General features: G+C 56.5%; 1 protein-coding gene across 1 annotated transcript; it reads right to left on the bottom strand.

Moving 5' to 3' along the window:
- Positions 1 to 25,987: 25,987 nt before the first annotated feature.
- On the bottom strand, positions 25,988 to 52,869 carry FBXL18 (F-box and leucine rich repeat protein 18). Its single transcript, XM_040231390.1, has 5 exons — positions 52,742 to 52,869; positions 46,921 to 47,136; positions 40,965 to 42,499; positions 37,896 to 38,114; positions 25,988 to 30,058 (listed from the first exon to the last, which is right to left on the bottom strand). Exons 1-5 carry the CDS (start codon positions 52,757 to 52,759, stop codon positions 29,902 to 29,904), a joined length of 2,145 nt encoding a protein of 714 aa, XP_040087324.1. The 5' UTR covers positions 52,760 to 52,869; the 3' UTR covers positions 25,988 to 29,901.
- Positions 52,870 to 57,454: the final 4,585 nt, after the last annotated feature.

The raw sequence follows: 57,454 nt of genomic DNA, 5'->3' as shown, positions 1-57,454 counted from the left end.
CCTCCCCCACCCTGCCACTCCTAGCCTCCCCACTCCCCCTCCCATCTCTAAAAATGCCTTCCAGCTTGCCTCCTCCTGCCTGAAATTCCATCTTGGCTCCATCCCAGGGTCTAAAGCTCTGGCCGCCAGGGCTACACGGCTCTGAGCTCACCGATTTGCCTGCAAGTCGCCTCACATCTCTGGGCCTCAGTATCCCCATCTGTAAAGTGGGAGCGCCCCAGAGTAAAGGAACTCCCAAGTCAGTCACCCGCAGCAACTGTGTCTCCAGCTCCAGTCCCCACGGGGAAGGGGTGCACTGTGGTGAGCGGGGCCCCACAGCTCTTGACCAAGGGGCCTTGATAGGCAGGGAAGAGCCATGGGACACTAACAGTCCAGGAGCAGGTGTGTTTGCAGAGGCCTGACTCCCCCACCCCACCCCCAGGCCTCCAGGAGGCCACTCCCTGCCCAGGAAGGGAGCAAGCCGGCTCCGTGAGAGGGAGGGAGAGGCTGGTTAAAGCCCTGAGACCTAGAATGTCCAGACCGACCGACCTTTCCCCAAATAAGGCCCACGCCAAGCCACCCTGGTCCCTGACTTGTGTACACTCAAGTGTCCTCAGCTCCCCAGCCAGCCCCTGGACAAGACAGGCCAGGGCGAGGCTGTATGCAAAAGCCTGCTTTGTCTGTGACCCAGGGAGGGCAGCCCCCATACCTGGCTCAGGAGACCCCAGAGGTAGGGGGACCTTTCCAGGGACTTGGCTCCGCCCCGGAGCCGAGCAGCTGCTGTAACCTGGAGGCAAAGTGAAAGTGAACCCGCTCAGTCATGTCCGACTCTTTGTGACCGCATGGACTGTAGCCCACCAGGCTGCTCAGTCCACGGGATTTTCCAGGCATGTGTACTGGAGTGGGTGCCATTTCCTTCTCCAGGGAATCTTCCTGACCCAGGGATCGAACCTGGGTCTCCCGCACTGGAGGCAGATGCTTTACCCTCTGTGCCACCAGGGAAGCCAACCTAGGGACAGGCCTCCGAGAAGACCGCAGGCATCACAGGGATCTCAGCTCAAAAAAATGGGCTGGAGGTGACCTGGGGCTCAGGGGAGGGTGTGGGGAGCTGTGGTTTTCTAGGGACAGAGCTTCAGTTGGAGAAGGTGAAATTCCTGGAGATGATGGTGGTGATGGCTGCCCCTGGACTGTACACTCAGTGATGGTTCAGATGGCGAGTTTTACATTACTTATATTTTATCACCACTTTTTAAAATGTAAAAAAAGATGGCAGGATCTCTTAGAGAGTCTGAGTGGGCGCAGACACTATCCAGGACAGGCACTCTGCCTCCATGACACCACTCCACCCTACCCCCACCAGCATCCCATAATGCCCAAACAAAACCCTATCGGCACCCCTGGCTGGTGGCCTGGACACCCCCACCCTGCCAGGCCTGCAGCTGGCAGCCGCCAGGGCCTGGAGATGACCCGGCTGCGCTAGCCGCACCCTGCCTCTGCCCCAGGAGGCCTAGAGCACAGACCGACCCTCCGGTCTGGCCCCCACGGGGCTAACATGTGGGGGTATGGTTAGTACCTGCAGAAATCCAGCTGCCTGGAAAGGGCAGCGTGGGACTTCAATTTGGTTCTTTTCCTCCTGGAATCAGTTGTCCCTAGAGACCTAATCTCCCCTGGGGCTCTAAAGCATCCAACTTGCCAAGGAAGAGGCCAGCTCCTGGCCAGAGGCGCTGCCAGCTTCCCACTTTAATTGGGGCCGTTTTTAGCCCCGAGGGTAGGCTCTCGAAACTCCCGGGCATCTCCCGCAGTGCCCGCGGGAATGATGGACTTGTGCCTGCCTGAGCCTGGGGCTCCCGTTCCCCCATCTCTGACCTCCGATGTCCCCACCGGCTGCCTGCTCTATGGGTGGGGCACCCTGGACCTCAGTGGGTTAGCATCCACAATATATGTCCCTCCTTGAGGGGCTGCTGGGAAGGCAGGGGGCCCCTCCTCCCACCTGGAGCCCAGCCCTTTACACTTGAAGCCCACCACTGATCAGAGCGAATCCTGAACCCAGTCAATGGGATCTACCCAGCTAGTCGGCCAAGACCGTACCTCTTATCCCTGAGCGTCTCACAGCCAGGCCACCTCTCAACCTGGGCCAATTGGTCCCCGTGCCACCCTCAGCCAAGCTGGGCAACATGTCAAGTGGTGTCCCCTCAAAGGATATGTCCACCTGGAACCTCAAAATGTGACTTTATTTGGAAATAAGGTCTTTGCAGATATAATTAAGATAAAGATCTCAAGATGAGATTGTCCTCGATGAGGGTTGGCCTTGAATTCAATGACCGTGCGTGCGTGCTTAGTAAGTGTCCGACTCTTTGTGACCCCATGGACTGTAGCCCTCCAAGCCCCTCTGTCCATGGGATTTTCCAGGCGAGAACACTGGAGTGGGTGGCCATTTCCTTGCCCAGAGGATCTTCCCAGCCCAGGGACTGAACCTCCCTCTCTTGAGTCTCCTGCTTCAGCAGGCAGATTCTTTACCACCGTGCCAGCTGGGAAGCCCGAATTCAATGATGAGTGTCCTTAAAAAAGACTTCAGAGGCAGAGCACACACGCATACACGGGGTGCGTGCAGGCAGCGCGGAGATTAGTCATACCTCCACCCCCAAGGATGCCGAGCATCACTGAAGCTGAGAAGAGGCCTGGACCAGATCCTTCAGAGCATCTGGAAGGACCCAACCCAGCCGACACCTGGGGCTCGGACTTCGGGCCTGCACAGAGCGAGAGAACACACGTCTGTGGTTTTAAGCCAGCTGGTTTGTGGTCATGTGTCACCGCAGCCCCAGGAAACCCCAGGGGCCCCCCATGCACCCTGCGCCCCGGCTGACCCCGAGGGGGCGGGGAATGGGCGGGGTCTCGGCGCCTCCTCCGGCCCCAGCCCCAGAGTTCCCTCGGGATGAGCTCCCCGCTGCTCAGCCAGCACTGGGCACAGAATCTGTTTTCCATAAACAGTCTTTTGAACCGAATTTCATTTTTCTCACCCAAGGAAAGAGTCTGGAAGAGCATACGCAGACGCAGGGGCTGCAGCACGTCAGGTGGAGAGGTGCTTTGTGGCTCAGGGTTTTTTTTTCCCTTTTTACCGGCATTATCTGTCCTTTCTGATTTTCCTCTAATAAATATGGGGGCAGTGGCCTCTGAAAGTGGGTTCCTGCCCCCTCAGGGGGCTGGGAGACTGGGGGGATAGGGCAGGGGGCAGAGGAGAGAGGTGGTAGGTTCCCCCAGGGCCTCCCCTCTCAGGGCCTGACTGGGAGGGGCATGCAGAGGCCACCCCAGGAGCTGCCCTGCGCCCCCCAGCTTCCTTCCCCCGCCCGGGAAGGTGCTCTGGGAATGAGTCATGGGAGACCCATTTCTCTGGCAGTTTCCAAAAATAAAACACCTTTCAAGAGCGTGAGCCTGAGACGTCCCTGGTGGTCCAGCAGTTAAGGATCCGCCTTTTAATACAGGGGATGTGGGTTCAGTCCCTGGTCAAAGAACTAGGATGCCACGTGCCACCAGGCAATGAAGCCCGTGGGCTGCAACAAAGACCCAGTGTAGCCAAAAAAAAAAAAAAAAAAAAAAGAGCACCAGTCCTGTGCTGCCCGGGCCAGCAAGGAGCCCCTGTCCATCCCTGGGACTGTCCCCCAGACATCCCGGAGGCTGTCGGCCACACTCTGGCCCCTCCACTCTGCTGATGAGGAAACAGCTCAGGAAGGGAAGGACTGGAGCCTGCCTGGCGCCCACCCTGGAGAGACGCCCCTCCGACCAGCCAATCCTACCCAGGTAACCCACCCCCCAACATCACCCAGCACACCACCCAGCACATCTCCATCCAAGCCCTGTCTCTTACATCTCCCGCACTGGCAGGTGGGTTCTTTACCACTAGCGCGACCTGGGAAGCCCTTAGTTGGTAAAGAATCCGCCTGCGATGCCGGAGACCGGGGTTCTGTCCCTGGGTTGGGAAGATCCCTGGAGAAAGGAATGGTTGCCCACTCCAGTATTCTTGCCTGGAGAATCCTGTGGACAGAGGAGCCTGGTGGGCTACAGTCACAAAGAGTCAGACATGACTGAAGCGACTAAACCACCACCACCCCTACACAGAAGCTGGGAGAGGCCGGAAGGATTCTCCAGGAAAGGCTGCAAAGGGGAGCGTCCCTGCCCACACCTTGATTTCAGACTCGTAGCTCCAGAGCTGTGAGGTCAGTTTCTGTTGTTCCAAGTCGCCTGCTTTGTGGTCCTTTGTCATCGCGGCCCCAGGGAAGCTCCTTCAGCCAACCATGGACATTCATGGGGTTTCAAAGACTGACCCGCAGCCTCCGAGCACGAGGCCACACACGACCCAGAGCTCCCCGTGAGGACAGAAGGCCCCAGCTCAGGTCACATGCTCACTGGGCATTTCCCCTGCCCGGTCCTGCCTCCCCAAGAGCCCTCCCGCACTGGAGCCCTTGCAGAAAGTTGACCTAAGACAGTAGATGTCCATCAGCCTTGGATGGGTGAGTGGAAGGAGAGAAAGAAGGAAGGAAGAGGGATGGACGGTGAATGGATGGATGCGTGGGGACAGGCAGGGGTGGCTGAGGGGAAGGATGGGTGGGTAGGTGGGGGCTGTTTGGACCAGTCCTTTCTGCCCAGGGCCGGGCCTGCAAGCACTTCCAGGGCTGGGTGGAGTACAGGCGACCCCTCCCCACAGAGCCCCTCCCTGGTAGGAGACAGGAGGGCCCTCTGAGTCCTTTTCACTCCCTCGCAGCCTCCCACGCCCACCATGATCTGGAGCTTCAGGGAGGGGCCTCCCTCCAAACGCTACACGCTTCAAAGTTTCCACTCGCTGAGGTCAGGCAGAAGGGAACGCTGCCCCTCCCGCCCGGCTCTGCGGGGGGGCTTCAGGCAGCTAAAGGGTCAGGAAAGGGGGGAGGGTCCCCTCCAGAAGCCCCTGGGGCCCCTTCCCACCTCACCCAGGCACAAGCTGCAGAGGCCGAGGAGGACACAGCGGTGTCCGCTTTCCTATGTGTACGTATCTCTGCTGGTTTAGTCGCTGAGTCATGTCTGACTCTTGCAATGCATGGACTCTAGCCCACCAGGCTCCTCTGTCCATGCGATTTTCCAGACAAGGATACTGGAGCAGGTTGCCATTTGCTTCTCCAGGGGATCTTCTTGACCCAGGGATCAAACCTGGCTCTCCTGCAGGCAGTCTCCTGCATTGCGTGCGGATTCATTACCAACTGACGTTTCTGTGTTTTCCAACATTTCTACAATGAAAGCGGTCACCTTTATAACCAAAGAATTAGTCTCAGAGACAAGGTCTGCACCCTGGAGAGATCGACACTGCATTGCGAAGGCAGCAGGGCCTGGAGGGGCGGGGCTGGGAGAGAGGGGCGGGGGCACTCCTGGCTGGTGAAGCAGGAAGCCTGAGACCCCCAGGCACTCAGCCCCGCTGTCTGGCCAGGGAGGGGAGGACGTGGTCTTCTGAGCCCTGGGACTCTAGCCAGGGATCCAGAGGTTGGTCCCCATGGCCAAACCAGGCCAAGCTGGGCCTCCCCGCCCCAGACGGGTCCCAGGTGGGCCCCAGGGAACACAGAGGCACGCAGGCCCGCTGTGCCACCCCCCACGGGGGCAGGGACTCGAGGGAGCCACCCCACCCATCCACCTTCTTCCTCAGCCCCTTTGATTTGTTTCTGTATAAAGTTATCGAATGGAGGCAGGCAGCAGAGACGTTGTTTAAGAAAAGAGCAGAGGGCACTTCCCGGCCTTGGCAGCATTGCTGGGGGGGCTGGGGGCACAGGGAGAGAGGAGCACAGTGGGGAAACCCCAGGATTCATCCAGTTCCAGCAGGAAATGCGGCAGGCGGCTCCCTCACCCCCACCAGAGGCCCCACCTCAGTTTCCCCGCGCATCGGTCGCAGCCTTGGTCCTGTGGCCAGGCTGGCAGGAAGGGGTTTCCCACCGGAGACCCACCCTAGGCTCAGCGAGGGCACAGCAGGGGCAGCAAAGCCAGGCGGCCCCCAGGCCTCAGTGACTGGCCCTGCGAACAGCAGGGTGCCTTGGAAGTGACCGGCCGACCGAACCCATGTGGCTGCCCACGGGTGTGCTTCCTGGGGCAGAGTGGCTTCTGATCCAGAGGGGCCTTCCGGCCTCGAGAGGCAGTGAGGGCAGCCCCTTTCCAGGCCCTGCTCCGGGCAAATCCTTGACCACCCTCCTTGGCACCGCTTTCCAGATGGGCAAACGGAGCAGGGTGCTCTGCCCAGGAGCCCCAGTGGAACCTGGGTTCTCAGCGGCCTGCTTCAGGGAGACACCTCTCTCAGCCCCATCTCCCAGCATCCTGCTGTCCCTGGCAGAGCACCCTCCCTGCTCCATGGGGATGACGGGGCAGCTGTGCCAGGCTCCCGCAGCGGTGACTCTGAGGGCCCCCCCCCAGGGCCTGGCAGGATTGAAGGGGTCCCTCCTGGCACAGTTGGAGGAGGCCCTTGGGAGAGGCCGTGGGTACCCCCCACCCAGCCACACCTGCTCCTCCCAGTTCTACAGGCTCTGCTGACCCCTGCTGGCCACTTATCCCATCACCATAGCAACCCCAACCTTGCTTGCCAGACCCCGGCAAGGGGCCAGTGGGGCGGGGTTGCCCAGGCCGGATTGGTGGGGCACGGAGGCCCAAGAGGAGGGCTGCCAGCAGGGCCTGCCTCTTCCAGGGAGCCCCCATTCGTCCTGTTAAATGCCAGCCGCCTCCCCCACCAACCCCCACGCCCGGCTCCCCACCCCCCGACCTCCCCCTCCTACCGCTCAGGGGGTCTGCACCCCGACTCCTAACCGGGCCCCCCAGCTGAGTCACCATCTCCCCCTGCTTCTGGGGCTGCCTCTCAGGCACAGTGATCCCTGCCACCCCACTTGGACCCCGTCAGAAGGTGGCCTCCTCCCTCCCCCTACTCCCCTGGGGCTCCCTTCCTCGGTAGCCGTGGCCCGTGCCCACCTCACTCCATCTGCTCTTCGATGCCCTCGCCCGGGCGGCGGTCACTGCCCAGCGCTGGCCCCCAGCTCCTGTGTGGCCCTGCAGCCACACACGCCTTGTCACGGCCCAGATCCCTGCCCCAGGCTGGGCCACGCATGCCACACTCCAGATGGCTTTCCCAGCTTCTTCTGGCTCATCAGCTAAGCCTTCCAGAAGGTTCCACCAGCTGTGACCTCCCTGGGCAGTGCATTGTCTTGGGGCTGTCCCACCCCTGCCAGGTGCCCCCTGGCCCTGTCATGGCTGTGGGGACCCTGCCATGCCCGAGCTGCGCCCTGGATGGCACGGTACCCCCTCAGCCCCTTCCTTCTCCCAGGCCCACTCCCACCTTCCCTGGCCCCTCCCCCTGCTCCGGGGGTCTCCCTGGGCCTGCTGACCCAGCCCTGTGGGATGACAGGGAGACTCAGCCCACCCTGCCATCAGCCTGACCTGGCGCGCCCTGCACAGCCACCACGCTGACCAGAGCCCACTGTCCCCAGTCCTTGCACTGGACCTCAAAGCACAGAGGGAGGAGCCTACAGGGCCATTCTGGAGACCCCTGAGGTGGCTCCTCAGAGAGGCAGGGTCTGCTGATGGACGTTGGGCCGCCTTCTCCCTCGAGATAGAGCTGTGGGCCAGAGGAGCAGAGAGGAAGGGGCAGCGCCATGAAGCCGGAGCCCCGGTCCCACCCCATGGTCCGCAGGGTCTCGGGCTGGTCCGCCATCTGCACTTGTCAGGTGGGGCCCACCTGAAACTGACGACTCGGTGATCCCAGAGAGACCCTGGAGGTGGAGGGAGGACCACCCTTCCTCCGACAGCCGCCAAGCCCCGGGACCCCTCGGCGGTGGGGAAGCCCAGCCACTCTGGGGGTCTGGCCAGCGCCTGCCCCGGCCGCCTGCTGGTGGCCCCCGCACCGGTGCTCAGAAAGTCCCTGGAAGCCTCCAACTTCACTGGGACCCAAAGAGGAGGCTGGTCCCACGGCGGAGCGGGCGGAGGAGCTGGAACCGGACCCACTCTGGTCATCGTTCAAATGGCGTCCCTGAGCACAGCCAGGCCCCCCTCCCCGTCGTCCCCGCCCAGAAAAGCAGCCGAAGGTCAGGCGAGCCCGGCCAAGTCTGGCCACAGCCACGGCCACGAAGGCACTGCCCGCACGTCAGCCGGAGCCACTTGGGTCAGCAGCGCCGCCCGGCTTCCCAGGCTGTCCCTCTCATGCTCTCTCTTGCTGTGGGCCCCGTCAACCTGTTAGTCTGGCTTCTCTCTGCCTCTGGCCCTCCAGGCAGGGGGAGCAGCCTGTGCAGAGGCCCTGTGGTGGGTCAGACAGGCCTGGTGGAGGGGCATACAGGCTGGGGCGTGAGGCTCAGAACAGGGCTGTCCCCGCTGAGAACACAAAGACTTCCGGCTGGCAGGCAGGGAAAAGCTCCACTCAAGTCAGATCCACAGTAGTCACGATGCTTGTGTATCAGAAAAGGATTTAGGGAGCCCTGTGTGGCCCTGAAATGCAACCTGCCCCACCCCCATTCTGTGGGAGCCCCATGGTTTGGGCGGGCCCTGACTGGTCTGAGCAAACCAGGGAGTTCTCATCCGCCTGCCCACAGGCTTGGTTCAGGAGTAGGAATAAATAAGGAATCCCACAGCCCAGGTTGCCAGTAGCTATCCCAAACTGAGTCCTTAAGAGACACCAACTGAGCTGCTGGATCAAGCCTGACCTGAAGTCTACCATGCCATTTCTTTATTACATAAATTCCCTTTATTGCGAAGCCATTTTGAGCTTGGTTTTTCTCCTGTTTGCTCTCAAATGCATCCTGACACAGAGGGTGGGAATGAGTTCCCCCAGAGACTCAGCATAGCAATGAGACCACCTCAGAAGCCCGACAGCAAAACAGTCTCCATATGGCAATAAGGGCAATAAAAGACTTTTCAGTGTCAGGGAGGCTCAAGCTCCATTGTAAAAAGCAACAGAAGGTCTGGAAAAATTAACCCTTGGATAGCAAAGGCCTGCGATGCTCCACAAATGCCCCACAGTGCCCCGAGCGGGTGGAGGGGAGGCGCAGGTGGCTGGCCTGGGGGTGGGGTCCGGCCCCTTGCTCACCAGACCTCCAGGCCCCGGCCTCGTGGAATGCCACCCCAGCCTGGCTGGCCCGTGCCCACCGCCCGCCGGCCAATTCTCAGCGACGGTGCCGCCAGCTTCCGCACCACCCGAGCCACGCTGGAAACCTGCCCACGAGTTAAAAGAGATTTCTTTCCAGCAGACACCACGCTGGCGGATCCGAGCCTTATCTTCCCCTTCCAGAACGAGTGTTGTTCATTTCACTTCCTAAAATAAAATTAAAAAAACTCTAAACCACAAACTGAAAAACAGGTGGGACGGTTTCAGGATTTGGCTGGAGTGCGTCTGGGGGCTGATAAGGAGCAGCCACGGTTGCCGGGCGACAGCAGCGAGCCGATGGGCACAAGTGCTTGGTATTTCCAGGGTGTCTGTGTGGCCCCTCGAGGACACAGCTGGGCATGAACAGGCCCGTGGGCTCTTCCAGGCCTTTCTCGCTCTGGAGAGGTTGCACCCCTAAGCAGCTGGAGGTCAAGAGGGGCGGGCAGCTGAAGAGGGGAACCCACCTGTGCAAAAATAATTGCCTTGCATAGTCGCTCAGTCGTGCCTGACTCTGTGTGACCCCATGGACTGCAGCCCACCAGGCTCCCCTGTCCATGGGATTTTCCAGGCAAGAATACTGGAGTGTGTTGCCATTTCCTCCTCCAGAGGATCTTCCCAACCCAGGGATTGAACCTGTGTCTCCTGCAAGACAGGCGGATTCTTTACACTGAGCCACCTGGGAAAATATTTAAGTTATTTTTTAAAAAACACTTATTTATTTCTTTATTTTTATCTATTTGGTTCTGCTGGGTCTTAGTTGTGGCATGTGGGTTAGTTGCCACATGTAGGATCTAGTTCCCTGGCCAGGGATGGAACTCAGGCCCCCTGCATTGAATACACAGAGTCTTAGCCACTGGACCACCAGGGAAGTCCTTGAACTCTAAACAGAGCAGAAATGCCAACACTGACTGCTCCCAGGGGTCGGGGAGGGCGCTTAGAAAGCATTCACAAGCAAATGCCTGTCTGCCTTGGAATCTTAGACTGGGGGCAGGATTCTACTAGGGGCTACTGATGAATATTCTGGAGACAGGTCTGCAGAGATGGGCCACTGGGCTCTACCTTGGCCCAGGTCTGGTCCACTGAATAACTGGCACCAGGGCAAAGAAGTCACCCAATCAAATGTACAGCTGATCCCAAAAGCCGGGAATCAAAATACAAAAGCCAACCTGCAGGGCACTCAGTATCACGTGGGGGCCTATAGTTGCAGCCTGCATGGACTATGTTACTGTGAAAGCTGGTGGTCAGCTGGTTAAATATGGGGAAGACCATGTCATCCGCTTCATAGGCTGTGAGAGTTAAATGAATGAATGTTGCTGCTGCTGCTGCTAAGTCGCTTCAGTCGTGTCCGACTCTGTGCAACCCCAGAGACGACAGCCCACCAGCCTCCCCCATCTCTGGGATTCTCCAGGCAAGAACACTGGAGTGGGTTGCCATTTCCTTCTCCGATGCAGGAAAGTGAAGTGAAAGTGAAGTCACTCAGTCACGTCCGACTCTTCGCGACCCCATGGATTGCAGCCCACCAGGCTCCTCCATCCACGGGATTTTCCAGGCAAGAGTACTGGAGTGGGCTTCCATAGCCTTCTTCGAATGAATGAATAGAGAAGGCCTGCAAGGACACTTAATACATAGTGAGTAACTCATAAATATAAGCTACTATGATCATGTGCATAAGTTACTTAAATTTAATATAACTGTAAGAACGGGGCTTCCCTGCTGCCTCAGTGGCAAAGAATTTGCCTGCCAATCCAGGAGGCACAAGAGATGGAGGTTGGATCTCTGGGTCGAGAAGATTCCCTGGAGAAAGAAACGGCACCCCACTCCAGTATTCTTGCCTGGGAAATCCCATGGACAGAGGAGCCTGGTGGGCTACAGTCCAGTGGGTTGCAAAAAGTTGGACATGACTGAGCGTGAGCACAGACACCCAACCATAAGAAAACCCCTAAAACAAAAAGGCCAACAGCTGAGGACACACGGGGTGACCCCTGTCGATTGGGCACCTGTCTGCTCCCTTCTCTCTCCTTTCACTTTCCGAGTGACACTTCATAGCTTTGAGTAGTAGTTGTCATTCTCACCTCCTCCATGAAGCCTCTCCTGATTCCTGCATATGGAAAACACTTCTCCCACCACTCGAATCCTATAAGGGTTTATCTGTCCCTCTCTGGTGAACTTTATCACTCCCTACCTTGGAATAGTTATTTATATAGACATCTGCAGGCATTATTTGTTTTGTTTTCAATTTTCATTTACTTATTTTTGGCTACGCTGGGTCTTCTTGCTACACACAAGCTTTTGTGTAGCTGGGGCCAGCGGGGGCTGCTCTCCGTGGCGGTGTGCAGGCTCTAGGGCATGAAGGCTTCAGTGGTGTGGTGCACAGGCTTAGCTGCTCTACGGCATGTGGAATCTTCCTGGACCAGGGATTGAACCCGGGTCCCCTGCATTGGCCGGTGGATTTCTATCCACTGTACCACCAGGGAAGACCTGCAGGCATTATTCATTGCTGGACAATAAATTACTCTGAAACTTGACAGTTTAAAATAATAAGCAGAGACTTCCCTTGTGGCTCAGTGGCTAAGACTCCTCACTCCCAATGCAGGGGACATGGGTTCAATCCCTGGTCAGGGAACTAGATCCCACTTGCTGCAACTGAAGATTCTGCATCCTGCAACTAAGACCTGGCGCAGCCAAATAAATAAGTCAATAAATATTTTTGTAAAAAAACAGAAACAAAGAAAAATAAACAATAAGCATTTGTTACCTCACAGGGGTTCCGGTGCAGAAGGCATCCAGGAGCAACTCAGCTGTGTGGTTCTTGACCCAGGGTCTCCCCCCAGGTTGCAGTCAAGCTGCTGGTTGGGACTGCAGTCATCAGAAGGCTTGGCTGGCCTGGAGGCTCCACACCCCAGGGGGGTAACTCTCGGTGGCCGCAGGCAGGAGGCCTCAGTTCTTCACCACGTGGACTGCTCTACAAGGCTACTTGAGCATCCTGCCAACATGGCACTTGGCTTCCCCCAGGGCAAGTGATCCAAGGGAGCGAGATGAGCTATAATATCTTTTTTGACTTCAGTTCAGTTCAGTCGCTCAGTCGTGTCTGACTCTTTGAGACCCCATGGACGCCAGGCCTCCCCGTCCTTCTGACTTAGCCTCCATCATTTCTGTAGTATCCTGTTACTTAGGTTGGGCCTACCCAGTATAGGAGGGGGCCTCATGGGAGGAAATACCAGGAGGCTGGGATCACTGGGGGCCATCTTGGGGGCCAGCCAACACAGCCTCTTTTTGTTCCTTCTGGAACATAAACTCGAGCACACAACTGAAATCCCGGCTCAACATCTAACACCCGGTTGTTGTTCAGTCGCTCAGTCCTGTCCGACTCTGCAACCGCCTGGACTGCAGCACGCCAGGTCTCTCTGTCCTTCACTATCTCCCAGAGTTTGCTCAAACTCATGTCCATTGAGTCGGTGATGCCATCCAACCACCTTATCCTCTGTCATCCCCTTCTCCTCCTGCCCTCAATCTTTCCCAGCACCAGGGTCTTTCCCAGTGAGTCAGCTCTTTGCACCAGGTGGCCAAAGTATAGGAGCTTCAGCCTCAGCATCAGTCTTTCCAATGAATATTCAGGACTGATGTCCTTTAGGATGGACTGGTTTGATCTCCTTGCAGTCCAAGGGACTCTCCAGAGTCTTGTCCAACACCACAGTTCAAAAGCATCAGTTCTTTGGCACTCAGCCTTCTTTATGGTCCAACTCTCATCTCTATACATGACTACTAGAAAAACCATAGCTTTCACTGTATCTTACACCTAGTTGACATTAAATACACTCTAGATGGAAAAAAAAAATGAAGACAGAAATACCCCCTCATTGGCTGACTGTCCATTGTCCAGTTAAACCCCACCTGGCCTCCATAGGTGCAGAAGATGCAGTCTCCCATGCTTGCATGGAGCAGGGAGAAGGTGACTCCTGTAGGTGAAGAGGCAGCAGGAGTTGAGGTTTGGGGAGCCAGCAACCTCAGGAGGAAGGAGGGAGGGGTGTTCAGTGGGGTGGTGACGATTTCCTGGGGCTGGACAGCTGAGGGTGGTCTAGAGTAAGATTAGGAGATCATCAACTCAACAACATACACAAACTGGATTCAAAACTGGGCAAAGGAAAAGATAAAAATTAAAAAAAAATTTTTTTAATGGGCAATGAGCTTGGATAGACATTTTCCCAAAGAAGACAGACAAATGGCCAGTAAGGAAATGAAAAGATGCTTGACATCACTAAGCATCACAGAAATGCAAAGACCACAGACAGGGCTTCCCTGCTGGCTCAGCTGGTAAAGAACGTACCCGCAATGCGGGAGACCTGGGTTTGATCCCTGGGTTGGGAAGATCCCCTGGAGAAGGGAAAGGCTACCACCTCCAGTATTCTGACCTGGAGAATTCCACGGACAGTATAGTCCATGCGGTCGCAAAGAGTTGGACATGACTGAGCAACTTTCACTTAATAAATTAAAAAAAAAAAAAAAGACCACAAACAGATAACCGCTAGGATACCCACTAACAAAAACAGACAACAAGGGTTAACGAGGACGTGGAGAAACTGGGATTCCTGTGCGCTGTTGGTGGGAACCTAAAACGGAGAATGCAGCCACTGTGGAAACCAGCATGGAGGTTCTCAAAAATTAAACACAGAATTACCACCACACAATCCAGCCGTTCTACTGGATCTACAGCAAAAGCAATCAAAGCAGGTCCTTGAAGAGATATTTGCTTATCACAGCGTTATTCACGAGAGCCAAAAAGTAGACCGAATGCAGGTGTCCATCGACAGTTTAACAAAATGCGGTCCACTCATGCAATAGAATGCTTTTTTCAGCCTTTTAAAAAGGAAGGAAGTTCTGACGCCCCCCACTATAGCATGGATGAATCCTGAGGACATTATTAGGCTGAGTGAATTAAACCCATCACAAAATAACACTGTATGATTCTCCTTAAGTCAGGTCCTTAGAGTATCACATTCATTGAGACAGAAAGAACAGTGGTTGTCAGGAGCTTGGGGAGGAGGCACAGGGGAGTTAGTGTTTAATGGGTTCAGAGATCAGTCTGGAAGGATGAAAATGTTCTGGAGATGGGGGTGGTCATGGTTGCACAACAGTGTCAATGTATTTAATAAAAAGAATGGCTCACAGGACTAAAAGTAAGCATGAAAGCTACACAACTTCTTGAAGAAAACATAAGAGAAAAATCTTAGTGGCCTGGGTTTGGCAAAAAGTTCTGAAAAAAACAACACAAAAAGTCGATATAAAAGAAAAAAGTCCGTAAATTGGACTTCATCAAAAGAAATTTTTAAAGTTTGCTCTTTGAAAAACATTATGTTCAAAAGCCAAAAAGGCAAGTTACAAGGAGAAAAGATACATCTGATGAATGATTTGTTCAGCTATTAGGAAACAACAACTTTTACACAATAGTAAGACAAATAACCCAACTGGAAAAAAATGGGCAAAATATTTGAACAGATACTTCACCAAAGACACACTGATGGCAGATAAGTGCATGGAAAGAGGCTCAGCATCATCAGTCACTGGGGAAATGGAGATGGAAGCCACGTGGGGACGCGCACCGTCTCGAACGGCTGAAAGGAAAGCGTCGCCGCACCAAGGGCTGGCACAGACAGACGTGAGCCAGCAGGAACTCGCAGTCAGCTGCTGCTGCTGTCGTTCAGCCGCTCAGTCGTGTCCGACTCTTTGCGACCCCATGAACTGCAGCACGCCAGGCTCCCCTGTCCTTCAGCATCTCCCAGAGTTTGCTCAGACTCATGTCCACGGAGTGGGAGATGCCATCCGGAGGATAAGATGGTTTGATGGCATCACAGCCAGCTGGGAGGAGTGCAAATATTGCCATCCCTTTGGACAACAGTTCAGCAGTTTCCTTACGAAGTTAAACAGGCACCTACCACAATACAATCATTCTCCTCCAAGGAATTTATTACCCAAGAGAAATGAGAGCTGACATCCACATGGGGCCCTGCACAGGACTGTTCAGAGTCGCTTTATTCGTAACGACCAAATCCTGGAAGCTAGGTGGACATGCCTCAGCAGGTGAACAGAGGGACAAATGTGGGCAGGAGACACGGTGCCTGGCCTGGGGGCGCTCAGGAAGACACAGGCCATGGCCAGGGGACCCCAGGCTCTGCAGGTACCTCGGGGCAGGCGGGACGTGTGTGTGTCTGTGTATGTGTGGTGGGGTCAGTGCTGCACACGGCCTTCTGTGGCTTTGGTGGGTCAGGAGAATTGGAAGCTGTGCCCCATGGGCCGGGCAGGCTGGGCTGGGGGCTGGAAGAATCCGGAGAGCTCTAGGGGGAGCAGAGGAAACTGCTCCGGAGCCGGGGAGGGGGCCGTGGCACCCCCGGGATCTGCTGCCAGGTCACCCCAGCCTCAGTGACCCCAGAGCCCAGGGTGAGGACAGAGGCTGAGGGTCCTCCCCAACCCCAAGGGCTCTGCCCGTGGGCGGTCAGGCCTGGAGTATCTCAGATATGTATGCAAAGCCTCTCATGGGCAGGCTTGTGGCTGGGGAGCCCCCGCCCAGGTGGGAGACCCAGCTGTGACCAGTCGGGGGGCCCTCTAGGACCCATGACAGCCCCTCTTCAACCAGAGCATCCCCGGGGCCCCTAACCCCTCTACAGCGGGGTGGGGACAAGCGTGTTCAGGACTCCGCTTCCAGGAAGGAGGGCTTAAAGACCTCACCAGCCCCTGCCTGGGCCCAACTCGAGGAGGGACAGAAGCCAGAAGAAAGGGGGGCGGGAGGACAGCGGTGGAGGAGGGCGATTTACGGCGTAAACACAGCACTTGTGTGTGGAAGAAAAATATTTTCTTTGAACAAACAAGACTCTCAGCCTCGTTTCCCAGAAGCACTATTATCTCTGCACAGTGCTGCTTCCAAAAAGAAAAAAAAATCATGGGCCAGGGACAGAGGGAAAAGAAAAAAAGCTTTGCAACCGGAGAACAAACGCTCCCAGACCTCAGGGACCTTTGCAGGGGGTGGCGGGCTGGGGGCAGTGGGCAAGGCTGGGGTGCCCGGCTGCCTCCCCCCACCCTGGGCCCAGGGGCCTCATCTGAATCGGCTTCCCTCATCTCCTGCGGGGATGGCAGCACTTGGCTCAGAGCATCCCAGGGTCTACGGCCCAGGCCCCCAAACCCCACACAGGACCTACTGTGCCCTGGGCCTGGGGAGGTGCAACACCCAAGAGCTCAGACTACAAGCTGCACAGAGGGTCCTGTAGCAGCCTTGACCTTGCAGGGGGCGCGGGTGGGGCGAGCACGCCGGCAGTGTTAGGACTCTAGACCACTTCTTTTCTCTTCCACCCCTAGGTGTGTCATTGACCCTCGGGAGTGACCTCCCGGCCCAGCACGACCCATATCCACGTAAAAGGTCAATGTGCGTGAGGGTGACGGCATTGTTGTATCCAGGGGTTGGTTGACTGGTTTTAACATTTAGAAGTTTAAACACATGTTAGGAACAAAGATCCCTAGCCTCAGATTTTGTTTTTACAGACACAAGGGTTCCCAAAGCCCAACTCGTGGCAAATAGCCCCTGCCCCTCCCCATGTGCCCAGCCTGAGTGCTCAGACAGGGAGGGCGAGCAGGGTCCTCCCGTGGCGGGCGATGGGGTCTCACCATCCAGGGAGGGGCCAGAGGAGCCACAGGGCCACGTGACAGGAAGCCCTATGACCAGGGAGATGGTGTGTGTGCCTTCTGGGGGTGAACAAGGCAGTGTGTGCTGACACTTCAAATCCTAAACACCTTTTATTTTATTTTATTTCTAAGATTGCTTTTCTGTCCTGAAGAGAAAGTTATGCACAATACTAAGTTTATAAGGCTGCTCACTGCAGCACCATTTACAAAAGCACAAAGCTGGAGGCAAGCTAGGTGTCCAACCACTGGGGATTGGTCAGCAGCGCGAGTCAGTCATTAAAGCTGTCACAAATCACAGCGCAGAAGCTTGTGTGAGGCAGAAACCTGGGCACCACATAAGCAATCAAAGAGAACGCTGGTCAGGGGCTTGCCCGGCGGTCCAATGGTTAAGACCCCACACTTCCACTCCAGGGGGACATGGGTTCGATCCTTGGTCGGGAAACTAACATTGGGTAAAACAGTTTGTAGGGTATAACCCCATCTTTATTTCCTCAGTATATACATACATATAAAACTCCAAAGAGAAAGGATAGAAAGTTATACTCCAAAATATTAATATTGGGATTTGAATTATTTTTCTTTTTGTTTACCTATGCTAATCAGATTTTCCAAGTGAACATTACTTATCATTATTATTTATTTATTTGGCCATGCTGAACAGCTTGCAGGATCTTACTTCCCTGACCAGGGATTGAAACCGTGCTCTTGGCAGTGAAAGTGCAGAGTCATAACCACTGACTGCCAGGGAGTTCCCATCTTTTCAGGTATTTTAAAGGCCCCTGGGGTTTTCATTGTTCTGTTATTTTTTTCATTCTGATTCATAGGCATTCTCTGTATTAGGGAAAAGAGGGCCTTTTTTTTTTTTTTGGTCACACCGTGCAGCTGGTAGAATCTTATTTCCCTGACCAGGGATTGAACTTAGGCCATGGCAGTGAAAGCGCCAAGCCCTAACCTCTGGACCATAGGCAATTCCCGAGGGCCTTTATGTTTCTAGAAATAAATGTGTGCTTCCCAGCCCTTCTTACTACTGGCACATCTTGCTCTCAGCGGACCAGAGACAGTTCAAGCCCAGATGCTTTAAGCTCCCACACTGGCTGCTTCTGCCCTCTGGGGGCAAAGTCAGGACCCTGAGCCTGCCTTGGGGGCATGGCTGTCTGATAAGCCAGGCTTGGGCACAGACATGGGTACCAGCTCTCTCCTGTTGGTTGTTTTGCTTTTCCCTCTGCTGGGGTTTGACTCTGGCAACCTTTGATGAGCCCCCCAACTCCAGACTACGCTGGCTTCAGCCTTGGGGCGCTTTCTCCCTGGCCCTCCCAGGCAGAATGAACTGCTTCTTCTGCACGACTCTGTACCTTGTTCAGACTTTCCCTGTTAACTGCTATTATCATGCTGAATTCAACTTTTAAATTATTCTCTGTTTTTTTCTCCCCTAATAAAACAATGTTCATCTGGGACTTTCCTGGCAGTCCAGTGGTTAGGATGCAGCGCTTTGCTGCTAAGGGCCTGGGTTCAAGCCCTGGTTGAGGAACTGAGACTCATGTGGAAAAAAAAAAAAAGTAAATATAACCTGAAAAGATGCTCAACTTTGCTCGGTTAAATTACACAGAGATACCATTTTTCACCCACCAAGCTTGCAAAATCTGAAAGTTAGAGAACACCCTCTACTGGCAAGACTGTGGGAAATAGACTCGTGTACATTGCTACTGGGAATGTAAATTGGTTCAGCCGGTCCCCATGGGAGACAACTTGGGCAGTATAGCTATCAAAATGACAAACGTATATATTTTCTGACCCAGCTATTCTCGCTTCTAGAAATTTATTTTATAGATACATGCACATGTGTAAAATGACAGATAATCAAGTGATTAATTTGTAGCATTGCAGGTAATCACAAAAGACAATACATCCATCCAGTGGAGTACTACACAGCTGTCAGAACTGAATGGGGAGGTGATAGGCGCAAGAACCTTCAAAAACTCATCCCTGATAAAATCAATGGAGAAAACTGGCAGAAATGATCAAAATCAACTTCTTTCGAACTCTGGAAATTAACCAGAGGCTTGCAGCAACCAAGGGAGTGTTTATTCAAGAAAACAACTGATTTCCAGTAGGAATCGAGCTTTGTGGGTTTGTAATTTGTCCTATCCCGCCTTCCTTTGTCTAGCTCAGCAACAGCTTGGAAAACTAACAGCCCACATTCCCAGCCCCTTAAGGAGTAGAACGGAGCTGAGGCTCTCCCACAGCTTTATTTTAAAAAACCTGGCATTTTGGGACATGTCTGGTGGTATCATGGAAGACCTCATTGGAAAAAATTACCTTTATTTAACCTAAGTCAGAGCTCACTCAGTGCTAAGAAGTATTTCACAGAGGGGCATTTATCTAAAACAATTACAAGCAAGTGTTTTAATGTTGCAGCTGCCTGAGGCAATGAATAACAATTGGAACAAGTAACAGACTAACCAGAATAAGAGGTAAATAAATAATAAATTGATAAGAGACTAACCAAATAGCCGAAGAATGAGTTTTCTATAAGGGCTTTGAAAAGCTCTGACGTATTTCTTTGGTGGGCAAAGGATCTCTCTGAGGGCTTGCCTACAAGGCACTTATCCCATTTGTGAGGGCTCTGTCCTTATGACCTAATCACTTCCCAAATGCCCCACCTCATAATACCATCTCTGTGGGGGGTTAGGATTTCAATATATAAATTTCCTTCAGTCAGGTCCAACTCTTTGCAACCCCATAGACTGCAGCCCACCAGGCTCCTCTGTCCATGGAATTCTCCAGGCAAGAACACTGGAATGGGCAACCATTTCCTTCTCCAGGGACCTTTCTGACCCAGGGATCGAACCCAGGTCTCTTGGATTGCAGGCAGAATCTTTACCATCTGAGCCACCAGGGAAGCTCATAAATTTATGGGTAGGGCCACAAATATTTAGACCAGAGCATTATATGATTCCACTTACATGAATTACCTACAATAGTCAAGCTACAGAGAAGGAAAGCAGAAGGGTGGGTGCCCGGACTGGCGGGGGAGGGATGGGGGCAGGGAGCGTTTCCTGGGGACAGAGTTTCAGTTAAGGAAGATAAAGAGCTCTGAGGATGGGTAGTGGGGATGAAGTGCCACAGAACTGTGCAATTAAAGATGGGTACGGTGGTTCAAAGAGGGGCAGGGCTGGAGTCAATATTCATATTAAGGCCGATATGAAAAATCAAAGCAGTGGTTCCCTGGGAAGAGAGGAATGGGTGATGAACTGGGGGTCTGGGGAACAGGAGTAAGAAAGGGCCATCTCACCAGGAATCTTCTCATATTTATTCATTGTTTTTCTTTGTGTTGTGGCCTGACTGCACAGCCTGCCTGCAGGGTCCAAGTTTCTCAACCAGGGATTAAAGTGGGCCCGGCAGCGAAAGGGCCAAGTCGCAACCACTGCTGGACCGTTGGGAAATTTCCTGTTTTGTTTGTTTGTTTTGCCAGGCTGCCTGGCTCACAGAAGCTCAGATTCCTGACCAGGGATTGAACCCAGGCCCCAGCAATGAAAGCTCAGGACCCTAACCACTATGCTACCAGGGCCACTCCTGTTATTCATTGTTGAATCACTTGAATATATATTCCTATTCTAAATATTACATTTAAGACAAAAGGAAAATCAGCGGGGGAAAAAAAAACAAACCTGTTAATGATGAAGAACTGAGCCCGAGTTTGATTAAATCTCTGGATCCAGCTGCCCATTGGCAAGAAACACAGAACATGCAGATTGGCACCGAGGGATACGGTCAGGAAAAATCCAGACCGTGGGAAATTCTCCAGGTGGGCTGGCCCGGGCTCTCCAAAATATCAATTGTTCAGGAAAGAAAGGGACAGACGGGACCCTCTGGACAGGACCTGAAGATACAGCAACGAAAGCTGCCAGACTGAGCTGCAGTGTCGCTGGGGAGGGTCAAAGCAGGGCCCGCCTGCACAGGTGGGCAAGGGGCATGGTCACGGCTGGAGCTGGAGCCCTCTGCCTCTCAGCGTGTGTTTCCGTCGTGTCTGAGTCTGGGCGACCCTATCGGGCGCAGCCCGCCAGGCTCCTCTGTCCGTGGGATTCTCCAGGCAAGAATACTGGAGTGGGGTTGTCATGCCCTCCTCCAGGGAATCTTCCCGACCCAGGGATCGAACCCATGTCTCCTGCACTGCAGGCAGATGCTTTGCCGTCTGAGCCAAGCCACCGGGGAGGCCCTGCCTCTCAGTACATTACGGTAACTCATCAAGCTGTTTGTTTTCTGTGATTTTCTGTACTGATTTTTTTAAAGAAAAGTTTAAAAGAAACGCAGGCCTTCCACACCCTGCCCTCGGAACAGGGGAGCACTGCTCTGTGGCTTGAAACTGAGTGTCCCGGGCGCGGGGCCCAGAGCAGCTGGCTGGCGGGCAGGCCATGGCTGTTGGTGGGGGAACCCGAGCCTCCGCGGTTTTTTTCTGGAGAACGAGGTAACGGAGCAGAAAGCTCACAGCGTCTCTGGTAGAAACTGGGCTCTGTCTTTGAAGAATTTTCTCAGACCACCAAGGCATCATGGAACGGCTCACTGCCCCCACACTTAGGGAGGAGGATCTGGACCACCCGCCCCCAAGGGCTGGCTCCAGGCTCTCCCCGACCACCTTAATTTGAGAGGGGTCCATCGCCACCCCAGCGATGGTCTGAACTACCCAAATGTTTTTTCTCATGGAATCTAGTCTTTTTGTGATTTTTTCAAGAAACATATGTTTTTTGTTTTTCTTTTGGCCAAGCTGTACAGCGTGTGGGACCTTACTTCCCCAGTGTGTGTTGATGGCTTAGTCGTGTCTGACTCTGCAGCCCCATGGACTGCAGCCCGCCAGGCTCCTCTCTGTCCATGGGATTCTCCAGGCCCGAATACCTGAGTGGGTTGCCATCCCTTTCTCCAGGGGGTCTTTCTGACCGAGGGATTGAACCCAGGTCTCCCGCTTTGCAGGCAGACTCTTTACCGTCTGAGCCACAAGGGAAGCCCCTTATCAGGGATCAAATCCGTGCCCCCTGCAGTGGAAGCTCAGAGCCATAACCATCGGACCACCAGGGAAGCCCCCAGCCTCATTTTGGTAGTCCACTCCCCTAAAGACGCCTCCACCAAAGTCTGGTGTGTACTTGTGTTGGTCCAGATTTTGCTCTGCACAAACTTGCCCTAGGAAGGACTTTTTCTAACCGAAATAGGTCATCATATCTTGTAGAGAACCTTGCAACTTGCCTCTGGGATTAATAGACAGTGAGCAATTTTTTAATAGATCTAGAAATGATCTGTTCCCGTTGACAGTGTCATCCTAGAGTACGTTTTTATTTTCCTTCTTTTCTATTTGTTAGAATATGGTTTTAACGACATTATTTTATTCACTTTCTTTCTTCTGTGTTTTTTGTTTTCATCTCAGCATTAATTTCATCTGTGCCCATTGTAGAAACTCTGGGAAAAGAAGAGAATGAAAACACACACCCTGAGAAGTTCTCCCGCTCACAGGAAGCGTGCCTGCACTTCCCGCCAGTCACGCTTCCACCCTCCTCTTCTCCTGCCTCGCTTTCCTGGTGGGCTCTGAGTGCAGAGCCAGAGTGGGGGACCCCCCACACACCGTGTATTCCTTTCCTATCACTGATATCGTGTCAATGACCGCCGTTCTGGAAGTCAGGAGTCTGACCTGGGTTAACACTGAGGTAACAATCAAGATATCACCAGGGCCGTGTCCCCTCTGGTGGCATTAGGAGACAGTCTGCCTCCTGGCTTTTTCCAGCTTCCAAAGGCCACCTGCTTCCTCGGCTTGTGACCCCTTCCTCTGGCAACATCAGGCTGAGGCCTCATTCAAGGGCCCCTCCTGGACTTTCAGGAACCTCTGTGATTCCACTGGGCTCATCAGAACCACTCATCTCAAAGCCTCATGAGCTGCAAACATAATTCCCCTCTGCCGGTAACCAAGCATCGTCACGGGATCTGGGGATGAGGGTGGAGGTGGCTTTGGGGGCCATATTCTGTCAATGCAGATGGTCGGGCCTCATGCTGCCAGGACCCAGGCCCAAGGTCCGTTTAGGAGGTAAGTTGGTGGGAGGGGCTGGGGCTGTGGATGAGACGAGGAGCCTCAATCGGGGAATATGCAGGCGGAGGTCACCACCCTCCCTGGACACAGATGCATGTGGTAGGGAATCACCATATAGCAGGAAAAAAATTATTTATTTGGCTTCACTGGATCTTCACTGAGGCACAAAGGATCTTAATTGCAGCATTCAAACTCTTAGTTGCGGTATGAAGGATCTAGCTCCCAGACTAGGAATCAAACCTGGGTCCCCTGCATTGGGAGTGCCGAGTCTTAGCCACAGGACCACCAGGGAAGTCCCCTATGTCATCATAAGTCTACTACTTTTAGTTGATCTGCATTGCTTGCTTGGACGCCTTCGCAATCATTTCCGTCCTGGGGAGTTAGTGCATTTGAAGTCAGAGAACGTAGCAAATAAAAATTCCCGTGTGGAACACAGTGGAGAGGTGACCTCCGCGTCCTGAAGCCCAAGGGCTGAGACGGAGGCTGTCATCCTGTGCAAAGATGCTAAACCCACTCTCCAAATACAGCTCTGTGTTTACAGTCTCCTCGAAGCTCCTCCTTGCCTCTAAAAATTCTCCCTTAGACCCAGAAATTTCACTAACCAGAGTCTCTCCTAAGGAAATCTTTCTAAATATAGAAAACGCTCCAGCACAAGGGTATTCGGGCCATTTTCCTTGGAAGAGTGACTAATTAGAGACAACCTAATTGTCCGACGGTGGGGGGCCAGCCGGCCAGCGGCAGCGGAGCTGCACCATGAAAACGAGGAGTCTGCAAGACACAGGCAGCCGCCTTCACCGCTGCGCATGCGCACAGGACCGCAGTCCGGTGATCACAGCTACATCAGCTTCTAAAAGCCCGGAACAAAGGCTTGAAGGACATTAACAAAAGCAGCAGCGGAGGTTCTCTCTGGCTGGGGAGGACTGGGGTGATTTCTCTTCCCCTTTGTGCTACCTCTCGGAAGTTTTCAAGTTCCCTGGGAAGAGCATAATAGAAAACCTACCTTTCAGTGAATTGGTTGTGTTCACCAACTGGCGTGTGAAATTAATGCCATCCCTTTGTGTGGGTGAGTGAACGTGTGTGCACGTTACATGTGAGTGTGTGTGCATGTGCGAGAGTGCACGGGATGTGGAAGTGGAGTGTGTCCGAATGCTGGGTGTGGGTGGTCTGAGTGTGACTGGGTGTGAACGTGAGTACAGGTGGATGTGAGGATGAATGCTACATACATCCACATGTGTGCATGCAAATGTCCATACGTGAGTAGACACGTGTGAACATGGGGGCATCAGTGTGGGTGTGTGAGCAAGTGTGCGACCCTGTTAAAGTGTGAATCTGTGTGTTCGTGTGAATGTGTGAGAAAGGGTGGGGCCTAAGTGTGTGGTGTGAATACGAACGCAGGGGTGTCTGTGGACTTGCCTGTGAGAGTGCCGGTGGGGGGTGTGAATATCAGGTGTGTGCAGTGTATGGACGTGAGCGTGTGTGCTGGAGTGCTGGTGGCTGTGTGCACGTGCAGCTGTGAGTAGATGTGTGTAAGCATGAGTGTGTGTGGTCATCGGGCGTGGGCACCCATGTGACGGCAGGTCCCAGGGCACATCTCTGGTGGGCGCCCCCACCCCTCGCAGTGGGGAGAGAAGCCCGACTTGCCCACGTTGGGACGTCCCAGCCACACTCCCAGCCGAGACCCCGGGAGAGCCAGCCCCAACCCCCCAGCACGGGAGTGAAGGAGGTCCCGGGGCCCGAGCGGCTCTGGACGCCGCAGAGCCCAGGTCAGCCACCTCGCTGCCATCTGTGCAGACGGCCGCCCACGGAAGCCCGGAGCGTCTCCGAAAGGCTCTTCCCACCCTGGAGTTGGGCTGCTGTGCAGTTTTCTGAGCCTTGCACCCCCCGCCCCACTCCATTGGCCTGTGGCCCCAAGGAACACGTCTCCCGTGTGTGTGAAGCAGAGCCCGCGGGGACTTCTCGCACCCACCCTCCTGTCCAATGAATGTCCGCTGCTGCTGCGCTGGACACAGAGGGCAGAGGGTCAACCCTGCCCCGCTCGGAAGGGTCGCTGCTGAGACCACTCAAGGATCGTCCCCTCAGTCTGCTCACCTGCTTCCGGCTGGAAGTGGGGAGTCCCATGGGGGCACCCGGGGCTCGGGCAGAACTGGGAGGGACAGAGGCTCCTGTTCCCGAGGGGCTGCTGCTGTTCAGGTAGGTGGCTCACCTGGAGGAGCAGCCGGGGCTCAGGAGGCGTCGCTGGGCTCCCTGCCCACCTGATGCCCCTGCCCTTGTCCCTCTGTCCTGCCCACCTCTGGGCCCGGCCCAAGTCCAGGTCCGCACTTCTCCCCAGACACCTGCCCACCTGCCCTGCGCTCCTGCCTCAATGGTCCCTCTCCATCCTCCCCCTGGCTGCAGGCAGGTCCTGGAACCCAATCTAGGGCAGGAAGTTTCCATGTAAAACCGACGCTGCCAACACGCCAGTCCCAACTGGACACACACTGTGTGATTTCACTGGATGAGTTCCCCAGAGTCAGCCTCATAGAGACAGAAGGGAGGCGGGTGAGGGGTTAGTTGTTAGTGGGGCAGAGTCTCAGTTTGGGAGGATGAGAGTGCTCTGGAGATGATGGTGGAGCCGGTTACAAGACAAAGTGAATGTACTGAACGCCACTGAACTGTCCAGATACAAATGGTTTAGACAGCATGTTTTACGTTATGTACATTTTACACCTGGAAAACACAAATATGTGTATTAAGTAAAAATGAAACTGACTCGGTGCCCACAACCCCCATATAACACCTGCACTGACCCAGCCTCTGCCAGCCATACAGAGCCTTCATGTGGAGGGCAACTCGGGTCCCCTTGGCGTCCTGCATCCCTGCCCGCCAGCCCCGCCCTGGCTGTGCCCCTCCTCGTGGCCTCTGCCCACCCCTACTCTCCAGCCTCCAAAGGCCAAGTCAGTGGCTGTCCCCTGACGGCCCCAGGCAACAACTGGGCCCCGTTTGGGGTCTCACGTCTCCCTCCAGGGACCCTCAAGTGGCCCGGTAGAGATTCTGTCCTCAAGACCCGAACAGCAGCAGGTGACTGGAGCGCCCCCACCTCGGCCCACCCTCCGGGGTTGCAGGGGAAAGGTCAGGGGGCACCCCAGCTGGAAGGACCACACAGCTGCCCAGTTTTGCTAAATCAATTCCACTTTATTTGCAACTTTTAACATGCCACAAATTTACATGAAAATACCCATCTGAAATGTAAGTTGGAACACAAAATTCAGGAGCAGCTTCACCAAAGGACAAAGAGGTCTGTCATCGAAAGGCAGGTGACGCGAATTCGGTCACTTAGCACCTGGTCACATACACAAATGCCGCGAGACAGCCTGGCACCCTCCTGCCCCACCCCCTCACGACTGATCCTGTGCTGAGCGGGACTCTCTGGCCGGAGGGACAGGCAGTGGTCAGATAGGCAGGTAGGTGGGCGGGCAGTAAGGCTGGAGGCAACTGACGGCCGTGGGGTGTCACGTGCCATGGCACACAGCCCTCTGCCCACCCCCACTGCTCAGACCCCCGCGCTCCCCCAGTGAGCACAGCAGGGCAGCCTCTGGGTACTGCTGGCCTGGAGTCTGGTACAGCTGGTGCCCCAACCCTGTGCTATTAACGCGAGACCTCATACTTCAGTGTTTTTTGAAAAAACTTCACAAAGTAATTTAGACGATGCTGGTCAGCCTGTGTGGGACCCGGGGTTTGTGTGAGTTTCTGTGGGTGTTCATCACACCCCGCAGACCAGAGACACTGCTCATCAGAATCCTGCGCCCTGAGCCCCTCCGCACAGGGAGGGGCTTTCCCAGCCCTCTCTGGTCAGTGGGGAGGGGGCCCAGGGCCGAGGCCACGAGGACCACAGGGGTCGGCATCCACGTCTCCCTCAGCGGGGGCCACACTCCAGTATCCTCACCCACCAATCTCCCTTCTTTTTCCAAGGTCTCAGCGCTTTCCAAATCTTAACGGAACAGGGAGGCCAAGAGGAAGCAGAAGGCTGAGCGGTGCTGCTCAGAGGACGGGAGGGAGGACCCATCCCGGCAGGTCCCCTGCTGGGCGGGTTGGCAGGGCATGCACTGGGACCCGCCACCATCCTGGCCATGCACCAGATCACCAGGGCAATGAGGTTATGACCGCTGGGTTCAGGCCTTTCAGCCAGCAGACCCGGGCACCCCGGCTCCGCTTCCCCAGGCCAGGCCTCTGCCAAACTTCTGCCCCTGGGGCCCCGGATTCCACCTCAGGGAGCATCATCTCGAACACCCAGCCTAGCAGAGCCGACGCAAGAAGGCGCCTTGGCCCCAGGCCGGAGCGGAGAAGCCCTTGGAGACCGGGAGGAGAAGGGACCCTCGGACCTGTCTTCCTAGGTCCTCAAAAGGCAGCCGACAAGCCTCCGGGACCAGGAGCACCTCTGGGCCGCTGGCTGGGCTGCCTGGAGGCACTGACTTAGCAGAGCCCAGCCCCAGGAGCAGGCAGGACCTCTAGGTCTGGGGCGGGGCCTCTGGGTCGAGGGGCGGAGCCTCAGCAGAGGGGCAGCTTCGGGAGGCCAGCTAGGGTCTCTTGTTAACAGAGAAACGTCTGGGTCCCCTCCTCCCTCATTCCCCGCTCCCCGGTGTCTGTCTCACGCACACACACCATGCAGACATGTGTGCTCCCACAATCATGTGCACACCACAAACAGAACCCTTACATGGCAGACTACACTCACGTGCAGGCACACAGATGTACGCGCATGCGCACGCGCACGCGCAGGCCCCAGTGCTGACCAGGGCCCTCTCTGCAGGCAGCATATGGTCCGCCGCTTAACAGCCTAGTTCCGCCAATTGGGGACCATCAGGGTGGGTTCTTCTCCCAGCATAAAATGCTGCAGAATATAAATTGCAATTAACAACGGTGCCAAGATAGCACTTAGTGAGAATAAGCACATTATTGACATCTGGTGAGTCCTGTCCCGGCTGCAGGAGCAGTGGAAATGCTTGCTCTAAGTAAAGGGTGGTCGGGGGACACTAAAAACACAAGCCCCCTCTTAGGGGGCTGCTTTCCAAGGCAGCTCGCGTCCTGTGAATGGCCCCTCCCAGCCCTACTGGCTGGCATAGACGAGGCTGCTGGTTGAAAGCGCTTGCTCATGAGAACCATGGCCGCCTGCAGGGAGGGTCCCAGTGGGAAGGTCCGTCTCTGGCCTGAGCCCAGCTGCTCTGGATGAAAAGACATGAGTACCAGGGCCCTGGGGGTCTCCTGCTCCCATCCTGGGCTGAGTCCCCAGGCTGGTCAGGCTGAAACTGGCCACAGCCCTGCTGTGAGGGAAGCGGTCGGTCGGTCCCCACACCACCTTCCTGACGGCCCTCAGGTGGTCTCTAGGTGCATCCGACAGAAATGCCCAGAAATGGATGGGGGGATCCCACCACCTCTCAGACCCTCGTCCACAGCGTGTGGCCCAGTCTCTCCGGGGCCCAGGGCAGCCTGGCCTGCAACCTGCGAGGACGCCAGAGGAGCCAGCCAGGCCCGTGGGGTGCGGGCCCTACTGCGGGGCGTTCCCCTGGAGCAGCTGGCACGCCAGTCCCTCCAGGTAGGAGGCAGAAAGCTGCCAGCTGCACCTGGGGAGGGAAGGGGGCACCTCACGCTCCAGAGGCAACAACGGCACCCAAGGCAGGAACGCCAGGGGGCAGCGGAGGAGCCCAGCTCCACGTGCAGACACACGGTCTGCCCAGTGCAGGGAGGTGAGCACAGGCCCAGGGCCGAGGGGCAGGAGGCTGCCAGAAGGACGGCACTTAGGGGGTCTGTGTGCGTCCGGGACCCTGACCCTAGGCACGCTTCTGCCCTCCGGAGGGCCTTCTGGATCCCCTGGGCCTGGTGGGGGGAGGACCCCGGGAAGGGCAGGCGAAGGTGGGCTCAGGGTCCAGGTCCCTTTGAGAGGCGAACGACAGGACAGGCCACGCCAACGGGGGCAGCCAGCATGTGCAACAGAGCAGGAAGCCAGTGAGGCTGGGGGCCACGGAGCAGACAGCAGCCAAGGTGGGCAGCAGCGGCGAGGCGGGCCTGGCAGACTCTGCACGCACAGCCCAGAGTGGGAGGGAGGCCAGCCCCGGGCCCTGGGGAGGCAGCCTCTCTGGAGACTCAGGAGCCCCCCGCTGGAAAGCCCCCTGACGCCACCCAGCCTTCCCAGGACATCTCCAGGAGTGTCACCAGGGGTGTTGGGGCAAGACTCTGGGTGCAGGGACCCCAACCGACACCCTCAGAAGCCCACCAGCCATGGGGTGATGGCTCTGGGGGAAGAGTCTCGCGGTGACAAGGCAGAGGCTCCTGGTGACCCCAGGGTGTGAGGCTGGGACACGGGGAGGCTGCCCCGCATTTTGGGAATAGCTGTGGTGCCATTTTTTAAAGTGCTAAATACAGCTCTCTGAAACGGGGTAATGGGGTTGTCTTTCCGGCCTCACACGTCCTTTCTAGGCTCTACTATTTCAAGTTTTTCTAACGAAGCAGGTCTGCCTACATTTCCACAGAATCAGGGACCTGCAGCTTCCAAAGCCAGCGGGCAGCCAGGGACGCCCAGCCCCCCGCCGCTGGCCCCAACCTGCCTGATGCCGTCTGGCTGGAAAGGAACCGGAGACGAAACCGGGTTAACAGGAAGAAGGGAGCCCCAAACTGCAGCCACACACCTGGAGCTCCCCTCTGCCCCTCCCCAGAGCCTGGAGGCCGCCGACCAGCAGCACGGAGTCAAGGGACACTCCTGGGCAGGGGCACTGGGGCCATGCAGGGCTCTGGGGACCTGGCTCCAGCGAGTCCGCACCCCAGGAGGCACCCCAGCTGGGACCCCAGGTCACGGGCCAGCCACCCTCGCCTCCCTCCTCCCCATCTCAGCCAAAGGGTGCTGAAGCGGAGTCCTCACAAGGAAGCGGTCAGGGGCCGGGCGGGTGCCGGGAAGTGGCTTCCTTCCGCCTGGGACCCGGGGGGTGCAGGCCCGGGCGGCGGGCAGGGGCAGCAGCCGTGGCTGAGGGGGAGGCCACACGCCCGTCCAGGCCGTGCTGGGTCCGTGGCTGCGGCCGGGCGCCCACTCCCGTCACCACCACAGGTTAGGAGGCTCCTCGGCCACTCTGCTTTTAAACAAGGTGACCTCATCCAGGTGCACCATGGGTACGTCCCGGATCACGTCGGTCAGGCCCTCGTGGAGCAGGGGGAAGACGACGACGTTCAGCGCCGGCCGCTCCGCCTGGAAACTGAACCAGAGGCAAGCCGTTAGCGGGCCGCACGCAGACAGGCCATGTCCCCACGGGGCAGCGGCTGACGCGGGAGAGTGCGCGGGGGCCTTCCCACTGTCCGAGCAGGTCCTGTCTCCCCGGGGCAGCGGCGGGGTGGGGGGTGACCCTGAAGGTGACACCAGGGAGCCGCAGCACTGAGGTCGCACAGGCAGGACTCGGCGGGGGTGGGGGCCAGGCGGCCAACCGCGTGCACACACAGACCACCCAGAAGGACACCAACTCCCAAGTCAGGTGACGCCGTCACTCTGCCAGGAGGACTCACCCCGGCACCTGCCGCTAGCCCCAGACCTCTGCCAGCACGTCAGACCAGCCTTCCACCTCGCGCACCCTCGGGCACCAGGCTCCACCCCGTGGGGTGGGGAACAGTTTCCAAGGAGCATCTGCCGGGCCAGGCACCGCGCTGGAGCTGACAAGATGTCACTACAGGTCACCTCCCCGCATCCCCTGGCCAGCGAGGTGACCGCCCCCTTCCCACCCAGAAGCCAAGGTGCCTCTGGTCATGGGAGGAACTTCCATCCCATGTTATCACGAAGGGCGAGGGGCGAGAAGGTAGCCACACAATTTGCCAAAGCTAAAGCCAGGCCACCCCCCAGCCCATGCCTGCTGCAAGGAATGAGGAAACCGCGGTCCCAGCCTCCCTCAATCCCCCCAGCCAACCCCCGCCCCCAGAAGCACCACACTGGATGACACGTGCAAACTGAACGCCAGAAAGGCATTCATAAAACTTGATGTGGCAATAAAGACGCTGAGGAAATGCCTCCTGGTTCTGAGCACTGCATTCTGCTCCTGGCGGGAGCGTCTGTGACCCTGAGCCTCGTGGGCAAGTCCTCACCTGCAAGCCTGCTATGCGATCTACTTGACTTGAAACAAAATACTCTCAGGTGTGGGACGTGCGTACAAGACGCCTACCTGCCCACCTGCCTCCCTGAGGCTCTTATGGAGCCGCCATCAAGATGCCAAAGGGGATTAACTTCTCACTGGAGCCCAGAATGCAGCTGCCCCTTCCGAGCAGCCCTGACCTGCGACTCCTGCCCCAAGTAAACCGACGTCCTTCCCAAGGCTTTCTTGGGGTCAGCACCCAGGTCAGCCCCGACCCTGAGGTGCTCAGCTGCCCTCATACCTCTGAAAGGCACCTCCCAGACCAAGGAGCCCACACGCCCTCCCAGCTGGAGTCTCACCGTCCCCACGCAGCGTGAAGCCTGGACAAAACGTGGACGAGGGGCAACAGCAGGCAGAGCAAGCGCTCCTCTGAGGGTGGGGCTGGGGCTCCCTCTCCCTTCCCGGGGCGAGGAGACAGGCTCTTGGTGGAGCTCATGTGGAGGGCCATCGATCCACGGGTTTTGCGGGGTCACGTGCACATAAGTTGTAATGTTTGTGTGTACAATTCAAGTGTGGTTTGAGACTGGAGTAAATCGATACAAGGAAAGAAAATTAAACTCCTTGCTGTCCCCCATGTTCAGAACGAGACGGATGAGCCACAGCAGGGGAGGCCGCCTCTGAGGGCCGCTCCCCTAACCAGGGCGAATCGTATCACGAGACAAAAAGACCCAAGGCTGCATGCAGCCTGAGGTGGCAAGGACAAAAGCCAGGCCTGCCAGGTTGATGGGTTCACCTCCAGGCATGGTGTGCGTGTCCTCCTGGGCAACCCCACCTGGGCACCGCCCCCCCATGCCTGGCCCCGCCCTCAGCAACCCCCACACCATCCTGGGCAGCAGAGGCAGGGAAGCCCCCACCTCCCCTCACACTGCCAGCCTGGATCTCATCCAGGGTAGAAAGAGGCAGGATGTCTGGAGCCCGCGCTCAGTCCACACACACTCTGAAGCCGGCATCTGCGAACTCGGCCACCTGGCTCCCACAAGGGGCAACAAAAGCTCTAGATGGCGAGAGGAAATGCCGCCCTGGATGCCATCCCTCCTGGGGGGCCCAAGGGCACCAACAAGATACAGAGCTTCAGAAGGTTCAACTAGATTGACTCTCTGCCACTCTCAGCAGCCGGAAGCGAGAAGCCATGCCGAAGAAAACTTTCTACACACACACCAGGGGATTTCCAAGGGGAGTCTGGGTACTTGAGCAGCTCAGCTGCCCCAAATGCCTTCTCCGAGCCTCCAGGGAGCAGACAAGATTTTGCTTGTCTTAAAACCATTGTCGTGCTCAGAGAGAAAACACGTGAAAGTGTAAGGTGAGCGCAGGGCTCCCAGCCCCTGGCAGCTCTGCCAGCCCCTCCCGCGGCACCAACGCACCCTCTCCAGCTGTGCTGAGCGCGTTCCTCCTGGACGCGGCCTGGCTGATGTCTCAGGACTCAGACAACGTGAGTCAGGTTTGGTGAATTTCCTTCAGTCCTCGGGGCTGTGTCCAACCTGCGCCCAAAGCAATAAAGCACCCGGGCCGGGGACCACCTCCTCCATGGTTCCATCCCGGCCAGCGGGCCGCTTCCCCAGGGGACACAGTTTAAGGACCCCTTCCCATGACCATATTGGTAAGCCTCGTTTCACACAGTATAATCATATATGCCCTTGAGTTGTTTCCTCAGGATAAATTCCAGAAACAGGGCCATTGGGTCCGAGGGCACAAACATGTCAACATGTCAAAAGACGAGCCCACGGAGGACTCGGACGCCACAGCAAAGAGCCAAGGGGACGTGGCTGCAGAGCGATCAGGGGCGGGGGGACGAGGAGGGGCGGCCCACAGCGCGTCCGCCTGTGGCTGACGTGGGGGCATGGCTGTCCAGGAGGCTGAGCCCCAAGCTCGCCACCGACCCAGGACTCGATACGGCAGCCACGGCCCAGTGGACAGAGAGGAGCGTTCTGAGCAGGCAGCTCTGAGCCCGAGGTCCGCGAGTGCACGAGGGGGGCCCAGGGACCTCAGTGTCCGTGCTTGGCCCTGCAGGTACCTCGGAGCTGCAAGGGCTCCGGGAGGGGCCGGGTGAGGCCTCGGGCTGGCAGCAGCGCTGGCTTGCTTCTTGGCCTGAGAAACTAGAAAAGAAATGAAAGTTGGCAACCTCGGCCACCCCGCCCCACCCAGATAAAAGTGTTATAGAAAAGCCAAAATCATAAGACCTTTTATAAAAGCTCCTCTCGCTGTAACAGGGATTTTCAAGAAGCAAGGAGGTGGGCGGTGGCCAAGAGTAAAACAGTTACTAAAGCTTCCCAGAACTCAAGACACGCTCCAGGCGGGTGTGTGGGGCGTGCCCTCCGAGCTCCCCGGCAAGCCTGCAGGGACCTCCAGGGCCCCTTGGGGCAGCCTGGATCCGCCCTCGTGCAGAGGAGCAGGCAGGGAGAGACCCTCCGTGTCAGGGCTCACAGGTCCCCCACCCATGTGGAGGAACAGGATTGTAAACCCATGGGCTTAGGCCCCTGGAGCTGGTAACTCAGTGTGCGGCTCTTTCACCAGCAAGGCCTGAAGGAGGGGGGCCGGGGTGAAGCGGAACACAGAGCAGCTGGTTTGGGGTGTCCCTGGGGCATCGCCCCTTCCCCCCAACAAAGACACCTCCAGGACCAACACCGCAGACTTCTCATAGCCTTCAAGAAACACCTCCGAGAGGCGCCAGAGAGAAACAGGGTATGCCCCTGCTTTTGAGACATACTTTGAAAGCTTCCCCGTGGTGACCCCAAGTCTCTTATAGGCTGCATTGCATTACATTGGCCGGGTGCGTCATAATTTACTTCCCAGCCTCCTACAAATGGGGGGCTTCCCATGTGGCTCAGTGGTAAAGAGTCCACCTGCAATGCAGGAGACGTGTGTTCAGCCCCTGGGTCGGGAAGATCCCCTGGGGAAGGAAAACGGCAACCCACTCCAGTGTTCTTGCCTGGAAATCCCATGGACGGAAGAGCTGGAGGGCTACAGTCCATGGGGTCACAAATGAGTCAAGCATGACTGACGGACTAAACAGCAAGTCCTACTAATGTGCTCTTGGGTTGTGTTCCATCTTCTGTTAAAAACAAACAGTGCTGCTACCACCACGAAGAGCTCGGTGTAAACCCTGCCTCAGGCCCGGCTGCAGGAAGGGAGCCTGGAGCTTGGCTGGGTCAAGGCTGTGAGTTCAGCCTCCACAGAGCTGGCCCACCTGCCTCCAGTGACAGGTGGTCCCCTCCCTCCACTAACAAAGTGGGCTTTGCCTGAAGGGATGGAAAGGGTTGCACCAACGTGCTCCAGGGGCCGTGTGGCCCCGTGTGACCAGCACCCACATGAGACTCTGCAGCCACCCCCCTCCAGGAGGTCACCACCACCTGTACCAGAGCGGACCATGGCCTGCCCTGCACTTTCCAGAAGCAGGGCTCTTCCAGCCTTTCTCACAGGTGAGGCTGGGTCCTTTCTCTGTCCCGCGCCCTCAGACGTCTGCCTGGTGTGAAGGTTGTGTTGGGCCCGTCCCCTCTGCTGTGCAGGCAGGAGCCAGGACACTCAGGTCTCTGCTTGTAACAGGGCCGGCAGGTCACTTTCCGTACGTGATTTTTTGTTTTGTTTTGCCTTATTTTGTTATTTTGGCTGCACCGGGTGGTTTGAGGGATCTCGGTGCCCCGATGAGGGATGGAACCCTAGCCATGGCAGTGAAAGCCTGGAATCGTAACCGCTGGACCTCAGAGGCATGCAGGTGAGCGGGCAGGTGCTTCAGTCACCCTCTGAGCTTGAGGCAGGGAACCGAGTGAGAAAAGGTGGCGACAAGCCCCTCCTGGTCATGATTCCGGGTGGAACGTGTCCTGCTGTGATGTCTGAAGCTGGCGCCATCACCCTGAGCCAAGGCACCACCTGCTGGGCGCCTCGCAGAAGCGCAGCCGGGACCCCATGCCCCGCAGTAGAGGCCTTGTGGGAACACAGACGTGTCCTTCCAGCGCGGGTCCTGCTACACCTCCACCGCCTCTCAGAGCCTCGGTCTCCCCACTTGTGCTGGGGCTCGGGGCGCACAGCTCACAGGGCTCGGGGGCGACGGGAACCACAGAGGCAGGACATGGCAGGAGGAGCCCACAGGGGGGCCACGCTCCAGCACGCACAGGGCTCCGGGCACCTCAGCTGCTCAGCGGGTCCGCACCATGGCCCCAGCCTGCGGCCAGGAAGTCTACCCAGCCAACGTCGACCTCAGGCCCAGACACCGAGGGCAGAGACACAATGGTGAGTGGGGAGTGCCCCCCCCACAACACCCGGCCGTTCTCCAGGCTCCCAGGCGCAGGCTGAGAGAAGAGGGCGTCACAAGTGCAGAGTCAGCTGTGAAGGCCAGGCCAGAGCCACCACAACGTCCTGTGACGGACGGCAGATGGCATTAAAAGGGAACGTGTGCAGCTTTAACAACACACAGAGACTCCCCTGATGGAGCGTTAACTCAACAAAATCAGCACAAAACCACGTAACAACTCCATCCTAGAACTGCTGGCCACTCTGGCTGGGGGAGCCAAGGGGAGCTTCCACTTGAAAACAGCTTGATCCATGGTCTCAGTTTTTAAAAAGATCATGAACATCAGGGAGGAGAAAACTCTTGCTAGGATTTCTCCTGAGAAAGGCGACAGCAAACTGCAAGGGCCGGCGACCCCACGAGGACCGTGTGGACCGTGTGGTGGGCCGCCTGAGTCCTGTGACTCCGGAGACCTCCTGGCTGATGGCGCGTCTGTAATTCTGCGCCCAGCCTGGCCTCCCCCGTCACGTTCCCCCATCTGCGGGACATGGAGATCTGCGATAGGGGGGCTGGGACCCCCGGGCCACACTCGACGGCTGCCAGGGGCACTGCCGTGGCACCACGTTCCCTCTCCAGGGGGCCTAAGCACTTCACGCCCCTGGGGACCCGCTCGGGGCAGACTCCCCTCCCCGGGAAGGGCTGCTCCAGGTCTGCACTCCAGTCCTGGGGGCCGATATACATTCCTGCTGGACCGGTTGTCAAACTCCAGGACCCGCTAGAGAAGGACACAGCCTGGTATGTAAACACTGCACATCTTCTGCAAAGGCCCGGATGGGCAAGGGGGACACACAGACCCACAAGGAGGCAGAATCTTGTGAGCGCTCCACCCTTACCTACAGCCCCTCAAACACCTGCTGCTTCTAAAGCTGAACGAAGTGCAGAGACATGGAAAGCTGGAGACTGAAAAGACGTCTGCACAGCCCACAGAAGCAAAAGCAGGACGCGGCTCCCTTTGTGAGTGTGCTCAGTCCCACTAACCACACACCGTGAAACCGTCAAAGCCGCAAACTTCAGATCACGCGTGTTTACAGGTCTTTTAAAAACACCGTCTTCTCTGGGTCGGAAAGACCCCCTGGAGGAAGGCATGGAGCCCACTCCAGTATTCTTGCCTGAGAACCCCATGGACAGAGGAGCCTGGCCGGCCATAGTCCCTAGGGTCACACACAGTCGGACACGAGTAAGCGACTTAGCACACTTACTGAGAAAAGAAAACCCTTTAGCATCGGGAAGGGCTTCACCAGGCCCGGTTGGCAGGCGCACAGCCACCAGAGGCAACTGCAGTCAACCTCTCTTGAGACTTGGATCCTACCCCCAACCCTGACTTCTCCGGCGTGCGCTGGAAGGCTTAGAAACCCCAGAAGGATCTCTGCACTGACCCCAGGGACCAGGAGAACTTCTGGGGCGCCACAGAGAGCTTCCGGAGCACATAGGTGAGAGGTCACAGGATCTGGAGTGTCCCACCGGAGTGGACCCTGCAGACATTGCTTAACTGCTCCCCTACAAATTGCAGGCGAAGCCAAGTTCACCGTTTCCTGCTAGACCGACAGCACACGCTCACTTGGCCAAAAGCAGCTGCCATGTGCCCAGGTTAACACCCACGGCAGCAGCATTTACAGGAGTCTCTGAACTTTCTGTGCACGCAGGGGTCAGGTTCACGTCTGGCAGTTGCCCCAGAGATTCCCCACAGCTGTCATTCAAAGCCCACACCAACCAAAAGGCTTTGCTGCCTGTGTTCTTGGACCGGGGGCCAGGACAAGTGGCAGATCTAAGAGGAAGCTTAGGGCGTAGGAGGGTCAGTAGGGGAGGTTGTTGGACCCACAGCCGTAACCTGAATCCACAGTGAACACGGATGGCAGGGAAAGCCAGTAGCGGAGAGGTGGGCCCACAGCAGGCGATGGCACGGCGGCTGCACTGTGGGCTCACTGGCCCCACGCACCGCCCCTCCCTGAAGGAGCCCCGCAGTAGGGCCCGCCAGGAATGAGGGGATCGACCACCAACGAGGAGACGCGACCGGGCAACGGGCACGGAAACGATGCTCCCTGGAAACACACCACATGGCCTCGGTGCGAGGACACGCTCGCCCAGGAGCCCCGGGAGAGGCTGGTGGCGTCTCGCATGGGCGAGGCTGTGGGCCAGGGGCTCTCCCACCCACAGGGAAGCTTAGGCTTGGGATGGCCATGCAGGAGAGCAGGCAACCAGGCCACTTCCTGGACACGCCCTATCACTTCTAGGAGCCTGCACACAGGGCAGTCGGGGTGGGACGGGGGGAATGAGCACCAGTCAGCAAACAGCACAGGGACAAGAGCCAGGCCTCTGCTGCTTGAGGTGGAGGCTCCCCGGAAAGAAGGGCGCAGAGGTCCTCGTGTGAGGCAGGGCTGGAAGCAGCCTCCCCAGGCAACCAGCCGGCCCAGAGCTCTCCGGAAGACGGCCCATCAGGCATGACAGGGGCTCTGAAGCGAACCCGTGCAGAAAAACGACGTGATGGGGAAACAACCCCCGGAGCCTAAGGCGCCAGGGTGACGGGTGGCGCCGTGTGGGTTCCGGGCTCTGACAGCTGTCCCCCGGCGAACTCCTGAGAAGCCGGAGGACGACGAGGAGGAGGGTCCTGCCGCCCGCGAGGGCCCGCGCACTCACCTGCGGAGGAGGGCCTGCTGCAGGCTGCGGCAGGTGCTGAGCGACTCGCCGGTGAACAGGTGGCACACCACCACGCGCAGGCAGCGCGCCATGAAGGCCAGCACGGCCTCGGGCTGCAGCGTCCCGCTGCGCGACACCAGGCAGAGGCGCTGCAGCGCGGAGCACTGGCTCAGCGCCTGGAAGAACTGGGCGTTGGCGCTGAAGTAGGGCTGCTCCAACCTGCGGGGAGACAGGACACGCGGCGTGAGATGGCAGGCGATGGACGCGCGTGGAGTGGGGCTCCTGTCCGGGGGCCCACAGGCCCAGCAGGCTCGCTCTGCGGGCTGCACTGCCTTTTCAGAGCGCCAGAGAGCCGGGAGGATGGGGAGGGGTGCGGGGGCCCGCTGCACCCCCATGCCTCGGGACCTGCACGGGCTGTGGGGGAAAGGGCCCTTGTTTGGAAGCAGGGTCTTTGCAGACACAAATGACTTAAGGTGAGGCACGCAGGACTAGGGCAGGAGCTGGTCCAATGGCCAGCCCCTCAGAAGCCACGTGACAGCACAGGGAGCTGCTCTGTGCAGCCCGCGGCCCTGAGAGTGCTCACACTGCCCGCGGCCGCCGGAGGCCAAAGGACAGGCCTGGCACGGGCTCCCACCCACCTTGACCTGGGGCTGCCGGCCTCCTGACTGTGAGAGGATGACCCTTTATCTTGGGTGACCCAGTTGGTGGTCGTTTGTCAGGGCAGCCCCAGGACACTGGCACGGAAGCCCGGGGCAGGGAGCGGGGGCACAAGCAAAGCTTAAGATCGTTTCCTGGTAAATCACACAGAAGACCTAGACGGCCTCACAGACAGATGTCAGCGTGGATCCAGTCCACCTGAAAGCTTCCCACAAGGAGAACTGTTAATGAGGGTCATCCTTGCGGATCAGCACCAGGCCCCAGCGGTACTTCTCAGACATGCTTGGCTGTCACCTGAGCTTTGACAACTCGCTGACTGTTGGGGGAGTCCACGGTCACCTGGCCCGAGCCACTTCAAGGCTGGCGACACAAGAGGGAGAGGCTGGCCAGAGACGTCCGCCCAGAGCGGGCAGAGGGCGCACAGGCGCTGCGGCAGACGAGGAGGAGGGCTTCACGGGGTGATGGAGATTCGGGCACATCTGTAGGAAACCGCAGCTCAGGGAGCTACGTCTGACTCCTATGACCGACCAGGAGGACATTTTAAAGGGCGGCGAGTGGGCACCAGGCAAGGGTCCCTCTCAACCAGCCACCCAGGCCTCTGATGGCCTTTGGGCGGGCTGTTGTGGGCCCTCACCCTCCCTGTTAGCACAAGGGCCAGGAGGAAGGCACAGGACAGCCCTCGGCCAGGCCTGCACTGTGGGGACACCGCCACACCTGGGGTGACCCAATCCTGAGCCCTCTGGGTCCAGCCGCCCCCACCTCCAAGGTCCAGGCTCTGCACAAACCACGCCCTGCACAAGCGTGGTGTAGCACCTGGGACAGACGCAGACACTCTTGGTGAGCCTGGGAGGCTGGCAAGGTCTCCATCAACATGTGAGACCCACAGGGAACCCCGAAAGGCCCGTCTTGCCCAGTAAACTGAGAGTGACTTCCTGGGCAGCCCCCGAGAAGCTGGTCTGCAGCCGGGGGCTCTCGTCATTAAAGGAGAGGCTTCCAGGACAAGCAGTAAGACCCCCTGAGCCCGCTCCCCTCGGAGGCAGTGGGCCTCTGCTGGGAGCAGAAAGCCTCCAGACGTCAGGAGAGCCTGAGCGCTCTGAACGAAGCGACACCCTGGGTGAGGCAGACATGGGGAAGGGGCTGTCTTCCCCCTCCCCAAACAAGAGCCTGAGGGCCCACACTCAGCCTCCTGATGCCCAGGGACACGGACAAGGCACAGGATGGGGAAGGGATTTTAAAACCAGGTCTGAGGTGACGGGATGTCTGTTCAGAGCTGTACCACATGGGAGCCACCAGGCCCTGAAATGAAACGCAGCAGGGAGCTGGGGGCTTTAATCACATGTAGGTAGAAGTCCTAAGCTCCTAAAACCGTGGGGAACGGGGGTCCCTCTGCGCGTGATTCTGAAAGACCTCACGTTCTCTCCGGGTCCGCCAGGAAGGAAGCCCCCTGGGGCAGGGGAGACAAGCCCTAACCCAGCACTGCTGGGAAGCCCCCTGGGGCAGGGGAGACAAGCCCTAACCCAGCACTGCTGGGCTGCAGTCACCCCGCAGCCCAGCCCCGGCCGCCTGCGGGACGACCATGCTGCCAGCCCGCGACGGACACGCTGCGGCACAGCGGTCACTAGGTGCCGATGCGGGGCCTCGCTTCCCACTGGGGATCTCGCTGCTCAAGCAGCAGAGGAGAGTGCGCGGGCCACACAGACTTCTCAGGGCTTTTCTCTTAAGTGCCCGCCACCCCCAGGTCCGTCCCCAGAGACGCCCGTCACAGGTGTTCACAGCAGGCGTGGTGGGTCCATCCACTCCACCTGCGGGCGGCCAGCACTGGAGGGCTAGCCAAAGCTCAGCGCGAGTGACCAGCAGTGTCTGCGGCCAGGCACCAAGGCAGAGGAGGAGGAAAAGGCACTTGCCATGACTGGCTGTGCCCTGGGGCGGGGTGTGTGGGCGCCCCGCCTGTCGTCCCTCGCCCTTCCGCCTTATAAGGATCTGGCCTCCACAGCTTGCTCCGTGAGGCTCTGTGGGCACAGGCAGGGGCTCAGGCTCCACCCACTGCCTGCCCACCTCTTGGGCCCCTCTCTGACCAGCACCTGAGCCTCTGGGACACAGGCATTCAAACAGCCAGCGACGAGGGCAATGTCCCAGCCTGGGCTCAGGAGCACGGCCTCCTGTGCCCTCTGCCAGGATGCCACCAACCGCTGTCGCTCCAGCCTACGCCTGCACACCCCCCACTACACAGTCAGTCCCTGGTCAAGCCCCCAGCCCTCGAGACTCTCAGGCCTGTGGCCTCCGCCTCAGCAGGCACGCGGCAGGAATGCAAACATTCGCCGAACTCAAGGCCGCACTCCGCACTCCCCTCTGTGCCCTGGAGGCCGCGGAAGGGCCCGCAGGGGCCGCGGAAGGGCGGCCAGGCCCCCTCACCTGAGGTCCTTCAGCCGCTTGCAGTGCTTCAGCATGTCTGAGAGGCCAGACATGTAGACCACCTTGCCCATCAAGCCCAGGTGGGCCAGCGAGAGCGACTGGAGCTGCTGGCACTGCAGGCCGATGCTCGGCAGCCCCGAGCCCGTCAGGACGGGCAGCTGGGCCAGCGTCAGGTGCCTCAGGAAGGCCAGCTGGCCGATGGCAGCCACCTCCGCGTCCCCAACACTCTGCGCCCGGCTGCAGGGGGGCAGGGAGTTGCGGATGGCGGGCTCGTTGCGCGGCATGGCAGACGAGAAGTTGGAGCCGATCAACTCGAGGCGGTCCAGAAAGGGCACGTTCTTCAGCAGCGACCAGAACACCGAGGATGGCTGGGGGCCTGCTGGCCCGGGGAAGGGGACGGATGGCACGCCGATGCGGACCTTCTTGCCGAAGCCGCGGGGCACTGCACGCATGGCGGGCGGGACGGGCGCGCGGTCGGCCCGCGGTGGGGAGTCGGCCACGGCGCAGACGGGCAGCGACAGGGAGCGCAGGCGGGGCAGCCGGGCCAGCAGCTGGCACAGGTGCTGGCCAGGGCCCTCGGGGCTGTGGTGGTGGGCGGCCGAGAGGTTGAGGTGCCGCAGGTTGGGGCAGGCCGCCACCAGCGCCTCCAGGATGGCAGGGTCGATGTCGTCCTCCGCCTTGCGGAGCAGGCAGTCAGGTGCCAGGCAGTGTGCGCAGCCGCTGAGGTTCAGGCCGGCCAGGCTCCCCAGGTCCCTGCCGCCGTCGATGACGCGCTGCAGGAGGTGGCCGCCGGACAGTGCGCAGCGACTGAAGCTGAAGTAGAAGGGGCTGCTGAACTTCATGTGCTGCAGGAGGGCCGAGCCGTTGAGCCAGGACTTGGGCAGCTGCAGGGCGTCCAGCGCCACGTTGCGGGCCATGGACTCCAGCAGGTTCCGGGTAGCCCCGCTCTCGGCGAAGCTGCCGGGCACGGAGATGAGGAAGGCATGGAGGTTCTCTGGCGTGCGGTCGCTAAGCACAGCCAGGTAGAGGCGCACCACCTCCTGGTTGATGTAGCCGGGGGCCAGGCGGGCGTAGAAGACGCGCAGGTGCTGGTAGTGCGGCACGTTGCTCTGGCCCACCATGAGCTGGCCTGAGAGCACGGCGCCCTCCCGCGTGCGGTCCAGGATCTCGAAGTACAGCAGCAGCTTCTCGAGGCTGGTGCAGCAGGGCACCACGCCGTACGAGGGTGTGTACAGCGTCTGCTTGAGCTCCCGCACGCGGCTCAGCGTGGCCTTGCACTCGCCGCTCAGCTGGCTGGCGTCGAAGCCAGGACTCACGTCGATGGCCAGGGAGCGCAGGTGCGGCAGGGCCGACAGCACCTTGGAGAGGCGCAGGGAGGTCAGGGGGCAGCCCGACAGGTTGACGCGCACGAGGCCGCGGCAGCGTGCCACGTGCTCCACCGTGGCGCCTGACAGCCAGTAGCAGCCGGCCATGCTGAGCTGCTGCACGTCCCGGCCGATCTCCTTCACCAGCCGCTTCACCTTGTCCTCGCTGGCCTGTGGACGGCGGGGAGAGGGGGACAGAGCTGCTGAAGGCGCCAGCATCGCCTCCGCCCTTGGCCCCCAGCACGCACCCTCCCCCGCGACGGTCAGGGAGCCGCCTCGTCCCTCCCCACACACTCGTCTCCCGCCGGCAGTCAGAGGCCCAGCCAGGCGGGAGGTGAGAGTGGGGCAGCCCCCGGGGAGAAGTCTGGTGGATCCCCTGAAAAGCCAGAGTCACCCCGTGACCCACAAGTCCACGGTCAGGTGTGCACACGAGAGGACTGAAGGCAGGGGCTTGGACCGACGCCAGCAGACCCTGGCTCACGGCAGCACTGTTCACGAGAATCGAAAAAATGGCCACAACCCAAGCTGTCCACTGACCGCTGCCCACGTGGTGCGATTCCGCTCGGCGCAGCGAGGAATGAAGCCCGGCTGCTGCGACAGCATGGGGCAAGCCCTGAGGGCGGGATGCTCCAGGAGGCCTGTCATAAAGGCCACGTTCTGTCTGATCCCACTGGGGTGAGAGACCCAGAAAAGGCAAGACCAGAGAGAGCGAGCTGAACAGAGGTCACCAGAGGCCTGGGAAAGGGGAATGGGGTTATTGCCTAATAGTTCCAATACTTCTGTTTAAGATGATTAAAAAGATTTCAGAAAGAGTGAAGACGGTTGCGTAACCCTGTGAATGTACTTAGGGCTAACGGAATGGTATGCTTAAAATGGTTAGGAAGGGAAGTTTCATGTTATGTGGGTTTCTTTCAAATCACACAGTAGAATCGTGTCCGGAAAGCAGGCTTTGGCTCTTGCTTTCTTTTACATCACGTGCACGTTCACATGGTCACATGTTCCTCAAAAACCTGGCCTGGGCGGTCAGGGAGCCACAGTATATCCAGCCCACCCAGCGACCACCAAGGCCTTCAGACAACACGGCATCCATCAAGCGTCTGTGTGTGTAAGGCTCGGGCACATGATCGCGTCTCTACAGTGAGGTCCACACCTGGAACCGCCCAGGCGAAAGACACATTCTAAACACTCCAGGTAAGGCCCTCCCTGGTGGTCCAGTAGCTGAGACCCCAGTGCAGGGAGCAACCCCTACTCAGGGAACTAAGACCGTGCGTGCTGCATTGCGCAGCCAACAAAATAAATAAATATTAAATTTTAAGAAACCTCCTCACACCTGTCAGAATGGCCATCATCAAGAAGACCAAAATAACAAGCGTTGACCAAGATGTGGTAAAAAGAGAACCCTTGGACACCGTTAGTGGGAATGTAAATTGATGCAACCACTATGGAAAACATTATGGAGGCTTCTCAAAAAATTAAAAATGGAACTACCAAATGATCTAGCAAGTCCACTTGTGGGTATTTACCCACAGAAACCAAGAACACTCACTCGGAAAGGTTCTCTGCACCCCCAGGCTCACAGCAGTGTTATTGACAACAGCCGAGGCATGGCAACAACTTAAGCGTCCATCAGCAGACGGGCGGAAAAAGAAGACGCGACCGAGACACACACAGTGTGGCATTCCTCTCATAAAAAAGAGAAGAAGAAGAAAGCCTTGCCATCTGCAACAACGCGGACGGCCCTTACGGGCGTTACCCTAACTGAGCTAAGTAATTACACTAAGTGAACGAAGGAAGAGAGAGACAGACACCATGAGGTCTCACTTATATGCGGAACTAAAAAAACACTCATACAGTATAGGAATACAGTCAATAATGTTATAGTAACTTTCTATGGTGTGTAATCTATAAAAATATCAAATCATTATGTTGTACACCTGAAACTGATATAATAGTGTCAGTCAACTAGACTTCCATAAAAAAGAGGAAGTTTTAAAACCAAGCTCATAGATACAGGGAACAGACTGATGATTTGGAGGGAGAGGATAATCAAAAGGCACAAACTTCCAGTTATAAACTAACTCCTGGGGATGTGAAGCAGAGCACAGGGACTATAGCTGATAACCCACATCCTCACCGCAAAGATGCAGACAGGCGGCATATGTGAAAGCTGCAAGAGAAGATCTTGAAAGTTCTCCTCACAAGAAAAAACATTATACCTCCACACATCCGCCGGGTCAGGGAAAAAGCAGAGAGCTCCAGAAAAGCATCTATTTCTGCTTTATTGACTATGCCAAAGCCTTTGACTGTGTGGATCACAATAAACTGTGGAAAATTCTGAAAGAGATGGGAATACCAGACCACCTGACCTGCCTCTTGAGAAACCTGTATGCAGGTGAGGAAGCAACAGTTAAAACTGGACATGGAACAACAGACTGGTTCCAAATAGGAAAAGGAGTACGTCAAGGCTGGATACTGTCACCCTGCTTATTTAACTTATATGCAGAGTACAGCATGAGAAACGCTGGACTGGAAGAAACACAAGCTGGAATCAAGATTGCCGGGAGAAATATCAATAACCTCAGATATGCAGATGACACCACCTTTATGGCAGAAAGTGAAGAGGAGCTAAAAAGCCTCTTGATGAAAGTGAGAGAGGAGAGCGAAAAAGTTGGCTTAAAGCTCAACATTCAGAAAACAAAGATCATGGCATCCGGTCCCATCACTTCATGGGAAATAGATGGGGAAACAGTGGAAACAGTGTCAGACTTTATTTTTTTGGGCTCCAAAATCACTGCAGATGGTGACTGCAGCCATGAAATTAAAAGACGCTTACTCCTTGGAAGAAAAGTTATGACCAACCTAGACAGTATATTCAAAAGCAGAGACATTACTTTGCCGACTGAGGTCCGTCTAGTCAAGGCTATGGTTTTTCCTGTGGTCATGTATGGATGTGAGAGTTGGACTGTGAAGAAGGCTGAGCACCGAAGAATTGATGCTTTTGAACTGTGGTGTTGGAGAAGATTCTTGAGAGTCCCTTGGACTGCAGGGAGATCCAACCAGTCCATTCTGAAGGAGATCAACCCTGGGATTTCTTTGGAAGGACTGATGCTAAAGCTGAAACTCCAATACTTTGGCCACCTCATGCGAAGAGTTGACTCACTGGAAAAGACTCTGATGCTGGGAGGCGTTGGGGGCAGGAGGAGAAGGGGACGACAGAGGATGAGATGGCTGGATGGCATCACGGACTCGATGGACGTGAGTCTGAGTGAACTCCGGGAGATGGTGATGGACAGGGAGGCCTGGCGTGCTGCGGTTCATGGGGTCGCAAAGAGTCGGACACGACTGAGCGACTGAACTGAACTGAAGGGAACAACTGTTACTTCGACATGATCATTCCCCAGTGCCTACAAACAGCAAACCATTACAATGTACACCTGAAAGTAATATAAAGTTAGATAAAAAGAACAAAGAAGACAGCAGGAGGAAATCTTCATGACCTCAGGTCTCACAAAGATTTTTTCAACAGAATACAAAAAGCAGGAACTCAAAAATTCAACTGGACATCAGCAAAATAAAAAACTTACACTCTTCAAAAGACCGGCCTCACCGATTCAATGGACATGCGTTTAAGCAAACTCCAGGAGATAGTGAAGGACAGGGAAGCCTGGTGTGCTGCAATCCACGGGATTCCAAAGAGGCAGGACACAACTTAGCGACCGAATAACAACAAAAAATGAAACGTTTACACTCCTCAGAAGACACTGCTCATAAACTGAAAGGGCAAGCCATAGACTGTGAGGAAACAGCCACAACACATCTGACCAAGGACCCGCACCGCAGCACACACTGAACTCCCAAAACTCACTAAGAAAAAGACAGACAATAATGCGTGGGCAAGAGCCGTGTGCAGACACTTCTGCGACGACACACAAATCGCCCTTGCACCTGATGACAGGAGACGTGCCAGCGTCCTTCATCAAGGAAACCAAGTGAAATCCTCAGTGAGATGCCAGCTCCCGTGCGTCAGAATGGCCACCACCAGAGAGACGAACAGCATCAAGCGCTGGTGAGGATGCGGGCAACCTGAACTCCCGGCTCGGCCGCTGGGCTGAGGTGGCGCCTCCGACTGCGCTCAACTTCACAGGAGGCCCTTTCATGGGTCTGTAAGTCCACTCCTGGGTAATTCTCAACCTGGAAATTGGTCTCCCTCCTGGCCTGGTGCCAGGACCTAAGACCCTCCCAGAACACGCCCCACCTCGCCTACACCCTGGCCCAGGTGGCTAACACCCATACTTTTAGGCCCCAGGCTTTTCACCTTGGAAAAGTCTTTCCCGCATGTGTTACAATATTGCCCTGGTTGCTTATGTTCTGCTTCTTTCGCTGTAAGGCAGGCAGGGCTCTCAGCTCCCCAACCAGGGACCAAACCTGCACCCCCCGTGCACTGGAAGGTGGAGTCCCAACCGCTGGATCACCAGCAGAGTCCCTGGGGCCCCAGCTTTCGTCATCCCTGCAGGCACCCCAGGCCTCAGCGGGGCACCTCGGTTGTTCCCCACCTCTGCCCCCGCGCCAGTCACCACCTCTGGGCCCCTCACCTCATAGTCCTTCTGCAGCAGCACCGTGTGGGTGAGGCTCTTGTCCAAGCACAGCGCTGCAAGCTTCCGGCAGGTGCGCCGGACGTTCAGAACCAGGTCCGTGCTGGGCACGTGGCTCAGGATATGCAGAAGGATCTCGTCGGAGAAGCCCAGCAGGTGGGTGCTGTCTGCCACCGGGGCTGCCGCGGGGGGCGTGTCGCTGTCATCGCACGTGTCCTGAAAATAAGGGGCACCAAATTTCCATGGGATCCCCAAGGGCGGCCCTCAGCCAAGGGAAGTCCTCACCGTGGTCCGTGGGGAGGAGCTGTTACCAAAACTCTTAACTACAGAGCAAGAGCCCACGACCTTCTCCAAAAGCCCCCTTTCCAATCCACACACCAGGATCTCTTCGAACATAACAGAGTCGAAGTGAAATTTCAATTTTTTTTTTTTAATTTAAGAGAGATTTTTCTTCCTACTGAAGTTCCTCAGCCAAGTCTGGCAGGTTTCCAACTCAATTCACGACCATCAGCCGAGGCTGTCGTTGTGAAAGCTGCTGTTTCTCCTCCTTAGCCCAGAGTGTCAGTCTTAAAACCCTTGGGCAGGTGAATTCCATCCAGAAATAATGACACCTGGTCTTCATCCCCCAGGATCACTGTGATAGGTTAAGGAGTTACTGTGTATCAGCTCCTTAGAACAGCGCCAGATGGGCACTTCTCAGAGTTGTTAAGGACCAGTAAAAGGAGATAAGAAAGGATGAAGACCTCATAATTAAGCAGCACCAACCAGACCAATGCCATTTTAAAATCTTAAACATTCATAAAAAAACAACGGAGGCAGCGCAGCTTCTCTCCACTTCTGGTTAGAAACCCTTGTTGCTATTTCCAGTAAGATATCCACACGTCTTACCGTTTCATTTTCTTTTTGCAAACATCAACAAAAGATTTTCTGCCCAAATGTGGGCTTCCCATCTTACTGATCAGCACCTTGCACAACCACGAGGGAGAGGGACTAGGCCTCTGTTAGTGTAACAGGAAATCCCTGAATCAAGGCCACGGGAACTGGGATTCTCTAAGAGCCCACTGAGGAGGGTGGGGGGGTGGGAGACAGGCATCCCTGTATCTTTCCAACACTTCTGGAAGGGACCCTCTTGCCTCTAAACCGACCTGACGGGGGCGCCTCGGTGACATTCCCAGTGCAGTACCCAGAACTATGTCTACCTGCTTGCCCAGTGATTCTGTCTACCAGCACCTTCTCCAGCCTGCTTCTTCGCTGGTAATACTTGCCAAGGATGGAAGCATCAAGGCTTGGAAAGCCGTGCTGCTGCCATGGCAACCGTTAAGTCCGGGAGGAAGGGCCCCTCTGCGCACCCCATGCAGGCACCAGTGGATTCCTGGGAACTCTGACTGCGAGCCCCTCTGGCCTCTGCATCAAGCCAACCAAGCCCTCGCCAGGGCAGGAAACGTTTGCACGTCCACTGCCGAGCTACCAGCACCGGCCCCTCCCACTTTCCCGTCCTCCTGAGAGGCGGCAGCCAGATTTGCCTTCTCTTCCCTCTTTCCTTCCTCCCTCCTTTACCAGGGTAGCAGGCGGCCATCAGGCCCAAGTCCACAAGCTGCCCTGGGTCGCTGTATTCTGGGTCCAGTCTTTCGAACCATACATTACTTTCCTGAGAAATTTTCCAGGTCCAATTATCTGGGATCACCCAGGCACATCTGTTAAAAATCAGATTCCCCTAGACCGAGGGACTCCGTCTCCCGAGAGCGAGAGCGAGTGGAACCAGCGGTGGTCATTATCAGGCGAGCTCAGTGTGCCGGGCTTCTGGGGGACAAGAGGGAAGGGCTGGGCCTCAATTCCGCCGAGCAACTCGAGGCTAACCCCTTCTGACCTCCCCCCGCGGTTCGCAGATTTATCAAAGTAAGAATGCCGCTGCAGAGCAAAGAGAACACGGGGGAAAACTCTCTCAGGAACGCCAGCATCATATAATTTCCGCAGTTAGGCTCCCACCCAGAAATTACATTTAAAAAACCCACAAAACACCCAACAAAGCCGGAGTTGAGCAGCGGTTTCCTCCGCCCAGTCCCAGCACATGCTGCGAGATCGCGTTCTCCACGCGCTGCGCCCCCCAGGGCTGTCCCGAGGCCAGCGTCCCGCGCTCCACCCCAGGCAGGCACGGGCTTTCGGGGCGGCGGGCCTGTGTGAGGAGCGGCGCAGGCAGCAGGGCAGATGGGTTCCCCCTGGCCTCCCGAAGGCCCATGCTGGGAGGAGGCCCAGTCCTGCAGGGTTTGCACCAGTAGAGTCTTCTCCCTGGAGCCGAGGCACCCCTCAGCCCCCAGGAAAGGCTCTGCGGAGGCAACAGCACACAGGCGGCCTCACCAGGAGGACGACAGGAGGCCTCTTGCTTCTTCATTCACCAAATAAAAACATGGCCCGCACAAGGCCCACGTCCACGCACACCCAAATACACCCGTTCCCGCTTCCCTCTGCCTCTCCGGAGAATGTGATCTCAGCAAGGGAAACTGAGGCAGTCCCATACTCCATCTTTTAAAAAAGGTCAGGTAAGTAGTCCGAGGTCAGAGGGCAAGGATACGCAAGACAGGGCCTGATTGGCTGAGCCCGAGACCGCCCCACCCTCCACCACCGGAAAAGGGCAGCAGGGGCTTCCGGTAGGGTCCAGCCAGGGGCTTCCTGGGGTGTCCGGAAATCCCTGCTCAGGGCCAGGTGATCCTAATCAGGCACACTTGGGACCCAGCCGGCTAGCACCGGACGACACGCTGAAAACCATTTCAAGAGTGGGGGCTCAAAGAGTTTATTCGATAAACCGTGTTACGTGCTTTTTCAGAATGTGTAATATTTCACAATTTTTTAAAAAGTTAAGCCAAATTAAGCTGAAACCTCGGTACTAGCCCCGTAAAAAAAATCCCCTCCTAGGATGTTCACTGTCTGAGTGTTTATAGTCAGGCACCCAAAGAAATCGCAGGGTTCAGAGATCAACTGAGGAGGTGTCTGGGATGTGCTCTAAATAACCCAAGCGGCAAGGAGGGGGTGCGAGGGTCAGAGACGAACCAAGACCAGTCCTGTTAACTATTAAAACTGGGCGATGAAGCACAGGGAACTCTGCTCAACACTCTCTAATGACCTATATGGGAAAAGAACCTCAAAGAGTGTGTGTATACATATAGCTGATTCACCTTGCTGTACACCTGAAACTAAAACACAACAGTTTAAACCAACTACAACTCCAAGAATTTTTTAAAAACTGGCCGATGAGTACATAGAGGGAAGTTCATTACAACATTCTCTTCCAAGTATGTGGAACTCTGTGATGCTGTTTTTTAATCAAAGGAGCGACCTGAAAGGATGCTTCTCATGTTGCCTTTTTAAAATTTTATTTATTTAGTATTAAACCCAGCTGCAGCATATGGGATCTTAATTCCTGACCCGGGCGCCCTGCCTTGGGAGCAGAGAGTCAGCCATCGGACCAGCCAGGCAAGCCCCAGTGCTCCTCTTCATCAATCTTTGCTTCTCTAGCTGGCAATTTCCAGAATGGCCCCCAATACCCAGCAGTCGGACCTCCAAGCCTTGGCACAGCTGCTCCCTCCACTCGATGACGCCCCCACCACAGAAGGGAAACTGCTACTCTGGAAACCTCAGCTCAAAGGATCCCTCCCCAGGAAGCGCTTCCAGCACCCCAGACACACTTAACTCACGCTGTTCCTCCACCGCTGCCCCAGCCACCCTTCACCCCCTCCAGCCTCGTCAGGCGCGTTTTACTGCCTTGTTACCTGGCTCCTCACTCAGCCAGGAACAGCTCATGAACAGGGATCACCTTTTAATGCCCAATGGAAAGAGGCACTGAACTGGGTGTCAGTGAACCACTGCTTCAGAATCTTTTGAAGAGCTATTCAAAGTGCAGAGCCCAGCTCCTCAGAAGCACAGGAGGAGGACATCCGCATTTCAAACCCAGCAAAGACTCTCAAAATCAGACCACCCCATTCTGGAATCAGACAGTGGGGATGGTGGCACAACCCTGTGAATACATTTTTTTAAATCACTGCATTATACACTTGAAAAGTGTAAGTTTTAAGGACTTTCCTGGCAGTCCAGTGGTTAGGACTCCATGTTTGCATTGCAGGGGATGTAGGTTCATACCCTGGTCGAGGCACTAAGATTTCACATGCTGTACAGAGCAGCCAAAAAGTAAAAAGACGTATTTTAAAAGTATATAAATTTTATGATATGCAAATTATATCTCAATCAATAAGTCATAAGAGCCACCCAGAGAAAGGGGCTTCCCTGGTAGCTCAGCTGGTAAAGAACCCGCCTGCAACGCAGGAGACCTGAGTTCAATCCCTGGGTTGGGAAGATCCTCCGGAGTAAAGCATGACCTCCGGTACTGTTGCCTGGAGAATCCCCATGGACAGAGCCAGGCGGGCTACAGTCCATGGGGTCGCAAAGAGTCAGACATGCCTGAGCGACTAAGCACAGCACAGAGAAAGGGACCTTATCTTCACATCCAGTATAGAACAAGACTCCCCTCTCTTCTCAAGCCAAGAGATGCTCACGATGTGACAGGAGGCTTCAATGGGCAGCTCCCCAACATGTACTTCAAGAAACAGAGGAGCCTTTGCACCAGGACTACATAAGACCACAGCAGCAGACGCCCTCCACGCCCCGCCCCCACCCCGCCCCCCACTCACGAAGCACATGCAACTAACCAGAATCTGCTAACACGGCCAGTCTACCCCCCCGGACTCTTCCTGGGGGGCTGGTACTCCCTGGCCCTTCAATGCTACAACCAGTGTGTGTGTTGCGGGGGGGGGGGGCACACAGCCTCCCTCTCAATCTAGGGGCCACCTCTGACCCAAATTCACTTGAAGACCTGTCAGTAACCCTGGCCACCTTCCATTTACCCATGCCCCATCTACTCCAGTTCCCCAGAGCACAAGCAAGCCCGTAAGACTCAGGAAGTTCACTCAGTGGTTGCTGGTCCCCGACGAGAGCCACAAATACAGGCGCACACAAGTATACCTAAAAGTAGGAAGGAAGCAGCAAATGGGAAGGCCCTAGTCAGAGTCCAGAGCCCCCACGCCCTGCTCTACACAGAAAATACCCTGCACCACATGACAGGAACTCGGCGGGATTCCCTGTCGGGCCCAGACTGTGGAGCACTCGAAATTAAGTCATAAGGCCCCCAGGTGAAATGGCTTTTCCTCCACTACCCCGCCCCCAACCCCCAAGTCACACAACAAGCAGGCTCAGAGAAAAGTGGGCTGGGCTGAAACGGAACATTCAGCGACAGAGAATGGGATGGGAAGCGGGCAGGGAGGAGGAACATCTCAGAGCTCCAAGGGTTGAGCCAAGGCCCGGGGCAGGGAGGGCCGGGGAGGCGCAGAGGAGCTGTAAACTCTGGGAAAGCAGGTAGCGGGGAGAGGTCTGCCCATCAGGATGAGGGACTGGGAAAGGGACGGAAAACCGAAGGTTGAGAGAGCTTACACCTTCAGATACACGGTGAGGTCCTACGGGGCGGGACGGGTCACGGATGGAGCGACGGGTAAGGCCAGGGACGGGATGGGAAGGAGCCGGCGAGGCCAAGGCCAGGTCGGGACAGCAAGGAACAAGCCAGGCCGACGCCAGGGTCGGAGTGTGAACGACCGCCCGGGGCCGCGGTTGGGGGACCGGATGGGAAGCACAGAGCCAACCGAGGTGGGGACGTGCAGGATGGAGCCGGACAGGGAACGAAACGGAAAGGAGGCAGGGGAACCGAAGTCGGGGTGGGGAGAACCGAGCGGGGCCAAAGCCGCCGGACAGGGAGGAGGGCGGAGAGAGGCGCCGGCCGTACCTCTCCAGAGCTGGCCATGTCGAGGGCGGGCCGAGCCGCTGCCTCCGGAGCCAGAGCTCCGGGGCCTCCCGCCTGGCTGGCCAGGGATGCTCAAAGCCGGCGCGTCCGCAGCTCCACAGAGACCCGAGCAGGGGGGCGGGGCCCTCTGCCACTTCCGGCGCCCGCCGATACGCACTTCCGCTCGCCCGCTGTCGGGTTCCATGTGGCCGCCATGTTGGATGCGGCACGTAGGAAAGGGCCCGCTAGGGCGTGGGGTGAGCCCGCGAGGACGGGCCGGCCCGCAGCTGCTCTCCGACCTCACCTCCACCTCTTCTGCGCACTGCATCCCCCTTTGCAGCTGTGCGGGGCCCTCTTGCCGGTTGAGCACACTCTTGTCTCTAGGCCTTTGCATTTGCTGTTCTTGGTGTTTGTAGTGTTAAGAAACCACCTGTCAGAGAGTCAGAGAGCCAATCAACAGGCACACACACACACACACACACACACACACACTCTCTCTCTCTCTCTCTCTGTCTCTCTCTCTCTCAGAGAACAGAATTACCTCCTCCCCATCCTCCTTGAACACACACCCAAACTTACCCTTATCCTGCGCAATTTTTCTCCATAAGTCTTCTCACCATCTGATCTACTGTATTTTTTTTCTGTCCTCCCCCAATAAACTGTAGACACCCTGTGCGTGGAACACTCCCTGACACAGGCACTGGATAAGCATTTTCTGGGTGAATTAATGTATAGATGGTGTGCTCTCACCCGTAACGTTTTGCATTTAAAAACCATGTATCGGACTCCCATGGTGGTACTAGTGGATAAGAATCCGCCTGCAAACGAAGGGGACACAGCTGAAACCTGGCTCCTGACTCGGGAAGATCCCACATGTCGTGGAGCAGAGCAACAAAGCCTGTGTACCACAATTAGTGATACTGCTCTGGAGCCCAGGAGCTGAAACTACTGAGCCCACGCACTGCAACTCCTGAAGCCCTGTGTCTAGAGCCTGTGCTAAAAATCCTGTGGACAGAAAGAACTGGATTTGAATGCTTGTTCCGACTTCCTCCTGGGTGACCTAAGCAAGTGTGTTTCTTGGGAGGAGGGTATCAGACTACAGCCAGCTGAGTGGCTTAAACAACAGAAGTCATTCTCACACTTCTACAGGCTAGAAGTCAGAAATGGAAATGCTGACTGGACCATGCTCCTTCCAGAGGCTCAAAGGAGGAATCCTTCCTTGATTTTTTTTATGTTGTGGGGAGTTGCCAGCAATCCTTGGGCTTCTTGGATGGCTCAGCAGTAAAGAATCTGCCTGTAATTCAGGAGCTGCAAAAGATGCAGGTTCAATCCCTGGGTTCAGAAGATCCCGCTGGAGGAGGGCAAGGCAACCCACTCCAGTATTCTTGCCTGGAGAATTCCATGGACAGTGAAGCCTGGCGAGCTATAGTCCACAGGGTCCCAAAGGGTCAGACACGACTGAAGCAACTTAGCACACACATACCAGCAATTTTTGGAGTTCCTTGGCCTGTAGCCACATATTCCAAGTTCTGCCTCTGGGGCCATCTTCCCTCTTTGCCTGTGTGTGTGTGTAGCTCCTTTTTTTTTTTTTTTTTCATGGGATCTTACTTCCCTGAACAGGGATTGAACCTGCACCCTCAGCAGTGAAAGTGCCAAGTCCTAAGCAGTGGACTGCCAGAGAATCCCCTCTCCTCTTATAAAGACACCAGTCATGCTGGAGTTAAGATCCACCTTGGGCCAGGATGGCTTTGTCTTAACTAATGGCGTCTGCTGAGACCTTGTTTGCAATAAGGTCACATTCTGTGATTCCAGGTGAACCTGAACCTTCGGGATACACCATTCAGCCCAGTACATCAAGTTTCACATCAATGCTCTCTGGGCGTCATTGCCCGCCCACCTCACCAGGTGGAGCCAGTTAGTATCCAGTTAGTATGGAGAGCGCTCCGGGGGCAGACCTCCGTGGGGACAGGCACAAGTGTGTGCCTTGGAGAGCTCATGGTTTGGTCAGCCTTTAGGTACCACTCCAGACACACATATTAATGGAGTCCCCCTTGTTTAACTATGCAAGCCTCCATAGTGGAGCTCAACTCTGACCCAGGCAGGCGTGTGGGGGAGTTTCACAGAGGCCCAGAACCTCCTGACTGCCACGCCCCTTCCTTTTCTTCCTTTACAAGCCAGAATCAGGTTTGTTTCTCTCTGTGCCAGTGTGTTTATCTTCTTTCCACCACTGGCACAGGGCAGGGCGGCAGCAGGCCCTCAATCAACTTTGTCAAATCAATGATGAATTAAATGCGATTATACAAGTACGTGTCCAGCAGAGAGGAGCCATTCCATACGTATAAGCTGGAACCATGGTAATTCTTACTCATCGTAGTGAGGAAGGCACTCCATGTGTCCTGGGATCCGCAATTCCAAGGAACACTTGAGCTGGAAATCACTGAGTGTGGGACTTGAGGAGAGCGGGAGGGGGCCCTGCTCCGACGCCTCACTGCTCCTGTGCTGTCACAGGCCTTTCTGGATTTGGGTGACACTTCCCTCAACAGCATCCACCAAGAAGTGCAGGTGAACGGACAAATGAGCACAGTCCATCGAAACCATGGAATATTATTCAACACTCAAAGGAAATGAGCTATTGGGATTTCCCTTGTGGCCCAACGGGTAAAAATCTGCCTGCCAATGCAGGGGACATGGATTTGATCCCTGGTCTGGGAAGATTCCACGTGCTGCGGAGCAACTCAGCCCAAGCGTCACAGCTACTTGGCGTGTGCCCTAGATCCCTCCAGCCTCAACTACTGAAGCCCATGAGCCTTGAGCTCAGCAGCAGAGGAGTGAGCAGCGCCCTGAGAGTGAGCAGCACCCTGAGAGTGAGCATTGCCCTGAGAGTGAGCAGCGCCCTGAGACGCCTGTGCACTGCTAGAGAGAAGCCCCCGCTGTCCGCAACGAGAGAAAGCCCACGTGCTGCAACACAGACCTAGTGCAGCCAAAAAGAAACAAAGCAGTGTATACACATTTTTTTTTTAATCTGAAAAAAAAAAAAGAACGAAATGAGCTATTAAGCTGCGAAAAGACATGGGGGAAACTTAGAAACATATTACTGAGTGAAGAAGCCGATCAGGAAAGGCCACAGACGACATGACGTTCTGGAAAAGGCAGGCGTTATGGAGACAATCAGAAGATTAGGAACGGCCGGGAGTTAGGGGGACCAGAAGAGGCGGGGATAGGCCAAGCACAGAGGACTTTTAGGGCGGAATAGTGTCCTGGCGGACATCTGTGCAAACCCCTCCCAGGTAAACACCGAGAGTGAGCCCGAATGTGAAGTATGGGTGACGTGACGTGTCCCGCGTAGGTTCATCAGTGGAGACAAAGGCACAGCCCTGCTGGGGGTGTTGATGGTGGAGGCTATGCAAGCAGGGGGCACATGGGAAATGGCTTCCGCTCAGTTTTCCTGTGAACCTAAAACTGCTCTACAAATTAAAGTCTCTTTATTTTTGAAATATGCATATCTGACCTTCTCACTCCGGAAGACCCTCCCTCTGTCTCTGCCTGTGCCGCCCCTTCTGTTGGGCAGCTTTCACCCCAACTCTGACTCTCTTTCATTATCCTCCCAACATCGTTTCCGCAGAAAGCAGTCCTGTTCTCCTCCGTCACTTTCTTTACAAGTATTCCTTGAAGGCATTTATCCCAGTGGATAATTAAAGAACCATCAGTATGAGTTTTTGATCCACATCTGTCCTCCCACCAGGCCAGTGCCATCCACTAGAACTTTCTGTAAGGAGGAGAATGTCCCACAGCTGTGCTGACCAGTGGGTGCTTGAACTGCCACTTGTGCAACTGATAAACGGAATTCTTGATTGTAATTTTGTTGTTGTTCCGTCGCTAAGTCACATCCAAGTCTTTGCCACCCCATGGGCTGCAGCGTGCCAGGCTTCCCTGTCCACGGGATTCTCCAGGCAACAGTATTCCAGTGGGTTGCCATTTCCTTCTCCAGGGGATCTTCCTGGAACAGGGATTGAACCCACATCGCCTGCATCGGGCAGGAGGATTCTTTACCACTGAGCCACCACGTAAGCCCACAATTGTCATTTGTTTAAATGTAAATAGCCACCTGTGGCTCAAGGCCCCCTCGGGGACAGTGGGGCAAGACTGGAAGCCCTCTGAGGGCAGGGACAATGTCAGGATATCACTGCTGAACACCCCTTCCTCCAAAACCGTGTCAGTGCTCAAAATACAAGTTGAATGCTCACTAAGGTGAAGGAGTGAGTGAAGGCGTCAACCACTGGTAGCGGCTCTGAATGATCCCAGTCCCTGAGCCCCTTGGGCAACTCAAACCACTTGCCACTGGCTCCCTAGAGCTGCCCCACGACCTCAGTTCCCTCCAGAGAAGATGACTGGCCTCCACCAGTGTCACCAGGGGCGTGTGAGCCTCCCTCACCGCTGGGCTCCGGGAAGACACATCAGGATGAAGGTAGTGACCTAAGGTTCTGAGCCCCTGCAACTCGCCAAGACTCCCCTCCCCTCAGGGCACCTGTTGGGGTGCAGTTCCCTCCAGGCAGAGGGTGCTTCTGGGAGGAAGGACGTTCTGGGTGGTGAGAGATGGTTTCGGTTCCTTAAGGTGAAGCTCCGGTGTTCAGAGTGGCCTCACGGGGGAGCCAGCCACCTGGGGAAGCAGGGAGGAGACTCCAGGGTCAGAGCGGAGGAGACTCCAGGGTCAGAGCG

This window comes from Oryx dammah, unplaced genomic scaffold, assembly GCF_014754425.2.
Source record: "Oryx dammah isolate SB20612 unplaced genomic scaffold, SCBI_Odam_1.1 HiC_scaffold_2, whole genome shotgun sequence".
NCBI classification, from domain to species: Eukaryota; Metazoa; Chordata; class Mammalia; order Artiodactyla; family Bovidae; genus Oryx; species Oryx dammah.
Note: the sequence above shows the minus strand (reverse complement) of the source record. Positions and strands in the feature narration are given on the sequence as shown.

Coding starts and splice junctions, on each gene's coding strand:
- FBXL18 (XM_040231390.1), bottom strand. Junction 42,500..46,920: donor TGCTGCAGAAGGACTATGAG/GTGAGGGGCCCA, acceptor CGCCGTCCACAG/GCCAGCGAGGACAAGGTGAA. Junction 38,115..40,964: donor AAGCGGCTGAAGGACCTCAG/GTGAGGGGGCCT, acceptor GTCTCCCCGCAG/GTTGGAGCAGCCCTACTTCA.